Genomic DNA, 72,089 nt, shown 5'->3' on the forward strand with positions numbered 1-72,089 from the left:
ATGCAGCAATATGCAAGTGCCGTGATGAGTCCCAGTTAGTCTAGCACAGAACAGTTTTTATATGTATTTATGTACACACTAGGCCGGTATCAAATTTTCATGCTGCGATTATTTGATTGAGCTTTTATCACGGTATACGGTATTATCACAATATTTTAAAGGGTAAGTTCGGTATTTTACACTTAAAGCCCTGTTTACAGATCATTTCTGATGAAATAGAACGGTTAAGATTAAAATTTGGACACATGCTGCTGTCCCGAGAATTTTAGGTTTCTTTCGCTTTCCCCAAAACCTCTACAATGGGTGTATAGGTGCACTGGAACAATACTTCATAAAACGCATTAAACTTTTGTTTACAAAGACGTGAAACTCACCGAGTGGTTAGGGGTGTTCACTGATATGCTCACACAAAAATCGCTGCAAAAGATGCTTTCCAACAGGTTTTTTACCATTCGTTGTAAAACTGTGGATCTATTTTTCCAAACGTCTCACACCCGTACATTCCTCCGCTGAGAGCTTGAATAATAGACACTCCAGCCCAGTTGGTGGCGATAATGCACCTTTGCCAATTACAAGCAAACCACTGGCATTTCACTGAATACACAGAAGAAGCAGAAGAAGAAGCGGCGGAGTAATACCGTACCTCACACAGCACATTCAATACAAGTCAATGGAGTTGGACAAAAACTATGATAAAACCTGTTGGAAAGCAAAGCATCTTTTGCAGCGATTTTTGTGTGAGCATATCAGTGAACACCCCTGACCACTCGGTGAGTTTCAGGTCTTTGTAAACGAAAGTTTAATGCGTTTTATGAAGGATTGTTCCAGTGCACCTATACACCCATTGTAGAGGTTTTGGGGAAAGCGAAATAAACCTAAAATTCTCGTGACAGCAGCATGTGTCCAAATTTTAATCTTAACCGTTCTATTTCATCAGAAATGATCTGTAAACAGGGCTTTAAGTGTAAAATAACGAACTTGTCCTTTAATTGCTCAGGAGAAATGGATGGATTGGTGGTGGTGGTGGTGGTGGTGGTGGTGGTGGAATAAGGAACAACTTGCATTAAAAAAACAACTTGCATTACAATAGGTGTAATTGTGATTGTCAAAACATTTGGTAACTAAACAGAATTTTACACAATTTTCACGATTTCAATTCTTGGGATTTGATTTCAATCTTGATTCAATATTGACTCTTTGGATAAAAATTAGGTAGGCTAACATTCTTCATGATTAGTTTGAGATATAGGGAGAATGTACACAAATAGGCTATAAACTATACAAAGCACTGCACAACACTGATGCTGCAGACTGAATATTTCAAGTATTTATTTCAATACTTACACAGTATTTCTTACCATAATCAGTTACAGTAATCAACCAACAATGAAATCAATGAAACAAATGAAATCTGTAGACAAATACAGTTTTTTACGATTGTTTACACACTAAAATAAAAATTTCCACACAATTTGCAAAATTCTACTCCAAGGAGCAAAACACCTCCACAGATTTGCACAACATTACACACAATGTCTGCTTCACCCTTTTTGCAAAACATTACACACAGTGATTTGTAAAACTCAACACAAAGCCCCGGATTGCCAATGACAACACTAATGAACGAATTGGATAAACACAACCACCAGGTGTGGAAGCACACATGTGCTAATTTGAAAACGCAGTATTCAGGTGTGCTATAAAAGGTAGCAGGTGAGTTCACCTGTCTTCAACAAAGATGGAAGGAGCTAGAAGAAAAAGAAGAAGAGTTAGAATGAGAGGGGGAGCTCAAAGAGGAGATGAAGGAGGTAGAGGAAGAGGCCTAGGTAGAGGAAGAGGAGAAGAAGGATATAGAGAAGGAGGCCTAGGTAGAGGAAGAGGAGAAGGAGGTAGAGGAAGAGGAGAAGGAGGTAGAGGAAGAGGAGAAGGAGATAGAGGAAGAGGCCTAGGTAGAGGAAGAGGAGAAGGAGGTAGAGGAAGAGGCCTAGGTAGAGGAAGAGAAGAAGGAGGTAGAGGAAGAGGCCTAGGTAGAGGAAGAGAAGAAGGAGGTAGAGGAAGAGGCCTAGGTAGAGGAAGAGGAGAAGGAGGTAGAGGAAGAGGCCTAGGTAGAGGAAGAGGAGAAGGAGGTAGAGGAAGAGGCCTTGGTAGAGGAAAAGGAGAAGAAGGAGATAGAGGAAGAGGAGAAGGAGGTAGAGGAAGAGGCCTTGGTAGAGGAAGAGGAGAAGAAGGAGATAGAGGAAGAGGAGAAGGAGGTAGAGGAAGAGGCCTAGGTAGAGGAAGAGGAGAAGGAGGTAGAGGAAGAGGCCCAGGTAGAGGAAGAGGAGAAGGAGGTAGAGGAAGAGGCCTAGGTAGAGGAAGAGAAGAAGGAGGTAGAGGAAGAGGCCCAGGTAGAGGAAGAGGAGAAGAAGGAGATAGAGGAAGAGGAGAAGAAGGAGATAGAGGAAGAGGCCCAGGTAGAGGAAGAGGAGAAGAAGGAGATAGAGGAAGAGGAGAAGAAGGAGATAGAGGAAGAGGCCTAGGTAGAGGAAGAGGTAGGGAAGGACTTATGCCATTGAAGACATAGCCTGTGATGTGGATGAAATCTTATGGCCTGATCCAGCCAGACGGAGAGATGATGAATAGTTACAGTATTCTTGTTGCTTTTACAGTAGTTTTTCTTCAGAATCAAAGTGTATGTACTTCATGCAGTAATTTTTATTTGTCTACAGATTTTATTTGTTTCATTGATTTCATTGTTGGTTGATTATTGTAACTGATTATTCTAGCTAGATGATAACAGTTATGGGATAAACCATGTGTCTGAATGACAGATTCTTGTGATGACATGTAGATGGAGAAGAGAAGCGGTCCCAGCACTGAACCCTGAGGCACTCCAGTAGCTAGATGTTGGGTCTTAGACACCTCACCCCTCCACAACACTCTGAAGGACCTGCTGAGAGGGAAGACCTGAACCATTGGAGTTCTGTTCCCGAGATGCCCTTCATCATGAGGGTTGACAGAAGGATCTGGTGGTTAACTGTGTCAAACGCAGCAGACAGATCCAGCAGGATGAGAACTGAGGATTTGGAAGCTGTTCTTGAGTCTCAGTGCTTCAATACCCGAGAGCAGGACAGTCTCATTTGAGTAACGCTTTTGAAACCAGACTGGTTGTTTTCCAGGAGATTGTTCTGTTTGAGAAAGGCAGAGATTGGTTGAACACAACTCGTTCAAGTGTTTTAGCAATGAATGGAAGAGGGGATACCGGTCTGTAATTTTCTAGATGTGCTGGATTTAGACTGGGTTTCTTAAGCAGTGGGGTTACCCGAGCCTGTCTAAACATTGTACTGTGGGAAAGATACCAGTGTGAAGAGAGCTGTTGATGATATAAGTAAGTGCGGGAACAACTGCAGAAGAAAGGGCTTGAAGGAGATGAGTGGGGATATTTGAAAGTTGAGCAGCAAGTTCATTGGCTACTGATACAGCAGGAACCAATCAGCTGTGCCCTGTAGAGAATGATGTGTTTGCAAGCAGATTGAGTTTAGGACTGGTCAGCCTGCACCATCTTGAGTTTCATGACAGAACTTTAGATAAACTCAGAATTGCAAGAAATTAATTTTGAGATTAAAAGTCACATTTACCTTTTTTATTTTTTATTCTGTGGTGGAAACAATCTTTCATAAACATAATTGTGGTTCTGCTCTTGGCTTTGAGGGACACCATGTGCATGAACCAATACATATCGAAACATATAAATAATACATAAGAAAAAAAAAATATGTAAGGAACACATAAGAAGAAGAAATAGAAACTCTTCATTCCACTTTCTCATTAAAGTCTTTCTCTGTTTGTGTTCTTCCTGCAGAATCAAAGCGTTCCTCTTACCGCCGATTCCCAAACCGCGCATCCGAGGGCTTGAACCGGTTCTGCTGAAGGTCTCGCTGTCCCGTCACACACCACACAACCTGTTACACTCCACTGACTGAGTTATTAGTGCTGTTTAATTCAGCCATCACTAGTGATCTGATCAAACAGAATCTTTTGTAACATTATAAATGTCTTTAGTGTTCTATTTAATGCATCCTCAATAATCTTACCCGAAATGTTTGAGCATTCGTGTGTTTGTTTAGTAGGAACCACATGAGTAACTTCAATTAAAGAAGCATCTGCTTTACCTTCTGTTCTTTCTGTCCATTTGCCTCCAGAACGGGAAGCTCGATGAGATCAATCGTCATTTCTCCAGTTTTCACGGATATAAGTCTCCTCAGTACTCTATGGAGACATGGTACCAGGTGAGCGTGGACTCGGGTCCGGCCCTGACGCCCAACAGCTTCCCGTCTCACTGTGAACAAGAGCCCGTCACCGGCCCTGAGGGACCGCCGGCCCTTCAGACGAGTTCCAGTCCGAGCCCGTACTGCACCAGTGCCCTCACCTCCTACTGCGAGGGAGCCACGCCCCCTCCCGCCCCTGGCCACGCCCTCCCCGAGCTCGTGTCGGTCCCAGGCATGGACTGCACCATGATTCTAGGCTCCGCCCCCGCGCCGGCATCACATGACTTCTACACATGTGTGACTGGCATGACGACCGGCGGGCAGCTTCATCTGGTGCCTCACCTGCCCAACATGCTGAAACACACACACACACACTACGTGCAGTTTAAAGAGGACAAGAGCTGCCAGCTGGTGGCACTGTTGGAGAAGCAGAAGGAGGAGCTGAAGGACACCGACCCGAGCGAAGCTGCCCTGCCTTTAATACCTCATTCATCAGACTGAGCGCAAACCAGCAAACACTCAGAACCTGCAGCATACAATCACAAACACACACACACACACACACACACACACACACACACACACACACACACACACACACTTACACTAACCCAACCCCTAAACCTACCTATCACACACACACACACACACACAGACCCACTCACTCATGTGTAATATTATGGTTTTTATACTGGACAAACTGTATTTTCTGTCCCCTTACGCTAACACTACCCCTAAACCTACCTATCACACACACACACACACACAGACCCACTCACTCATGTGTAATATTATGGTTTTTATATTGGACAAACTGTATATTCTGTCCCCTTACACTAACACTAAACCTACCCATCACACACACACACACACACACACACACACACACTAACCCTACCCCTAAACCTACCCATACACACACACACACACACACACACACACACACACACACACACACACACACACACACACACACACACACACTAACCCTACCCCTAAACCTCCCCATAACACACACACACTAACCCTACCCCTAAACCTCCCCATCACACACACACACACTAACCCTACCCCTAAACCTACCCATCACACAAAACTTTCTGCATTTTTACATTTTCAAAAAACACATTTTATTATGTTTATTTATCAATTTTCCTTGTGAGGACCAGCAAAAAGTCTCAAGTTTTACTATCCTCACAAGTATAGCTAAACATGCCCACATACACACACACACACACACACACACACACACTCGACCAGCAGCTGAACTCAAGGTTTATCAGTAGATTCTCACACGAGCCGTTGAAGCCAAACGCACTGCTGTCAGATTTCAGGAAACCATCTGAAGCAAAACACACACTCTCACACACACATGCACTCACAGACACTAACACACACACTCAGATCTTAACAATCATGTGATGCAAGAATATTTTTTAAATTTAAGGACAGCTGAGAGAACTGGATCTCTTGTCATTCACTGTGATTGATTGGTAATAACCTCGTCCGGCCCTTCGTTAACAAGTAGCATTTACAAGCCATGAACACAAAAATATGCACAACAAACGCACTGAGAGCGAGTGTGACTAAACGCCAGCGATCCGGAGATCAGAAAGTGTGTTTCTGAGACTCATCAGGGTGAAGATTAATTATTAAGAAGCATCATTTGCTCGTCGAGTGAGTGATGATGTCATGAATGTACGGTTGTGATGATGAGCCACTGATGATGATTACACACTGATCCTCAAACACAGACGTGAATGAAGCGATCATTGATGTTGAGGCTTTATTTTAGTAGACTACGCTATGGAAACTTGTTTCTGCCACGGAATAAAAAAAATACAAGAGGAAAGTGTGAGTTTGTATTTCGCAATTTGAACTTTTTAGCTCACAATTGTAAGAAAAAGTCAGAATTGTGAGATATACAGTCAGAATGACCTTTTTTTATTTGTTACTCCTTGTCAGAAACAAACTTCCACACTTCGGCACTTTCCATGAAAACAGCAAACTCTGGAGTTAAAGCATCAGAAACACAAATCCTGCTTGTTTTAATATCTTTCAATATTATTGAACTCAAGATTAAGCAGATAGTTTGAACCACATTAAATGTCTGAGCAAAAGCTTTGTTTGTATAATTGTGGTGTTTAATTAGTGGATGTTTGCCAAAGGCAAGGCACTCACTATTTTTATTGTTCATACTTACTATTCTTTTTATTCCGCCAAAAGTTTGACGCGCTACTCCTCCCGCAGCTTTTGTCACAGACCCACGAATGAGGCGTCAAATCGTGCAGATTATTTGGGAATGATGTGCTATGACTTTTATAAGCGATCGGGAGTACGCTGTTCGCCCCAGGGGCGAAAACGCGGCCGAAAAATCCCATAGATCCCATAGAAAATCCCATAGAACATTGTGACAAACTTTGACGAGTCATAGCTCAGCGCGAGGATTTCGCAGAAACGTGTGATTTGCCACATTTGAAGAGGCTGGCAGGCTCTATAAGAACATACCTCACAATGGGGTAAAAGTTGCACCCCTGGGGGGCAGGAGCGTCCCAAAGCTTCCCATTGAATTACTACGGTGTAAGACGGCCCATTAAAAGCATGCGTTTTTCCTACAAAAAAATTGCAAATTGTAAATTGCATAGGGATTTTGTATTGAACATAGCTCTGGATCACAGTGTCATAGAGACAAGGGAGCGGGTTCATTTTACTCAGATGACCAATCTGTCTCTTAGGATCATTGTGAAGCTATCAAGCCACGCCCTAGCAACCTTTTGGAGCACCTTAGCTACAAGTTCCATAGACTTCCATTGAAAGAGATCAAAGGGATATCTCCGGATAGAAGTGTCATAGAAACACAAGGGAGGTCTTATTTGACTCGGGGCAGCAAACAGCCAATAATGAATCACCTCAACACTTTCTGGCCACGCCCTAGCAACCATTGTCGAGCACCAAAGAGGGATATCTTCCATTCTGAATTTCACAGAGGCATGGGAGTTGGTTTATATCATTCACACTGACTCGGGGCAGCCTTTGGAGATTCATCATTGGTAGCCCCCAAGCCACTGCCTAGGTACCAAAACAGAGTACCCTAGCAACCGTTTAGCAAGACCTATATCTCTACATCAGAACATCATATAGAGATGGGAGTTGGCTCATTTGTTTCGGTTGGGAAACAGTCTGTAAATATCACCATGGTAACTGTGTATTCACACCCTAGCAACCGTTTAGAGCCACCTAGCAACCATATTGCAACATATAGAAGCCATATTTCAGCTCCACAACATCGTACAGACATGGTTGTTGGCTTGTATGCAATCATGTACAACACCCTAGCAACCGAGTGGCGAGTTTTACCACTGCAAGCACCCACTCACATTTTCTTCAGGAAATGTACATTCTATTTGTTATTGCTATCGCACACATCAGGGTTTTAATCGTACTGAGACACAAAAATATTTTTCTGTAGGTTCAACACCTATTAATGACTTCTGTAGCCTTTTTCGTGAAGAGTGCCGTATATAAAACACTTTGTGATAAAAAATGGCTGTTTTATTTTTCTGTTTCTTCTTGACTTTGAAGCAGTTTCATATGAGCTCTTTAAAGAGAGATTAATATTAATGTTACCATAATGAGAAGCTGTGTGTGTGTGTGTGTGTGTGTGTGTGTGTGTGTGTGTGTGTGTGTGTGTGTGTGAGTGTGTGTGTGTCCCTGTAATGTGTGTGTGTGTGTGTATGTGTGAACATAGTTTTATAAGTGTGCATCAGAGAGACTGAAGCACTGTATTATTTGTTCAACACTGTTTATCTTTTTTTTGCATTTCAGTTCATGTTTCAGAAAAATGTCTTCTTGATTTTCCTCTCTAATGGATTATTTCTCATTGACCGTGTCGTGACTGTGCCTTTAATCATGCGGGTTTTCCTGTAAATGTACATAAACACTCCTAAAACACTGTTTATACCTGCAAATGAACTACAGAAACACATTAGAAAGGTTCTGATATATTTAAAGAGAGATTTATACAGTAATATGTCCGCTGTCACAGAAATGCAGTATATATTTTAACTATAACACGTTTTTGTACATTAGATAATTTTTGTGTGCTTTATCCTGTACGCTTTTGTTTCTGTCATATATTTTGTCATCTGTGGGAAGAATCACATTCCCATGTGGTCAAATAAAGCCGTGAGCTGAAAGACAGTGTGTGATCATGAGTTTCTTTGTGGTTTATGCTTCATTCTTTAAAAAGAATGTTTCCAAAGGGTTTTTTTCACAGAGACGCCAAAGAAGAATCATTTCTGGTTCCCCAAACCACTTTTCAGTGAAAATCATTGGTTAAAAGACTTTTTTTTTTCTCAGAGCAAAGAACATTTTAATAATCTAAAGAACCTTTTGTGGAAATAAAGGTTCCATGGATGTTAAAGATTCTTCATGGAACCACTGATGCCAATAAAGAACCTTTATTTTTATATTTATGTTCACACACACACACACACACACACACACACACACACACACACACACACATACAGACAGACTCTCTCACATACATTCACACACACACAAGATTGCAAATGTATGAGTGCTTTTAGTGTTTTCAGCGATGTGCAGTATATCTGTTCCCATCTCAAAACATATGTTTTGGGGTTTCATGATGCTTTAAGATGTCTCACCTGGTTTTCCTCCTGTAAACAGTTTATCTTAAAAACCGTTAATATTCCAGGCCAACAAAACCAATTTTGGTTTTCTATTTCAGAAAGTAAGAGTATTTTCCCTGGAGGGAAACCCAGATCAACACTAGTACCTCCCTGTTCAGACCTGATATTCCTGTAACATACACACACACACACACACACACACACCCACCCCTGTGGAGTTAGTATTCCACTCCATCTCGCCCAGAACACTACAGTCCTACAGGCTCTTAAACGTCCAATCCAGTCCCATCAAAGTCTATTTTAGCGTCATTCAATTCTTCAAATTAATCTAATGCATGTCCCTATAATAAACCCTCAGATCACACTCCTAATCAAAGGAATTCAATGCCGTATTTACCCTGGCTTAAAATAATAAAATAATTTTATTAAGCGCAACAAATAATGAGGAAATTAATTTGAGCGCATGATCAGGTGAAGCGCAGACATTTACTCTGGAGGAAGAATGTGGCTTCAGTGCTGGTACTGGGGAACGTGTTCACTGGTTAGACTGGTATGTCAGCTTACAGGTTATGCTGGTGTTCAAAGGAAGTGTTGCATGTTTGTAGTCTAGAAGGAAGATACACTTCATACGTGATTAATGTGACATAAAGACGAGTCAAAAAAACATCAAATATAGACAGTAGTAGCTAAACAAACCGTTAAATAAACGAATAGAAATATAAAAACATTTGGCCAAACATATAATACAGAGGTTTAGATGAATGATTTCTGCAGTATATTGGAAATGAAAGATGTCTGGCAAAACTGTGTGTGTGTGTGTGTGTGTGTGTGTTGTGTGTGTGTGTGTGTGTGTGTGTGTGTGTGTGTGTGTGTGTGTGTGTGTGTGTGTGTGTGTGTGTGTGTGTGTGTGTGTGTGTGTGTGTGTGTGTGTGTGTGTGTGTGTGTGTACTGGCCTGCACTAAGAGATTTACAGTTTTTCTCAGTCGCTTTGGTGAGATCACTACATTTTCACAACAGTTAATGCAGTTCTCAAAACAATTAGTACAAACTGCAAAACCTAGTTGATAACCTGCCAAAGCATGTCACTTGCTCAAAATGGATAACTCACTCCTCAAAAGCAAGTATGTCAATGAAAGTGTCAGTGTCATCAAGATGAAAAGTCCTGACACCATTGTTTATGAACAAGATAGTCAAATGGCTTTGTCATGTTTTCATTATGACAGTTTACTCTGTAAATGTTTTCCAATGCAAAAAAGGCAGATCTTGGTGACACTGCCTGAAAATGCTCAAGACAGCACTATAGACTATTTGCACAGCCATTAGAAAAATACATTAAAGTTACACATAATTAGTGAGGTAACTGAGTACAAGACACTGAATATGTATGTTTCACATTTTTACTGCATATGCTCTTTGCAATTCTAATTTGTTCTCAGTGTTGTGCAAAAGAAAAAAATACACCCTTATTTACAACAAACATAAACTCCCTTTGGGTAGAGCTGTGCACAACTGTATTGCAGTACTGTATAGTACTGTAATCATTCATGCACATCGAGACGCTCCTCATCAGTGAAAGCTGAGATACACCTGAGAGAAATTGTTCATTTAGGAGACATTTTCAGGAAAAAAAAAGATTTAAAAAAATGTGTAAAATTTGCTTGACAGATCAACATGTAGTTCAACATGTCAACAACTAGTTCAACATTTTTGTATGTAATGACTCATGCTATGAAATGAGGACTATTAGTTTTATATGGAATGACTATTCAGCATTCACAAGTATAGTTAATTTTGACTGAAATGACATAATCAAATGATAATGTTATAAAACAGCAGAGAGTTGTATGAAGCAATTGATGCATGTCCAAAAGCATTTGCAATATGATGTTCACAAATGACTAAATGTTGTGGAGGTTGAACAGTTGAACTGTTGTGCAAATGTAAATAGTGATGTGAGAAATGCACCAAAGCGACTGAGAAAAACTGTAACAGTCAGTTTTATATTTGTTTGTTTGCGCATGCGTAAAGCCCAGTTAAGCGTTTACAACTTTTTTATAGTGTAAGGGTTAGGGTTATTTATAGAGTGAGGGTTATATGTTACAATAATTTATTTATACACACCGATACTGTTTGATGTCTATATATATCCGCGCTCTCTCTATTTACACAAACACACATAAATGAAGGTGAATTATTAACACAGAAAAGGGAAGCTCCGAGTTAGAACTGGTAACTGGCGCCATCTTGTGTCTCACAGTGATAAAAACTGCATGAACACAACAGATCGATAGATCGATAGATTATAGATCGATAGATCGATAGATCGATAGATAGATAGATAGATAGATAGATAGATAGATAGATAGATAGATAGATAGATAGATAGATAGATAGATAGATAGATAGATTTTCTCTTTTGACAGATGGATGAATTATGTATTTGTAGCTTACAGAAGGAATTATGAGGTTGCATTGATGTACAAAATTGAATTAGTCTGAATAAAGTTAAAGTCATCAGCACAAATCCGAAAATTTCAAAAAGTCTGTGATGATCAGTGAACTATCAAGCTGGAGTTCGTCATGATAAACGCTCCGGCCCTTTAAGGGCCCCGGGGCCTCAGACCCCTGATGATGTCACACGGGCCGGTGGGAGTGTGAGGAACCTCTAAGTTTGGAGTCACACACACTCACACACACTCGCAGACCTCAGCGCTGGAGACGGAGCCTCAGACTCTCAGGTCAGCAGAACTTCATCAACTTTCACAGTTGCTTTACATCATAGCGACATACAAGTATTAGATATTGTTCTGTAGCTCTTTCTACACGCTTACACTGTCGTGTGTGTGTGTGTTTTTGTGTTTGTGTGTGTGTGTGTGTGTGTGTGTGTGTGTGTGTGTGTGTGTGTATGAGACCTCCCTGTTCCAGAAGAATCTCTGCAGCTGTCACACTCTATATATAGACACTCATTCTCACACGCACACACACACACACACACACACACACACACACACACACACACACACACACACACACACACACACACACACACACACACACACACACACACACACACACACACACAGGCCCAATCAGTCTGTTGTTGTCAGGTGTTTATGTGTCATGTTGTGTGTTTGACTGTAGTTGTAACTGGTAAAGTCTTCAGATCCTCAAACACATTCAGCTCGAGTTTCTGCTCTTCTGGATGTTCAGAACTAAAGCGTTTACTTTAGATATAGTTTGAGTTCTACATCCTGTTAGATTGATGTGAATAAACCTGAACTTAATGCGGTAACACTTTACAGTGAGGTTTCAGTTGTTAACAGTATTCAATGCACTGTGAACTAACAAGAAATAATTGTATAATTGTATAATAAAGAAATAATTTAAATAACTAACAAACACTGAATAATTGTATTTTTATTAACATTATCAAAGGTATAATGTTAATACATTAACTAATGTTAACTATAATACCTTATTGTTTTTGTTATATTAGTGCTAAGGTATTATATAATATTTATCTGTATCTGTTGGACTCCACATTCAAATGATGTCTGTCTGTCTCAGTTCAATTTCATATGAGCTTTATTATCATGACTGTGTATCACAATGTTCTGGTGTTGTTCTCTCTCTCTCTCTCTCTCTCTCTCTCTCTGCGGTGTGTGTGTGTGTGTAGTGTGATGGCGTCGTCGGCTGAGAGCATCAGTGCTGTGGAGGATCAGGATGGAGCCGCGAGTGTTAAACTCGTTCAGTCGCATTACTTGCGCTGTCCTTCTCCCAGGTTCACTCACACACCAACACTGAATATACCCCCAAACACTGTTAAATATCAGCTACACACACTTTATACAGCCTGACGTCATGTGTGTGTTTGATCTCCTGCAGTTTCTCCATGATGTCTGATCGCTTCTCCACGGTTTCGGACCGTTTCTCCATGATATCAGGCTCAGAAGCAGAAAGCATCTTCATGGAACCCATTCATCTGTCATCAGCCATCGCTGCCAAGAAGATCATCAGCGAAGGTCTGCGCAGAAGAGCTGGTTTAGCAGAAAACTTACATTATCACCCAGCCAGTAAACTTACATTATCACCCAGAAAACTTACATTATCACCCAGAAAAGTTACATTATCACCCAGTCAGTAAACTTACATTATCACCCAGCCAGTAAACTTACAATATCACCCAGAAAACTTACATTATCACCCAGCCAGTAAACTTACATTATCACCCAGAAAACTTACAATATCACCCAGAAAACTTACAATATCACCCAGAAAACTTACATTATCACCCAGCCAGTAAACTTACATTATCACCCAGAAAACTTACATTATCACCCAGCCAGTAAACTTACATTATCACCCAGTGAACTTACATTATCACCCAGAAAACTTACATTATCACCCAGCCAGTAAACTTACATTATCACCCAGTGAACTTACATTATCACCCAGAAAACTTACATTATCACCCAGCCAGTAAACTTACATTATCACCCAGAAAACTTACATTATCACCCAGCCAGTAAACTTACATTATCACCCAGTGAACTTACATTATCACCCAGAAAACTTACATTATCACCCAGCCAGTAAACTTACATTATCACCCAGTGAACTTACAATATCACCCAGAAAACTTACATTATCACCCAGCCAGTAAACTTACATTATCACCCAGAAAACTTACATTATCACCCAGCCAGTAAACGCCTCGGTTACGACTGTAACCTCGGTTCCCTGAAGAGGGAACGAGCGTTGCGTCGAGAATGACGCTATGGGGAACGCTTTGCGTGATGACGTCTTGAAGCACATGTAAAATCAGTCCAATGGTGTAGCGGGACGTCAGAGGCGGGTGACGTCACGTACCAGGAAGCTATAAAAGCCGGCCCGAAACAGAAAACGAAAGCTTCGTAAAAGTCTGAAGTCGAGCTGACAGGCATGAAGGAGATATGGCAAGGCGACGCAACGCTCGTTCCCTCTTCAGGGAACCGAGGTTACAGTCGTAACCGAGGCGTTCCCTTTCAAGGGAACTCCCGTTGCGTCGAGAATGACGCTATGGGGAACGTCTATACCAACGCCTCCATAGCTACGAATGTCTGTCCTGTGTGTAATCTAATAGAGCAGCACTAGGATGACAAAACATGAGACCCTGGAGCAGAGTCTAGATCCAAAGAGTAAAACCTGACGAAAGTGTGCGGTGAGGACCAGCCTGCCGCATCACAGACATCCTGTAGTGAAACTCCTGAAATAAGGGCCTTAGAGGCCGCCATACTCCTTGTAGAGTGCGACCGGACAGCCAAAGGAGAAGGCTGCCCAGCCGCCTCATAAGCAAGTGAGATAGCCTCGACCACCCACTTGCTCATTCTTTGCTTAGACACCGGCCCTCCCTTGTTAGGGGAGCCAAAGCAAACAAACAACTGATCACTTCTGCGCCACAGGGCAGCTCTGTGGACGTAGGCGTCTAACGCCCGAACTGGGCAAAGCAAATTATTAGCCTCCTGGTCCGCATTCTGGAAGGGAGGAGGACAGAAGGCCTGCAGAACAATAGGTCTGGCCACATTAGTGGGGACCTTGGGGACATAACCCGGTCTGGGATGGAGAAAAGCTTTCACCATACCCGGAGCAAACTCTAAGCAGGACGGAGCAACCGACAATGCTTGAATATCCCCAATTCTCTTAAGAGAAGAAATGGCAAGAAGGAAAATAGCTTTCAAAGTCAGAAACTTTTCCGAAACCTCCTCAATGGGCTCAAAGGGGGCCAGGGACAGGCCTTGTAGAGCAATGGACAAGTCCCATGGCGGCACCCTAGAGCGGACTGCAGGCCTCAGCCTCCAAGTGCCACGAAGGAAACGAGATACCAGAGGGTCCTTCCCCACAGACATTCCACCCAAAGGAATGTGGTAAGCACCTATGGCCGCCACATAGACCTTTAAAGTGGACGGGGTCAGACCTGCAGTGAACCGGTCCTGCAGGAACTCCAGCACTGTACCAATTGGGCAGTGGACTGGGTCCAACCGACGGTCACTACACCAAGAAGTGAATACTCTCCACTTCAGGGCATAAAGTTTCCTCGTGGAGGGAGCTCTGGACTGTAGAATGGTCTCAACAACCTCAGTTGAGAGACCTGACTCTATGAGCTGGGCCCCCTCAGAGGCCAAGCCCACAGGTTCCACAGTTCTGGGCGGGGGTGAAATATTGAGCCCCCTGCCTGGGACAGAAGGTCTCTCCTGACGGGTAACTCCAGAGGATGCCCGTCGAGGAGGGAGACCAGATCGGGAAACCATACTCTGCCCGGCCAACGCGGGGCTATAAGAAGCAGGCAAACCCGGTCCCTGCGAACTCTCTCCAGAACTCCCGGGAGCAGAGCAACTGGGGGAAAGGCGTACAGACGTAGCCTCGGCCACGTCTGAACCATAGCATCTAGTCCCAGAGGAGCTGAATGCGTGAGGGAGAACCAAAGTGGACAGTGAGAAGTCTCTCGAGACGCAAACAGATCCACTTGTGCTTGGCCGAACTCCCTCCATATCAGCTCCACCACCTCGGGGTGGAGCCTCCATTCCCCGGGCCTCGGCCCCTGCCTCGACAGAGTGTCTGCTCCTATATTCTGGACCCCGGTGATGTAAGCTGCCCTGAGTGACAGTAACTTCCCCAGGGACCACAAGAGGATATGGCGTGCCAAGTTGGATAACGGGCGCGAGCGCAAACCCCCTTGGTGGTTGATATAGGCGACTACCGAAGTGTTGTCCGTATGTACTAGCACATGGTGTCCCCTGAGATCTGTGATAAAGCTCCTGCAGAGCCCGGAAGACAGCTAACATCTCTAGGCGATTGATATGCCAGGAACGATGATGGTCTTCCCACAGACCTTGAGATGAGCGACCCTCCAGGATCGCTCCCCAACCCGTGAGGGAAGCATCCGTCGTTAGCAGTTTGCGACGACAAGGAGCTCCCAACACTGGGCCCTGGGACAGGAACCAAGGTTTCTTCCACATAACCAGGGCACGTAAGCATCGCCGCGTGACCCTGATTGTGCGAAATGGGTTGCCCCTCGGGGAAAACCCCCTGGTCCTGAGCCACCACTGCAGGGGCCTCATGTGCAGCAGTCCAAAAGGTATCACGTTGGAAGCTGCTGCCATGAGACCCAACAGTCTCTGGAACTGTTTGACAGTGAGTAGCTGGCCTAGCTTTACACTTTTCACAGCTGCAAGAATGGACTCTATACGTGGCGGTGACAGGCGCGCCTGCATCGACACTGAATCCCACACCACGCCTAAAAAAGTGGTCCTCTGTAGTGGAGAAAGCACACTCTTCTTGGCGTTCAGCCGTAACCCCAGCTCTTTCATATGGGCGAGAACAACATCTCGATGTTGAACCGCCATCTGCTGCGACTGAGCTAAAATCAACCAATCGTCGATGTAGTTCATAATGCGAATGCCCTGGAGGCGCAGTGGCGCCAGAGCTGCATCCATGCATTTGGTGAAAGTGCGGGGTGATAAAGCTAGGCCGAATGGAAGAACACGATATTGGTATGCTTTGCCCCCGAAAGCAAACCTCAGGAACTTCCAATGACACGGACGGATGGAAATATGGAAGTATGCGTCCTTGAGATCTATCGTGACAAACCAGTCCTCGGACCTGATCTGTGGCACGATCTGTCTCAATGTCAACATTTTGAACTTGAGCTGCATGACTGACTCGTTCAGAACTCGAAGATCCAAAATGGGACGCAATCCCCCGTCCTTTTTTGGAACTATGAAGTACCGGCTGTAAAACCCGGTTTCCCTGTCGGAGGGAGGTACATATTCTATGGCCCCTTTCTCTAACAAAGTGTTTACTTCCTGTTCCATAACCAGAACCTGCTCGGGGCCCACCACTGTGGGCAGGACCCCCATAAACCGAGGTGGGCGTTTCTTGAATTGTATCTGATACCCTTTTTCTACGGTCTGCAGGACCCAACGAGAAACATTTGACAGTAGCTTCCATGCTGTCAAAGATTCTACTAGAGGTACCAGCCTCTCGAGACTGGTTTCTGGATTTTGTTGTTGTTGAGCAGTCAATTCGACGCCCTGTAACGGCGCACCGGCAGGGAGCGACCGAACAGACTGCTCTAACACCCTCCTCGGAGGGGGCGGGCATCCCGAGGCCACTACGTTTCCGGGTGGTCCTTGAGATATGTGCTCGCCGGAGACCGCTGCGCCCTGTAACACCGATGGCGGCAGGGTTGGCAGAACGGTCCCCTGAGGGTACCGAAGAGAGACGGGCACCGTAAAAAGAGGTGTTAACCGCTCTGCTTCGGGGGGAACTACCCTCATTAATCCTGAGCCCTCGGACATCAGGATTTCTTCCCAGCAGCCTTCTTGGCGGTAATAACGGTCCGCAGATCCGTTCTACCCCTCGAAGACTGCTGGGTTTGAGCGCGCCCTCCGTGTCCCCGAGATTTTTGTGGGGGAGCACGAGAGGACACGCTCTGCTTCTGAGTGGCACGATGCTCAGCACCCTTTTTAGAGGAGTGAGGCTGCTCCCGCTCAGCAGCCTCATAGAAAGAACGGCGGGGAAGAAGCTTTTGAAGAGCAGATGCTTGTTTAGCGGCTTCTTGTGATTTTGCAACCGCAATATTTACTGCATCCCCAAATAACCCGGCAGTGGAAACCGGAGCGTCTAACAGAACATGCTTCTCTTTGTCCTTAATATCGCTCAGGTTGAGCCACAGATGCCTCTCAGTGGCCACCAGGGCTGCCATAGACCGCCCGATAGATTTAGCGGTCTCCTTGGTGGCTCTGAGAGAAACATCCGTGGCTCTGCGCAGTTCAGCCACAGTGTCGGGACCGATTCCCCCGCCCTCCTCTAAATCCCCCAATAATTCTGCCTGATAGGCTTGTAAAATGGACATCGTATGCAGACACGCTGCAGCTTGACCAGCGGCTGCATACGACTTATTAATCAGGGTGGATGTCAACTTTACTGGCTTTGAGGGAAGTGTAGGAGCCTTCAGGGAAGATGCCGTTGCTGGAGAGAGATAGCCCGCGAGCGTCTCTTCCACCTTCGGCATCTCCCCATAACCATGCTCTTTATATTGTGAAATGGTGGAATATAGAGAGGTGTGTGGTGTGTAAACTCTGTAAGAGACTGGTCTCCCCCACGATCTCGACACCTCGGTGTGGAGATCGGGGAAAAACGGCAGGCTCCTACGCTGGGGCTGAGCACGAGATGGCAGGAAGCGTTCGTCGAGTTTACTTTTTAAACGAACGTCCTGCCTATCCTCTGGCCACTCAATAGACAATCTGTCAACTGCTCTCGTGATCACATCGAGCAGTTCTTCAAAAGCATGAGACTGAGGTGGCGAATCCTCAGACTCAGCATCAATACTTACAACATCCAACTCCTCAGAGCTGGATAGTTGCAGTACTGGTGCCTCTATCGGGGGGGAAGTAACCGCAGCGCGTGCTTCCACACCCTGATGAGAGGCACTGGATCTGTCAGAAAGAGGCTGAGATAAGGCAGAGCCCGTCTCAACATCCACTGACAGATCCATTTGCGAACCCCAGGTCTGAGATCGCCGCCGAGCCTCAGCCGCGGCGGGACCCGAGCCCTGGGGAACGTGGTCGGGATTGAACCGAGCCAAACGGGATCGGAGCGTACGCAATGGAAGCGCACAGCAATGCACACAGTCACCACCCTCGAGTGCTGACTGGGCATGCTCCTCTCCCAAACAAACAACACAAAGAGTGTGTGTGTCACCTCCCGTTAAATAACGCGGGCAGGGATGGACACACACTCTAAACTGCTGCTTGCTCGCCATACTGAATATAATATAAATATAGACAGACAACACCAAATAAGACAGACAGATTTCAACACAGAGCGCAACTGAAGACTCAGAAAGCTTTCGTTTTCTGTTTCGGGCCGGCTTTTATAGCTTCCTGGTACGTGACGTCACCCGCCTCTGACGTCCCGCTACACCATTGGACTGATTTTACATGTGCTTCAAGACGTCATCACGCAAAGCGTTCCCCATAGCGTCATTCTCGACGCAACGGGAGTTCCCTTGAAAGGGAACTTACATTATCACCCAGTGAACTTACATTATCACCCAGAAAACTTACAATATCACCCAGTAAACTTACATTATCACCCAGTGAACTTACATTATCACCCAGTAAACTTACATTATCACCCAGTAAACTTACATTATCACCCAGCCAGTAAACTTACATTATCACCCAGTGAACTTACATTATCACCCAGAAAACTTACAATATCACCCAGTAAACTTACATTATCACCCAGCCAGTAAACTTACATTATCAGCCAACCAGTAAACTTACATTATCACCCAGCCAGTAAACTTACATTATCACCCAGAAAACTTACATTATCTCCCAGTAAACTTACATTATCACCCAGAAAACTTACATTATCACCCAGTAAACTTACATTATCACCCAGTAAACTTACATTATCACCCAGAAAACTTACATTATCACCCAGTAAACTTACATTATCACCCAGTAAACTTACATTATCACCCAGCCAGTAAACTTACATTATCACCCAGTGAACTTACATTATCACCCAGAAAACTTACAATATCACCCAGTAAACTTACATTATCACCCAGCCAGTAAACTTACATTATCAGCCAACCAGTAAACTTACATTATCACCCAGCCAGTAAACTTACATTATCACCCAGAAAACTTACATTATCTCCCAGTAAACTTACATTATCACCCAGAAAACTTACATTATCACCCAGTAAACTTACATTATCACCCAGTAAACTTACATTATCACCCAGAAAACTTACATTATCACCCAGTAAACTTACATTATCACCCAGTAAACTTACATTATCACCCAGCCAGTAAACTTACATTATCACCCAGAAAACTTACAATATCACCCAGAAAACTTACATTATCACCCAGCCAGTAAACTTACATTATCACCCAGCCAGTAAACTTACATTATCACCCAGCCAGTAAACTTACATTATCACCCAGAAAACTTACAATATCACCCAGTAAACTTACATTATCACCCAGAAAAGTTACATTATCACCCAGTCAGTAAACTTACATTATCACCCAGCCAGTAAACTTACAATATCACCCAGAAAACTTACATTATCACCCAGCCAGTAAACTTACATTATCACCCAGCCAGTAAACTTACAATATCACCCAGAAAACTTACATTATCACCCAGCCAGTAAACTTACATTATCACCCAGCCAGTAAACTTACATTATCACCCAGAAAACTTACATTATCACCCAGTAAACTTACATTATCACCCAGAAAACTTACATTATCACCCAGTAAACTTACATTATCATCCAGAAAACTTACATTATCACCCAAAAAACTTACATTATCACCCAGAAAACTTACATTATCACCCAGTAAACTTACATTATCACCCAGTAAACTTACATTATCATCCAGAAAACTTACATTATCACCCAAAAAACTTACATTATCACCCAGTAAACTTACATTATCACCCAGAAAACTTACATTATCAGCCAACCAGTAAACTTACATTATCACCCAGCCAGTAAACTTACATTATCACCCAGAAAACTTACATTATCTCCCAGTAAACTTACATTATCACCCAGAAAACTTACATTATCACCCAGTAAACTTACATTATCACCCAGTAAACTTACATTATCACCCAGAAAACTTACATTATCACCCAGTAAACTTACATTATCACCCAGTAAACTTACATTATCACCCAGCCAGTAAACTTACATTATCACCCAGAAAACTTACAATATCACCCAGAAAACTTACATTATCACCCAGCCAGTAAACTTACATTATCACCCAGCCAGTAAACTTACATTATCACCCAGCCAGTAAACTTACATTATCACCCAGAAAACTTACAATATCACCCAGTAAACTTACATTATCACCCAGAAAAGTTACATTATCACCCAGTCAGTAAACTTACATTATCACCCAGCCAGTAAACTTACAATATCACCCAGAAAACTTACATTATCACCCAGCCAGTAAACTTACATTATCACCCAGCCAGTAAACTTACAATATCACCCAGAAAACTTACATTATCACCCAGCCAGTAAACTTACATTATCACCCAGCCAGTAAACTTACATTATCACCCAGAAAACTTACATTATCACCCAGTAAACTTACATTATCACCCAGAAAACTTACATTATCACCCAGTAAACTTACATTATCATCCAGAAAACTTACATTATCACCCAAAAAACTTACATTATCACCCAGAAAACTTACATTATCACCCAGTAAACTTACATTATCACCCAGTAAACTTACATTATCATCCAGAAAACTTACATTATCACCCAAAAAACTTACATTATCACCCAGTAAACTTACATTATCACCCAGAAAACTTACATTATCACCCAGTAAACTTACATTATCACCCAGAAAACTTACATTATCACCCAGTAAACTTACATTATCACCCAGAAAACCTACATTATCACCCAGAAAACTTACATTATCCCCCAGTAAACTTATATTATCACCCAGTAAACTTACATTATCACCCAGTAAACTTACATTATAACCCAGAAAACTTACATTATCACCCAGAAAACGATACTTGGTTACTCACGTAACCTCGGTTCTCTCTAGAGAGGGAACGAGTATTGCGTAAGCTTGCTTACGCAGCGGGAAAAGCCTTCTTTTCTCGAGATACTGAAACCAAAAAATTATCCTTAATTTTCATATTTTGTCAACGCAGTGCAGCTGTAGGCAGCTGAGCTAGAGCGGCATACTGCGCGCTCATTGGCTGCCTCGCGGCAACTGCTTAAGCCTACCAGTGAGCCTGGCGTGACGTCACGCCCAATGGGGGCGCGCGCGACTTCGCGCGTCACAGCCCGCCAGAATGGGCGGCGTCAGAGCGTATATAAGGAAGGCTCGTAGGCTATATTCTCTGTTTTCTGTCGACTGAAGCGACGCGAGCGATAGGCTCAGCACGGTCAGGGAACGCAATACTCGTTCCCTCTCTAGAGAGAACCGAGGTTACGTGAGTAACCAAGTATCGTTCTCTTACGAGAGGTTCTCTCGTATTGCGTAAGCTTGCTTACGCAGCGGGAACCCTTTGTCCACGCCGTGCGAGCCTAACAATCACATATGACTGATAGAAAAGCATAGAGGTGATCAAACAGGTGGCCAGCGGTGCGGGCCAACACATGTTCATAAGCACACATAGGGAAAAAACACAGAACGGCACTGCCAGTTCATGTCACTGATACCCTGAGCGTGCAGCTCAACAGACAAGCTAATCGGTAATACAGCCTGACCCTTGGGCAGGACATGACACACGACTAGACTGACAGAAGTTTAGCCTGCATAGCGGGAACTTCCAGGTTATAAAACCTAACAAATATGGAGGGGGACGCCCAGCCCGCCGCCTTACAAATGTCATCAATGGAAATCCCACTGGACCATGCCCACGATGAGGCCATGCCTCTGGTGGAATGAGCCCGTATGCCTAGCGGGCATTGCAGGTCTTTGGACGCATAAGCTGCTGCAATCGCGTCTACTATCCATCTGGACAGTGTCTGTTTCGAATCGGCGCAACCCTTGGTGCGCCCGCCAAACGAAACGAAAAGCTGCTCTGAGAGCCTGAAGGCTGCAGAGCGCATCACGTAACACCTTAACGCCCTAACCGGGCAAGGGCGGTTAACCCCTTCCTCGCTGCTGGAGGACGGCAAGGCCGACAGGGTAATGATCTGAGTCCTGAAGGGAGTGCCTAACACTTTGGGGACATAGCCGTGCTTCGGTTTGAGAATGGCTAACGAGTCGTTAGGTCCAAACTCGAGGCACGACGCGCTGATGGACAGCGCATGTAAATCACCCACACGTTTAACTGAAGCCAGAGCTAGCAGAAAAACGGTCTTAAGCGTTAAGTATTTCAGCTCCACAGAGTCCAAAGGCTCAAAGGGATGCGCTTTTAATGACTCTAGGACCAGAGACAGGTCCCAAATAGGAACCGACGGGGGCCGCGGAGGGTTCATTCTCCTGGCCCCGCGTCGAAAGCGGGTAATGAGTTCATTTCTGCCCAGTGCACGGCCGCGCGCCGACTCAGCGAACGCTGCTATGGCCGCGACATAAACTTTGAGCGTGGAGGGGGACCTGCCCGCGTCCAACGTCTCTTGGAGGAATTTCAATACCTGTGGGACTCCACAGGTCTGAGCATTAGAACCCATATTCACACACCACTTGTTAAACACTGACCATTTAGACGCATAGAGCCGCCTCGTCGAGGGGCTCTGGACTGCGTGATCGTGTTAATTACCCCTTCTGGCAGATCAACGAGTAATCGTTGATTATCCACGCATGCAGAGACCAGTGCTCTGGATGGGGATGCAGAATCGAGCCTCGGGCTTGAGAGAGAAGATCTCTCCTCACCGGAATCGGCCATGGGGCTGTGTCTGCCAGTCTCATTAGCTCGGGGAACCATGCTTGGTTTTCCCAGCGTGGGGCTATGAGGAGCACTGCGCAGTTCGCCTCCCTGATTCTCGTTAGCACTTGAGGTAGCATCGAGATCGGTGGGAACGCGTACAGCGGGGCGCTGGGCCAGGTCTGGGCCAGCGCGTCCTCCTGTTTCGAGAAAAAAACTCTGGCACTAAGCGTTCTCGCTTGTGGCGAAGAGGTCGATCTTCGCTTCGCCGAAACGACGCCAAAGCGTCCGTATCGTCTGGCGGTGTAGAGACCATTCCCCTGGGGGAACGTTGTCCCTTGACAGTCTGTCCGGGCCGTCGTTCAAACGACCGGGTACATGAGCTGCCCTTAAGGAGCGCAACGGGCCTTGAGCCCAGGATAGGAGGCGTTCTGCGAGCGCGCACAGGGTTCTGGATTCGATTCCGCCCTGGCGGTTCACGTACGACACCACTGACATGTTGTCTGAGCGAACTAGCACATGGTGTCCCCGTAGGAGCGGTAGAAAGTGCTTCAGCGCTTTCTCGACCGCCAGCATCTCTAGACAGTTTATGTGAAGGTCTTTTTCCGTATTCGACCACGGGCCGCAAATCGGACTGCCTTCGTGAGTCGCTCCCCAACCCATGTTGGACGCGTCTGTCGAGATCACTTTTGCGGTGTGCGATGGTTCCCATCGACACTCCCCGCTGATACCATTCGGCCGCCAGCCAGGGCTGCAGGGCTGTAACACAGCGCTGAGTCACTCTGATTGGAACACGGCCCGAAGTCCATGCTTTGCGGGGCATTTCCGTTTTTAGCCAGCGTTGAAGCGGGCGCATTCGGAGTAAACCCAGCTGCAGGACAGCTGCTGCTGATGCCATGTGGCCCAGCAACCTCTGAAAAGTTTTTAATGGAAAAACTTTTCCCTCCTGAAAAGAGGCGGCGAGGTGTCGAACACAGCACGCGCGCTGTACGGACAGTCTGGCCGTCATCGCCGCCGAGTCCAGATCTATACCCAGAAAAGTGATAGACTGGCTGGGGGTTAAAGAGCTCTTGTCCCAGTTCACGGAAAGACCCAAGCTTTGCAGGTGAACGAGAAGCGCTTCTCTGTGGGAAACTAGTTCCTCCGCTGAGCGCGCTATAATGAGCCAATCGTCCAGATAGTTCAGGATTCGCATTCCCCTCGATCTCAGGGGTGCGAGAGCCGCGTCCATGCACTTCGTAATTGTACGGGGTGCCAGGGATAGGCCGAACGGCAGGACGGTGTACTGATATACCTGGCCGTCGAAGGCGAATCTCAAGAATGGCCTGTGACGGGGTATAATCTGGATCTGAAAGTACGCGTCTTTCAGGTCGAGAGATATGAACCAGTCCCCCGGGCGAATCTGCGCGAGGATTTGACTGGTTGTGAGCATTTTGAACGGCCGTTTCATAAGCGTTCTGTTCAAATATCTCAGGTCCAATATAGGTCTGAGTGCTCCGCCCTTCTTGGGTACGAGGAAATAGCGGCTGTATACGCCTGCCTCGGAACCCGGAGGGAGAACCCGTTCTATCGCCCCTTTGTGCAGCAAATTCGCTATTTCTGTGTGAAGCAGATGCGCTGCATCTGCATTCACTATAATCTCGGCCCGAGAGCGATAGCGCGGCGGGCGGCGAGTGAATTGAAGCGAATAGCCCTTTATCACTGTGTTCAGTACCCACTTCGACACTCCCTGAATAGCTTCCCATGCATTTGCACTCAAAGCTAGGGGTCGAATCGCCTCTGAGTCTCGCCCGCCGCACAGCGCGGGACGGGGGATCTGTGGCGGTGTAAGCGCGGGTCGCGCAGTGGCAGTGAGGGGGAACGGGAGTTTGCCGATGGCGGCAGCCGGCTGAACGGCGCTGTGAGGGCGCGTTGTGTATGACGGCTCGCGGCGCGGAAGCGGGGCGGGCTCGAGCATGTTTATCGGAGTGTGCGTGCTGTAAAGCGGGCACAGAGCTCCTTGTTATCACACAGTCGGTGGCTGACTCGTACGTGTTTACATGAGAGTGTGCGCGCTGTGTAGCGGGCACAGGGCTCTTTATTAACACACAGCCGGTGGCTGACTCGTACGTGTTCACATGAGAGTGTGCGCGCTGTGTAGCGGGCACAGGGCTCTTTATTAACACACAGCCGTTGGCTGACTCGTACGTGTTCACATGAGAGTGTGCGCGCTGTGTAGCGGGCACAGGGCTCTTTATTAACACACAGCCGGTGGCTGACTCGTACGTGTTTACATGAGAGTGTGCGCGCTGTGTAGCGGGCAAAGGGCTCTTTATTAGCACACAGCCGTTGGCTGGCTCGTGCGTGTTCACATGAGAGTGTGCATGCTGTGTAGCGGGCACAGGGCTCTTTATTAACACGCGGCCAGTGGCAGAATGATCTGTTCCCCAAGCGTGTGAGACAGAGCGAGCACTGTGTAGGTGTGAGCACTGAAGTGTGGGCACGTGACCTACAGTTATCACTCGAGCGGCCGTAGCGCGCTTTATGTGAGTGCACTCTGTGGGGTACACAGGGGGATTTGTGCTTGTGTGTAGCGATGAGCACTGGGAAGTGGGCAAGCTTACTACACTTATAACACTGACGGCGTGAGCCGAATTTATGTGAGTGCACACCGTGGGGTGCACAGGAAAGATTGTGTTTGTGTGTAGCTATGAGCACGGAACGTGGGCATATAAACTACACTTATAGCACTGACGGCGTGAGCCGAATTCGTGTGAATGTCCCCGTGGATGGACAGTGGAGATTGTGCTTGTGTGTAGCAATGAGCATGGAACATGGGCATATAACTACACTTATAACACTGACGGCGTGAGCCGAATTTATGTGAATGCACTCTGTGGGGTACACAGGGGAAATTGTGCTTGTGTGTAGCAATGAACACAGGGTCGTGGGCATATGTACTACACTCATAACACTGACGGCGCGAGCCGAATGACCAGACTTACACTTTTTATTTGATTTATCTGGGTTGCCGTAGAAACGGCGCTTGTATGCAGGCGAGAGAGTTGACAAACTGGCTCGTTGGCTGCGGTGGACACTACTGCAGTAGCCTTATCAAGGGGACTGGCAGAGGGAAACAAGTTAGCTTTGACGGGGGTCCGGCCGCAGCGGGACCTAACCGTCTTTTTCTCTCAGCGAGTGCTAGGAGGACTTTGCCGGCTTGGGTTTCGGCGAAACTCTAGACCGGGGACCTCGCGGATGTGGCGGCCTGTGCTGTTCAGCGGTAAGCGAAGTCATGGCTTGGGCCGCTGTCCTCGTAGCGCGAAGGGAGAGGTCCGTCGCGCTGAGCAGGTCGGTTAAGGCGGCTTTATCCGTACCTCCGTCGTCCACCCAGCGGAGGATGTGAGTCTGGAGATCCATCATTTTGTGCAGGGCTGAAGCGGCTTGACCAGCGGCAGAGACAGCGCGGCTGACAGACGCCGAAGTAGTCCTGCTGGTTTTGGGCGGGAGGGCAGACCTTGAGCGCCATCTCGCGGATGGGGGCAAAGGTGCGCTGCGACCGCCCGTTCGACCGGATGGTGATGCTTCATCCTCCGTTTCGTCCTCCCAGGCGACGGCATCGAGGGCGAGAGCCGTCGACTGCGCGTCGGAGAGCGGGGATGGAGAATGAGAGAGCGAGGCTCGCGGGAAGGGCTCCGGCGGAAGCCTGGCTCGGGTCTCGGGCTCCGTTGGTCCTTGAGAGCGGCGTAGAATCCCGCGCGGCCCAGGGACAGGTGGAGCGGGTTCCGTGAAGAGGTCGAGTCGAGCCCGCAGGGTCGACGTCGAAGCTCTTCACAGAAAACACAGCCGCCCGAAGACAACGCGACGGCTGCGTGGTTCCGGCCCAGGCAGAGAGCGCAGATAAGATGGCGGTCTCCGTAGCTGAGCCTAGAGCGGCATGAGCCGCACGTGGTGTGAAGCATTAGAGCAATGCTTCCGCTCCAGGATGTGCTGTAGAAAAACACACACAAACGAGCAGAACACACACACACAATGCAATGCAATGCAAGAAAAGGATAAGTATCGCCGGATAGCTGAGCTGGCACGGCAGGCTGAAGGCGGCGAAGAGATCGTCCGGCTTCCTCAGGCTGTCCTAAGCTGGCTCTTTAGCTTGATCCAAGAAGGCCACGGCGACGGTTTCTTCTCAGAGATCAGCGATGCGAGTGCTTCGCTGAAAAGACAGAAATCAGAGAATATAGCCTACGAGCCTTCCTTATATACGCTCTGACGCCGCCCATTCTGGCGGGCTGTGACGCGCGAGGTCGCGCGCGCCCCCATTGGGCGTGACGTCACGCCAGGCTCACTGGTAGGCTTAAGCAGTTGCCGCGAGGCAGCCAATGAGCGCGCAGTATGCCGCTCTAGCTCAGCTGCCTACAGCTGCACTGCGTTGACAAAATATGAAAATTAAGGATAATTTTTTGGTTTCAGTATCTCGAGAAAAGAAGGCTTTTCCCGCTGCGTAAGCAAGCTTACGCAATACGAGAGAACCTCTCGTAAGAGAACTTACATTATCACCCAGTAAACTTACATTATCACCCAGTAAACTAACATTATCACCCAGAAAACTTACATTATCACCCAGTAAACTTACATTATCACCCAGAAAACTTACATTATCCCCCAGTAAACTTATATTTTCACCCAGTAAACTTACATTATCACCCAGTAAACTTATATTATCACCCAGAAAACTTACATTATCACCCAGTAAACTTACATTATCACCCAGAAAACTTACATTATCATCCAGAAAATAACCCTGGTTAATTGACATCAGCTCAGTTCTCAAGAGTCAGCTTTATTTCTATAGCTCTTCACAGTACAGATTGATTCAGAGCAGCTTCACAGTAATAAAGAGGAGAATAACAGAATCAATGATGCAAACTTCATCAAATATGAGAATAATAAAGCAGCTCTACAGAAGATGATAGTCATTATTCAGATCAGTTCAGGTTTTGTTCTCAACATTACTGGTGTCGGTTCAGTACTACTACTTATACTGATCAAACCTCTAGTCTAAATTTGCGTGTCTAGCAAAAAAAATGTTAAAAATAAATAAAGGTTCCTGGAACGTTTTTCTAACATTCCTCATTAAGTTACGAAAACGTTATTTCTGAATGTTCTCAGAACGTCCAGGTTTGTAAATGTTCTAAACAGAGAAGTTTATGCTTAAATAATCTTAATTCAAATGGAAAACAAGATTATTTTTCTTGTATACGAATTTTTAGAAATTTGGACTGGATACAAGACAAAAATATTAATTAGGAAAAGCATTTTTTTGCAGTGTATCATTCTACAAACACTATGGTAATGTTCTTTTGAATGTTCTCTGAATGTTCTGAAACAAGTAGCAACATTTACAAACCGTTAGACGAACATCCAACTAAAATGTTTCAGAAAACGTTCCATGAATGATGTATAAATAAAGTTTTTGTGCTAAGGTTTTGAGAACATCATTAAAGACCAGATAACTTTGAATGAACGTTCTATTAATGTTCCTGGAACATCATTTGTTCATGTTTTGGAGAACTGTTGGAGAAATTTTTTTTTTTCAGTTTTGGTTCCTTCACTGTCACCATTGGCTCTTGTATATTCAACAATATTATTGATCTCCTGCACTGACACCATTATATGATAACTGAACTGAGCTGGACGATGACATCACGGTTTTCTCCAGAGCGGATATATATACAGTATATATATAGATATATATAAATATGAACTAAATTAATAACTTTTTTACAACAAAAATTAATCATCACTGAACTTACTTAAGCTGGACTGTGTCACTATTTTCTTCTAGAAACAAACTCTGTTGCATTATTTTCCTGTTATCTCTGTAAAGCTGCTTTGAAACACTCTGTACTGTAAAGCGCTGTATAAATATCTAGTTCTGAGTTGTCTCTGTCGGTCCTCAGAGCTGGAGTCGAGAGTCGCGAGGACGCCGGTGACCTCTGACCTCATGCTGGAGTCCGCAGAGCATCTGATGGTGGAGGACCTGTACAACCGTGTGAAGGACATGATGGACGACCGCAGCCCCTACAACACGCCGTGTGTGCTGGACATCCAGAGAGCGCTGATCCAGGACCGGTTCGAGGCGCCGCTCAACCCCGTGGATGAAGTCTGGCCCAACGTCTACATCGCAGAGAAGTGAGTCTCAGGATCGGATCTGTGTGACGAGAGGAGAAACACGGTTACTTTCCCTCACAGACAGCAGTAGTGTCGGCCCAGATCCGGCTCAGTAAAGTTAGTAAAGTTCTGAACCCGTAATATGAGTGTATGAACCCAGACAGCCAAGATTCGGCTCAGATCCGGCCCAGATCCGGCTGATTCATGGGTTCACACACTCATATTACGGGTTCAAAACTTTACTGACAGATTCTGTCCTTGATACATATGTTACATGTACTTACATAATAATAACAGTAAATGTTTATGATGGAATTGATATGATGTAAATTATGATGGATAGATGCACTTTTATGATGGACAGATGCACTTTTATGATGGACAGATGCACTTTTATCATGGACAGATGCACTTTTATGATGGATAGATGCACTTTTATCATGGATAGACACTTTATGATGGATAGATGCACTTTTTTCATGGATAGATGCACTTTTATCATGGATAATGGATAGATGCATGTTTATCATGGATAGGCACTTTTATGATGGATAGATGCACTTTTATGTTGGATAGATGCACTTTTATGTTGGATAGATGCACTTTTATCATGGATAGATGCACTTTTTTCATGGATAGATGCACTTTTATGATGGATAGATGCATTTTTATCATGAATAGATGCACTTTTATCATGGATAGATGCACTTTTATGATGGATAGATGCACTTTTATCATGGATAGATGCACTTTTATCATGAATAGATGCACTTTTATGATGGATAGATGCACTTTTATCATGAATAGATGCACTTTTATCATGGATAGATGCACTTTTATGATGGATAGATGCACTTTTATCATGGATAGATGCACTTTTATCATGGATAGATGCACTTTTATGATGGATAGATGCACGTTTATCATGGATAGATGCACTTTTATGATGGATGGATGCACTTTTATCATGGATAGATGCACTTTTATGATGGATAGATGCACTTTTATCATGGATAGATGCACTTTTATCATGGATAGATGCACTTTTATCATGGATAGATGCTCGTTTATCATGGATAGATGCACTTTTATGATGGATAGATGCACTTTTATCATGCATAGACACTTTATGATGGATAGATGCACTTTTATCATGGATAGATGCACTTTTTTCATGGATAGATGCACTTTTATCATGGATAGATGCACTTTTATCATGAATAGGTGCACTTTTATGATGGATAGATGCACTTTTATCATGAATAGATGCACTTTTATCATGGATAGATGCACTTTTATGATGGATAGATGCACTTTTATCATGGATAGATGCACTTTTATCATGGATAGATGCACTTTTATGATGGATAGATGCACGTTTATCATGGATAGATGCACTTTTATGATGGATGGATGCACTTTTATCATGGATAGATGCACTTTTATCATGGATAGATGCACTTTTATCATGGATAGATGCACGTTTATCATGGATAGATGCACTTTTATGATGGATAGATGCACTTTTATCATGGATAGATGCACTTTTATCATGGATAGATGCACTTTTATCATGGATAGATGCACGTTTATCATGGATAGATGCACTTTTATGATGGATAGATGCACGTTTATCATGGATAGATGCACTTTTATGGTGGATAGATGCACTTTTATCATGGATAGATGCACGTTTATCATGGATAGATGCACTTTTATGGTGGATAGATGCACTTTTATCATGGATAGATGCACTTTTATGATGGACAGATGCACTTTTATGGTGGATAGATGCACTTTTATCATGGATAGATGCACTTTTATCATGGATAGATGCACTTTTATCATGGATAGATGCACGTTTATCATGGATAGATGCACTTTTATGATGGATAGATGCACGTTTATCATGGATAGATGCACTTTTATGGTGGATAGATGCACTTTTATCATGGATAGATGCACGTTTATCATGGATAGATGCACTTTTATCATGGATAGATGCACTTTTATGATGGACAGATGCACTTTTATGATGGATAGATGCACTTTTATGATGGATAGATGCACTTTTATGATGATAGATGCACTTTTATGGTGGATAGATGCACTTTTATCATGGATAGATGCACTTTTATGATGGATAGATGCACTTTTATGGTGGATAGATGCACTTTTATCATGGATAGATGCACGTTTATCATGGATAGATGCACTTTTATGGTGGATAGATGCACTTTTATCATGGATAGATGCACGTTTATCATGGATAGATGCACTTTTATCATGGATAGATGCACTTTTATGATGGACAGATGCACTTTTATGATGGACAGATGCACTTTTATCATGGATAGATGCACTTTTATGATGATAGATGCACTTTTATGGTGGATAGATGCACTTTTATCATGGATAGATGCACTTTTATGATGGATAGATGCACTTTTATGGTGGATAGATGCACTTTTATCATGGATAGATGCACTTTTATGATGGATAGATGCACTTTTATGGTGGATAGATGCACTTTTATCATGGATAGATGCACGTTTATCATGGATAGATGCACTTTTATCATGGATAGATGCACTTTTATGATGGACAGATGCACTTTTATGATGGATAGATGCACTTTTATGATGGATAGATGCACTTTTATGATGATAGATGCACTTTTATGGTGGATAGATGCACTTTTATCATGGATAGATGCACTTTTATGATGGATAGATGCACTTTTATGGTGGATAGATGCACTTTTATGATGGATAGATGCACGTTTATCATGGATAGATGCACTTTTATGGTGGATAGATGCACTTTTATCATGGATAGATGCACGTTTATCATGGATAGATGCACTTTTATCATGGATAGATGCACTTTTATGATGGACAGATGCACTTTTATGATGGACAGATGCACTTTTATCATGGATAGATGCACTTTTATGATGATAGATGCACTTTTATGGTGGATAGATGCACTTTTATCATGGATAGATGCACTTTTATGATGGATAGATGCACTTTTATGGTGGATAGATGCACTTTTATCATGGATAGATGCACTTTTATGATGGACAGATGCACTTTTATGGTGGATAGATGCACTTTTATCATGGATAGATGCACGTTTATCATGGATAGATGCACTTTTATCATGGATAGATGCACTTTTATGATGGATAGATGCACTTTTATGGTGGATAGATGCACTTTTATGATGGATAGATGCACTTTTATCATGGATAGATGCACTTTTATGGTGGATAGATGCACTTTTATCATGGATAGATGCACTTTTATGATGGACAGATGCACTTTTATGGTGGATAGATGCACTTTTATCATGGATAGATGCACTTTGATGGATAGATGCACTTTTATGATGGATAGATGCACTTTGATGGACTTCAAAACAGAAAAAGCCATTCACTGCCATTATAAAGCTTGGACGAGCCAGGATATTTTTTAATATAACTCTGATTGTGTCCGTCTGAAAGAAGAATGTCATATACACCTAATGATGACTTGAGGGAGAGTAAATCATGGGGTAATTTCCATTTTTGGGTGAACTATCCCTTTAACTATATAATTACACTGTAGCAATGACACCTTAAAATAAAGTATAACCAAATCCTTTATAAAACCTTTACAATGAAAGTACAAGTAATCGACATTCTGACACAATTTGCATTAAACCCACATCATTCTTTTAATTTGTTTTTACAGGAACATGCAAAACATCAGTTTATCAGTCTAATGCTGTTGCTTTACTGTAGTAAATGACAGGCTGATATGTTTGCCTGTTCTCTGCTTCAGGTCAGTGGCTGTGAATAAATCCCGTCTCAAACGCCTCGGCATCACTCACGTGGTGAACGCGGGTCACGGCACCGGCGTCTACACCGGCGAGCTCTTCTACCAGGGCATGAACATCACCTATATGGGCATCGAGGTGGACGACTTCCCCGACGCGGACATCTCTCCGCACTTCCGCTCGTGTGCCGAGTTTCTGGATGATGCTTTGCTGACACACAGGGGTGAGTTTAGGAAACGTTCCTTTTAGTCATTATGATGTCGGAGGTTAATATTGTTTGTTTTTCAACAAAAAAAATCGGTAACACTTTACAATAAGGTTCATTTGTTAACTACCTTAGTTAACATGAACTAAGAATGAACAACACTTCTACTGCATTTATTAATCTAAGTTCATATTAATTTCAACATTTACTAATACATTATTAAAATCAAAGGTTGTATTTGTTAACATTAGTTAATGCACTGTGAACTAACATTAACTAAATGTATTGTATTGTACTGAAATGTATTGCTCATTGTTAGTTCGTGTTAGTCCATTCATTAACTAATGTTAACTAATGAACCTTATTGTAAAGTGTTACAATGTTTTCTTTAAATGTTTGGCTAAATGCGTAAAAATTGTAGCAGAAGACTTTACATCCAAATCTGTGAGTAACACACTGTTCCTGTCATAGATAAACAAACCGAAGATACCAAATTAACTCACCGGCCTGGACTCTGTCATGTCTCACTCGCTTATTTTTAGAGTTAGTGACACAGATATACAGGAACCTCTTCAGAATCTGAATCGAGTCAGGAGAACACGCCAGAAACTAAGATCACACTCTATAACGGTTCTGTATCGGCATTGATGATTCCATGAAGAACCTTTCACATCCAAAGAATCTTTCCATTCGGCTCTTTAGATTATTAAAATGTTGTTCAAACTAAGAAAAAAAATGATTCTTTTAAGAACTGATCACAGAAATGTTTGTGAGGAACCGGAAATGGTTCTTGGCATCACTGTGAAATAAACCCTTTGGATCTATAATTTTTAAGAGTGTTAGCAGTAAGAACGATTGCTTCTCTTTAATTTAGTCTTCTCTATCATGACGGTGTTTGATTATTATTTTTTAATAATTATTAATATGTAAACTTCCAGTTTCCAAAACATTCATCAGCTCATAATACTTAATGTTGCATAGATCTGATCTGACATTACAATCTAATTATTCCTGTAGATTCAGATCCAACCCTGATCAACACGCCTGTCCTCATTTGTTAGTCGCTTTGGATAAAAGCGTCAGGGTCAGTGAACCCATGGGCAACATGTGCTGCAGTTCAGAGGTCAACCACTAGAGGTGATCTTTCTGTCATCATTTACTGACCCTCATGACCTTCTTTCTTCTGCTGAACACAAAAGACAGTATTTAGCAGAATACTAGAGAATGATGACCTGAATCATCTTTTTCTGTGACTGTAGTCGCTCATCATCTAGTGCTCCACAACTGGAGGGTGATTAAATGATGAGACAGTTACGTTTTTGGGTGAACTATCAATATAACGTAATGGATTTGCATTTTAAAGTTGAGAATTTTTGTGTTATTTATTGCATATCAGATCTGAATGTGGTTCAGAATTTCTCTCCCCGTTAATAGAGGTTGTTTTGCCATTGATTGTTCTGTATGAATAGTCTGTCTTCTCCTTTTGTTCCTGACATCAGGCTCTGGGAGAGAATTTATGAAAGCTTGGCTCATGTATATTAACTAGGTCATGATGTAGCTTGATAATCAAGCGCACCCAGTCACATGATTCCATCAATGTTAATGAGCCAAGACTAGAGAAATTCAGTTGTCCGCAGGCCCTGTCCCAGCAAGCAATTTTGCATTTAAAATACGTCTAATAGCCATCTAATAGCTAAATTGTGACTACAGATTGACCATATCATGAAATTACACTTACATCTTGTAGATATTATTGACATTGGTAACATGATGGGATATCAACCATCTCATGCGCTGGCCAAAAACTACAATGAATCAGTTTTGACTAAGTGGGCTAAATAGCAAAGAACATGTCAAAGAAATGAAACCAAACACCTTGTAATCACTGTTAACTTCGCTAACATGATGGAATATCATACATCTCGCAAGTTATTTTGGCAAAAACGACATGCAGTGGTGGAAAGAGTACTGAAAAAACATAGTAGAGTAAAAAGTACTGTAATTGTAATGTAAAAAGTAATGATGGCTATTGCTTGCTGGGGTTGGAGGCTTAACATGCCAATTTACATTTTCACTGTGTGTGACAAATCTGATGAAATTGCGCAAATATGATAATGATGATGATTTTCTTTTATTCCCCTTCACGTAGGCAAGGTGCTCGTGGACTCGATGATGGGCGTGAGCCGGTCAGCCGTGCTTGTCGCTGCTTATCTCATGATCTTCCAGAACATGAGCATCATGGAGGCGCTGCTGGAGATCAGGAAGAAACGGGCCATCAACCCCAATGAAGGTTTCATAAAGCAACTCCGGCAACTCAACGAGACTCTAATGGAGGAGCGAGATGAAGATGACGACACCCTCAGCCAGTGCTCAGTGATTGACACGCGGGCCCGTCTCGACGAGGAGGAGAGCATGTTCGGGGTTAAAGCGGACTCTATCATGATGGAAGAAGAGGAGGACGGTGGGAGCGTCATGAGTAGTGTGGCTTCTTCAGCCGCTGCGCTAAGAGCACGACTTCTCAACGACCCGAACAAACCCGAGATGGAGGAAACCACACAGGACCCGTCGCTCCCTGGCAAAGACTGTGATGATGAAGATGGGGATGTTGACGCCATGATTAGGGAGTGGCAGAAGCGAAACGAGAAGTACCAAAACGAGGACTGGTGGGAAGCCCAACTTCTGTGCGACGGGGAGGACAACGAGGACAACGAGTCTCTGGCCGAGAGAAAGCAACCAGAGGACCTGGAGAGCGTGACCAGCGAAGATGTGCGAATGCTGAAGGAACGCATCAGACGCCGTCCCCGTCGACCCGCTTCAGATTCAGGATCCACAACCAGCAGTTACGCAGACCTCTGGAAGCAGCGACTGAAGGAGATCGAGGAGCAGGCCGCCGCTCGGTACCGGCTCAAAGAGGCCGACGAGGACACCAACAGCGAAGCCAGCCAGAAGAAGATCGACGACGACGTGGAGAGCATGCTCTCCGACAGCAGCTCCATGTACAACTTCTGCAAAAAGAACAAAGAAAATCTGACACCTTTGGAAAGATGGAAGATTAAGCGAATTCAGTTCGGATGGAACAAAAAAGACGCGGATAACGGGGAGCAAACGGAGCCTGAGACGGAAGCGCCTGCTCCCTCATTGGAGGACGTCAACTTAACGGCATATCAGAACTGGAAACTCAAGCAGCAGAAGAAGTTTGGCGGGGAAGAGAACAAGGATGAGATTGTAGAGATGAGTCGGGGCGAGGACACGGCCACGGTTAAGAGACGTCAGCGCAGAGAGGAGCTTCTGGAGCGCACACGGAAAACACTGGAGGAGAGCCAGTCGGTGTGCGGATGGGAAACCGAGAGCACCGGGAGCGTAATCCCACTGTCCGCCTTCTGTGCCGGAGCCTTTCCGATAGCAGACGATACCGTGTCAGTGCTGAGCGAAAGATCCTCTGTGCTGTCAGGGCGTAGCACTCGATCCCAGATCCCAGTTCCCCAAGAGCCTCCTACTCCGGCTCCGGTCTTGGGTCCGAATGGAGAGCCCATGGTGAACATCGCCAACATCCAAAACTGGATAGCCAACGTGGTCAATGAGACTCTCATGCAGAAGCAAACAGAGATGCTGATGGGAGCGAGTCTCGGCCCTTCCCGAGCGGGATCGGTGTTCAGTCTGGGAGTCTCGGCACGAGGAGCAGACGATGAGAAAGCCTCAGTGTTGAGCGGATCCACGTCTTCAAGCGTTCTCTCCCGGGGTCGAGCCGAATCCGTGCGGTCTGGCGGGAGACCTGAATCCGTGTTATCATCGAACCTTTCCTCGGTGTCCGGGTTGGGATCACGCAGGAGCAAGATTACTACGACCAGTGTCCCACTATACAGTCTCTTCCAAGACCAGGTGAACCTTCACAAACTGGACACCATGGAGAAAGAACTCAAGTCTGATATGCGGGACAAGATGGCGTCCTACGAGGTAAAGAAGATCGCAGAGGACAACAAGCGCAGTACGTTATACAAGAAGAAAAAAACAAAGGAGGACGATGAAGATGAAGCCGATCTTGGAAAATCCAATGGATTTGAGGATTTGGCAGCGCGTTCCTCTCAGAAACCCAAACCTAAAAGAGATTATGGGCGTTCAGGAATCCTGAACCTCCCGGCTTCAGCCAGGAACCCCACCAGCAACAGCAGTGTTGATGAGTGGCTCAAAAACGTAAGACCTCCTCCGAGCAAACCGAAGCCTTATGATGGAGACGCCGCGCCGTTGCGAATGTCTCGGCCGTCGTACGACGGGATCGAGGAACCCTCGGAGTTCGACTTCCCGAGCCGAAGGAGCTCAGTTTCAGTGGAAGCAGAAGAAGAGGAGTATAGCTTTTCCTCAAGATTCGCATCCAGGCATCGGGCTGATGCTGACATGGACTTGAGTCGAGATCCCAGTCCGGAGTTTAACGATCGATCCCGGAGATCCCCACTTTCGTATAATGGCTTGAGTGAAGCTGCTAATTACAGACCCAGGAGATCTTATGCTGGATCCGAGGACGAGGAGAGGACCAGTTATCAGAGCTACTCAGCAAAGCAGAAGTCACACGAGAACAGTGAGACTGTGAGGACGGGTAAACCGGGACGGGAAGAGGAGGACGACGAGGAGATGTCGGCTTATATTGCTCAGATCAAGCAGAGGGCGAGAGCAAGGCTGGCGCAAGAAATGGAGGATGATGAAGTTCTTTCCGCTTGGAGGAAACAGGAGGAGTCAAAGTCACACGTTCACAATAAAAAATAATTCATAAAATAAGCGCTTCATATGTGTGAAGTGACAGGCTTCCATTCGTAAAGACAAAACTGTTCAGTATGAGACGGAATGAAAGCTTGTTTGACATCGACCTTCAGTCCATACTGTATATAAAGAATACACAGAATAGCATCGCTTCATTCGTTATCAAGTGACACTTTTTTAAAATTCTCTTGTGTTCAGGTTTTGTTATGAACCTTCCGAAATTTAAGAGCATATAAACATCAGATTATATCACAAAAATAAAGGTACTGGCATCAATGTTTTTTTACAGTATATGTGGGAAAAAAAGATTTAGCTTATTAAAATGTTTTTCACACTAATAAAAAAAGGCAATTCTTTTAAGAGTTGATCAACTTTTTTGAGGTTCTTCTGTGGCATCACTGTGAAAACTCACTTATAGCCCCAAAATAATAATATATACAGTGAAAATAATATACGGTTCATTAAACACACATTGAAATTGTTACAAACTGCACACAAACTACAATAACTCAACATTAAAATGACTATGAAGCACAAATCATTTCATGAAACATCAAAAAAAGGGAAAAAAGTAAAAGTAAAATATAAAACAATGGTTTACCTTGGTTTACACCAATGCTACATTTTTCTAAATGTCATAATCATTTGCTAACAAACAAGTGTTCACTACTTCAGTGAGCTCATTGTTTCTGCCTTAAATTATTACATTGTTCAAATTAATACAATTTTAGCAAACTGTGATTTTGTATATTCTGAAATACATAACTTAGACAGTTTCCTCTGATAACAGAACACTGTAAATTGTAATGTGGACTCGTGTATTTTCTGTAAAGCTGCTTTGAAACGATGTGTATTGTGAAAAGCGCTATACAAATAAATGTGAATTGAATTGAATAATATAATTAACAACTGAGATTTATGAAGTATTTTTTTAGTTCAAATTTACCTTAATTAGTGACTGTCTGATTGTGTCAGTGTGTTTTATTTGTGTTAAACCCAACGAACTAACTAGAGAAATCAAGCATTTGTGTAATTGAACTTTTGTCTCAAAACCTTTCTGACATTCAGAACATGTGACAACAAGCCCGATCTCCCCTGTGTTTAAATCTGGTACACTCAGGTAACAAACAACACTGCTAACAAAAGTATCTCCTAAGAACTTTCAAAATGTCCAGTTTATTAAATGTTTTACGCTTTTTTCTTGGTTATTTGAACATTAAAGGAACATTCCATTTTATCATTCTTCAGAAATTAAAGCGATAGTTCACCCAAAAACGAAGACTGTGTCATCATTTACTCACCCTCATGTTGTTCCAAACCTGCATGAGTTTCTTTCTTCTGTTGAACATGAAGAATGTTGGTAATCAAGGAAAAATAGAAGAAGAAAAAAACACCAACTGTCTGATTACCATCATTCTTCAAAATATCTTATTTTGTGTTCAACATAATAAAGAAACTCATGCAGGTTTGGAACAACATGAGGGTGATTCAATGATGACACTATCTTCATTTTTGGGTGAACTGTCCCTTTAAGGAAACGTTACTCTTGAATGTTTTCTGAACGTTCCGAAACAAACATTTAAAAAACCGATAATCGAACGTCCAACTAAAAAGTTCCATGAAAAATAGGCTATAATGTTTTGTGCTAGTTTTGAGATTAATGACCAGAAAACTTTGAACGAATATTCTATAAACGTTACAGGAAGAAGATTTGTTACTTTGAGAGAACATTTACAAAACATTTCTTGTTAGCTGGGAAACAGGATAATTTGACAATTTTTAAAACATTATCTAATTATGTGATTGTTCTGAAGTTTTATGTGTTTATGAGTTCAGGGGCCGGACCTGTGTGTGTGTGTGTGTGTGTGTGTGTGTGTGTGTGTGTGTTTTAGCAGTAGGCGGGGTTTCACTCTCACACTAAATATTCAAAATGGCGGACGGAGGATCAACGACTCAAGATGAGCGCTCGACTGCAGGTAATTATTACATTTTACATATTCATATTCCCCCATCCGCCTCAAGTAAACAAAAGTCAAACACACACGCCGATCGTTTGCGGACAGAATCGATAACAGGGGGAAGAATGTTTATTGTTTTGGAAATTATTTGAGTCGGTCAGCAGCAGATGAGAGTTGTTTGTCCTGTACTAAACTCTCATCATTTGAAATGGCGCGCGTGCGTGCTTGCATATTCACATAGTCTCGTGGTTTAGCATAGCGTGTGGGTTTACTGGGGAAAATGGGTTAAACTGGTCGGAACGGGCGGGTTTATCACGCTGTGGATGATGTTTGTGAAGTGTGTGTGTGTGTGTGAGTGAGAGAGAGAGTTAGCAGTGCTGCTATTAGCGCGCTTTGTGTCGCTCGTTCGGCCGAGATAGAAACTCAACGGCCGCGAATTTGCATATTCATGTGTTTGTTTAGCGGTAAACGCGCACGCGTGATGTTGAATAATAATCCATCACTTTAATCTGTGTTTTGCGAACTAAAAGCAAAAAGACAAACTTGAGCCTGAGCTTTCCTTCTGATCAACTGTTTGCCCTCAGGGCATAAATACCCCGACAGGGTCTGTGTGCGCGTGCGTGTTGGGGTGGTTTTTAATGTTCCCCAACAGGTAATAAATTACAGCGTGTGAAAAGTTTCCCCTTCTCAAACGTGTCTGGTGTTGAATAATGTGTAAAGTGGCTGGGGAGAAACTACATTAAAAACTGCAGGAGTGAAATTGCGGATTTGCATAATAACACCAGCCCTGCTTGTTTAATGCGCTTCATTCTTTCTGCATAATTTAAACGTCAGTTTCATTCCAGATGAGAGGCGCGTCACACTATTTATTTATCGCGCGGATTAAATATACAGGGCTACTCATGAATATTCATGAGTACAAACGCCGTGTTCATGAATGATTAATTTCTCGGAGTTAATGCGCACTGTGTGATTTTGTTTGGATGTTGAGTGCGTGAGATTTTACCTTGTTCTTATTTCGGTTTCTCGAATGTCTCTCGGGAACATTACATTTAGCTACATTTATGCATTTAGCTCATTGCAGAACATTCAAGGTGTTGTGCACTGTTATATTATGTGTGTCCGCTGCATATTAATTTGTGTCCAGTTTTTCACACAATGCAGTGTAGAATCCGCATGGTTTTGGGATCTTAACCTGATGGTGAACTTCATGGACGGACACAAGCATCGCTCATCTCTAATCTGCTAAACCACGCAAAGCTGTTTGTTCGTCGCAATTCGCATAATAATGCACTCTTCTATGCCATTTTGTTGTATAAATAGTGTGAGTATGTTCACACAGAAAATTCAGAATCAGAATCCTGCTCTTATATTCGCTCGGGCATTTAAAACGACAGGCGACAAAATCAGAACCAGAACTATATCTGATGTAGTTATCTTGTTGTGAACTCGTGCTCTTTTCACATTTGTTTTTTTATTTATATTTTTCTTCATCGGAATGGTATGAAACTTGGTAAAGGTTTTGGCACTTGCTATGTGAACACACGCACACACACACACACACACACACACACACACACACACACAAAAAAACATGTTTTTTAAAATTTCATATCAAAATCATTTTTCATAACAATAAATGTAAAAAAAAATCACTTTTTATAACTTTTTCCTCTTCGTCAATAATCTGCCAAGTGTCGTCTAAAGCGTTCAAAATTTACCACAGTTTAAGTTGGACATTTAATTTTCAGGTCTATGCTCGAAAAGTGAATAAATGGATTATAAATACAGCGTGAATATAATTTAGTACCATAAAATCCACTAAAAATAAAAAAATTAAATAAAATAATCGAACTAAAATATAGGCTAGTACATTAATCTTTGAAAGTCACATGAAGATCACCAGAGGGTCGAACACTTGTTCACATGCACTTTAACAGTCGATGTTTAGTCTCGGCATATAATGTTTTGGAGCGCATGATTGGCAAACACAGGATGATGGGTTAATTAAGGCTGATGAATATTAATGAGTTCTCGGGTCTAATAGAAAAGTTTGGACTGCAGTTCAGTGGAAATGTTTCCGTTCTATGAATACTTCATTTCTCCTGCGTTGTGCCTTATGCCACTTATCCGCTTGAAATTATGCAGCACTGCGTTCAGTAGTTTGAAAGGCTAATTAATTGCTTATTTAAAATTCTATTAATTAAAACATTTGCATAATGCATTGTCTGTCAGTTAGCTTACTGAAGCCCTCGCAGCGTCCGTATGCAAATCGTGTTTCTCACAACTGTTTTCTTTTGAGTTTCTCTCTCTCTCTCTCTCTCTCAGTGGGGTCGTCGTCATAGCAACAGCTTGAGTTAAAGTCACATGACTGTTCGTCTGTGCATTAGATGCGTGTGAGTCTTGATCGCATCATGATGAGTTAAACTGTAGTAGTTAGATCAGTAACTTAGCAAATGCCACTAGCTCAAGCGTCTCCTATGAAAGCTCGTTTGCGCCATGGAATATAGATATAAGAAACAAAGTTAAATGTGACTTTTATCTCAAAATTCTGACTTTTTTCCCCCCTCAGAGTTCTGAGTTTATATCTTGGAATTTTGACCCTTTTATTTGTTTAGAATTGCAAGAAAAAAGTCAGATTTTTTTAATAATGTTTTATAATTGTTTATTCCGTGGCGTAAACAAGCTTGTGTAGTTCCTCTTCCTCAGACTCAGACCGGCTCGAGTGTAATGGTTAGTTTTCCTGGTTATCTTGTCTTCAGAGATAAATGAGCTCGTCCAGTTTGACTCGGGATGTTTTGAGATGTCGGTCATTAGCCGACACATTCTTTCATCGTAGCTGGGCCGTGTTGCATGCTGGGAAGGCCCCCCCCCCCCCGGTAATTAAAACAGTCACACACAGCTGGTAATTGGCCTTGTCTCACTTCTCCCTCGCTGTTGTGCTCGCCGTATCCCACGTCCTAAAAGCTATCCAATTAATATGCAAATGAGCTGATAAATATTTATGAAAAATGTTGAATTATGCAGAAAGCTTTCAGAGGTCCGCGCGAAATGAATCGCTCGCGGAACTTCAAAGCGGTGCTCGTCTAATGAGCGACGGGGAGCGAGATTTGCATACGGCTTTAATCAGCTGCATACTGATTAACTCTCGTTATGGATGCGGCGCTTCCCGCTGTAGTCTTTGTGTTTCGCTCGCGAGGAGAGCCAGCGTTCGAGCGCACGGAGCCGTTAGCTGTCGTAGCGCCGCGCCTTTCCGGACACAGGTGAGTTTCCAAGATTCAGAGATTAATGAACACACGGAATCAGAAACTCATTCGCATCGGAGTCGAGTCAAAGATCAGGACAGAATCAGGGATTCATCAAACATGAGGCTAACTCTGATTGATCGGTTCAGGGGAGTCGAGCTGCTGGAAGCGGATCAGAGCTGGAGAGTGATGGTGGTTTAATACAGTTCAGATCTTGATATTCGTTGCCTAATATTTCTGCTTCTCGGTTCGGAAGCGAAAGGGAAACTGAAAGCGCGGGTCGTTTCGAAGGATTCAGAACTAAAGCATCGTTTGCATCGGGAGTCGAGTCCGCTTTATTCCTACAGATCGATTCAAAGATCACGACAGAATCAGGGATGTGACTTCATCAAACATGAGGCTAACTCATCCTTCAGGATCCGCTCCGTGTTGATTCAGGATCCGCTCCGTTTTGACTCAGGATCCGCTCCGTGTTGATTCAGGATCCGCTCCGTGTTGATTCAGGATCCGCTCCGTGTTGATTCAGGATCCGCTCCGTTTTGACTCAGGATCCGCTACGTGTTGACTCAGGATCCGCTCCGTGTTGATTCAGGATCCGCTCCGTTTTGACTCAGGATCCGCTCCATGTTGATTCAGGATCCGCTCCGTGTTGATTCAGGATCCGCTCCGTGTTGATTCAGGATCCGCTCCGTTTTGACTCAGGATCCGCTACGTGTTGACTCAGGATCCGCTCCGTGTTGATTCAGGATCCGCTCCGTGTTGACTCAGGATCCGCTCCGTGTTGACTCAGGATCCGCTCCGTGTTGATTCAGGATCCGCTCGGTGTTGACTCAGGATCCGCTCCGTGTTGACTCAGGATCCGCTCCGTGTTGATTCAGGATCCGCTCCGTGTTGATTCAGGATCCGCTCGGTGTTGACTCAGGATCCGCTCGGTGTTGACTCAGGATCCGCTCGGTGTTGACTCAGGATCCGCTCCGTGTTGATTCAGGATCCGCTCGGTGTTGACTCAGGATCCGCTCCGTGTTGATTCAGGATCCGCTCGGTGTTGACTCAGGATCCGCTCCGTGTTGACTCAGGATCCGCTCCGTGTTGATTCAGGATCCGCTCCGTGTTGACTCAGGATCCGCTCGGTGTTGACTCAGGATCCGCTCCGTGTTGATTCAGGATCCGCTCGGTGTTGACTCAGGATCCGCTCCGTGTTGACTCAGGATCCGCTCCGTGTTGATTCAGGATCCGCTCCGTGTTGATTCAGGATCCGCTCGGTGTTGACTCAGGATCCGCTCCGTGTTGATTCAGGATCCGCTCGGTGTTGACTCAGGATCCACTCCGTGTTGATTCAGGATCCGCTCCGTGTTGATTCAGGATCCGCTCCGTGTTGATTCAGGATCCGCTCCGTGTTGACTCAGGATCCGCTCCGTGTTGATTCAGGATCCGCTCCGTGTTGATTCAGGATCCGCTCCGTGTTGACTCAGGATCCGCTCAGTGTTGATTCAGGATCCGCTCCGTGTTGATTCAGGATCCGCTCCGTGTTGACTCAGGATCCGCTCCGTGTTGATTCAGGATCCGCTCCGAGTTGATTCAGGATCCGCTCCGTGTTGATTCAGGATCCGCTCCGTGTTGATTCAGGATCCGCTCCGTGTTGACTCAGGATCCGCTCAGTGTTGATTCAGGATCCGCTCCGTGTTGATTCAGGATCCGCTCCGTGTTGACTCAGGATCCGCTCAGTGTTGATTCAGTATCCGCTCCGTGTTGACTCAGGATCCGCTCCGTGTTGACTTAGGATCCGCTCAGTGTTGATTCAGTATCCGCTCCGTGTTGACTCAGGATCCGCTCCGTGTTGACTTAGGATCCGCTCAGTGTTGATCCAGTGGAGTTGAGCTCCTGAAAGTGGTTTAACACAGCTCAGATCTTGAACTGGTTTTGCTCTGAACAGATTCCAGCCCAGCAGATCTGAGTAAGAACACCATGGAGAGCCGAGCACTTGAAGGTGAGTTCAGTTGTGTTTTTATCTGTGTGTGTGAGTGTGTGTCCCTGTTTCTGACAGATGTTCTCCTCTCGTCTCCCAGCAGCTCCAGCTGACGGTCCCGACACACACACACACACGCCGGACACACACACGCCGAGCGCACCGGCGGCGAGTGCCGTCAGCAACGCTCAGGCGCAGGCGCTGCTCCAGCAGGTACGAGATCCGCCAGAACTCTGTGTCATGCTAATTAAACGTGTGTCATGCTAATTAAATGTGTGTCATGCTAATTAAACGCCAGAACAGTGTGTCATGCTAATTAAACCGCGTGGAAACAGGTGGAAGAGAGTATGCTAATCTATGCGGAATTTACATGCGCTGCGTAACGAGGTTTGATCTAACGAGAGGAGCGCTGCCAGTTCAGTGTGCTCACTCCAGATCTTTACTGTCACGGACACAAAATATGATCATCCTGGCAAAAATAAACATCATAAATCTGTAATATTTAGTTTCTATTACATTTGTTTTCGGCTCACTGTTGTACTTTACTGTTAGATATATTTTATACATTTATTTGTATCAAATTTTTTAATAAACTGCATTAATTTATTCTTAATTTATTTTAATATTTAATTTAATTTTAATCTATTTAGTTACATTTTTATTTTATTTCTTATTTTTATTTATTTAAATCAAATTCTATTTTTAAGCAAACATATTTATTTTATTCAGTTTATTTTAATCTATGTATTTTTATTTAATAAAAATAATTAATTTATTTGAATTATTTGAATCAAATTTTAATGTTTTAATCTAAATTTTGGTTATTTAATTTTTTTATTAATGTATTGATTTATTTCAAGCATTTTGTATTTTATGTAATTATTCATTTATTTAAATAAAATTCCATTTATTAAGCATTTTTTGTTTATTTTAATCATGTTATAATTTATTTAATAAAATAATTAATTAATTTTAATCTAATGTATTTGTAATATTTAATTTTAATCAATTTATTTTAGATATTTTTATATTTTTTTCTTTTTTTTTTTTACTTTTTACACTGCTTTTCTAAAAAAAATCTCTTTTTCTCACACACACACACGCACACACACTCACTCTCTCTCTCTCTCTCTCTCTCTCTCTCTCTCTCTCTCTCTCTCTCTCTCTCTCTCTCTCTCTCTCTCTCTCTCTCTCTCTCTCACACACACACTCTCCCTCACTCACTCACACACAAACTATCTCTGCCCCTCTCACACACACACACACCCACACACACACACACACACACAGGTGTTCCTGCAGCAGACTCAGGCTCAGCTCATGGCAGCTGCTGGTCATCAGAGCAGTTCCAGTGGAGCCAGTATCTCCGCCTCCGCGGCCACGCCCATCACTCTGGCCCCGCCCATACAGATCGCTTCAGTAAGTGACTGACATCTCACCCGTCCAATCAAATTACTGATCAGTGACACTCGCTCTTCCGCTGGATGCTTTAAAGCAGTGGTTCTCAACGGTGACAGTGTGTGAGGTGACAGGAGGGGGTACGCCAACAAAACACTGAGTTTTGCCATTCTTTTAATTCTACCCCATCTTAAAAATAACATTAAAACTGAGTATGTATTTATATCAGGTAAAATGCGTTAAATACATGACAGCCGATCAAATTACCTCATCTCCTACGGTCAAAACTGACTGCACTCACACAAGCAGCGTGTGTATGATGCAAATCGCACTATACTGCTGTTCTCTAGCTCTGTAAAAGTGGGGATTTAGCAACACGATAACAGCCACAGCGAGAGCCACAGCGAGAGCCACAGCGAGAGCCACAGCGAGAGCCACAGCGAGAGCCACAGCGAGAGAGAGCCACAGCGAGAGCCACAGCGAGAGAGAGCCACAGCGAGAGAGAGCCACAGCGAGAGCCACAGCGAGAGAGAGCCACAGCGAGAGCCACAGCGAGAGAGAGCCACAGCGAGAGAGAGCCACAGCGAGAGAGAGCCACAGCGAGAGCCACAGCGAGAGAGAGCCACAGCGAGAGCCACAGCGAGAGCCACAGCGAGAGAGAGCCACAGCGAGAGAGAGCCACAGCGAGAGCCACAGCGAGAGCCACAGCGAGAGAGAGCCACAGCGAGAGAGAGCCACAGCGAGAGCCACAGCGAGAGAGAGCCACAGCGAGAGAGAGCCACAGCGAGAGCCACAGCGAGAGCGAGCCACAGCGAGAGAGAGCCACAGCGAGAGAGAGCCACAGCGAGAGCCACAGCGAGAGAGAGCCACAGCGAGAGAGAGCCACAGCGAGAGCCACAGCGAGAGCCACAGCGAGAGCCACAGCGAGAGCGAGCCACAGCGAGAGAGAGCCACAGCGAGAGCGAGCCACAGCGAGAGAGAGCCACAGCGAGAGAGAGCCACAGCGAGAGCCACAGCGAGAGAGAGCCACAGCGAGAGCCACAGCGAGAGAGAGCCACAGCGAGAGCCACAGCGAGAGCGAGCCACAGCGAGAGCCACAGCGAGAGAGAGCCACAGCGAGAGAGAGCCACAGCGAGAGAGAGCCACAGCGAGAGCCACAGCGAGAGCCACAGCGAGAGAGAGCCACAGCGAGAGCCACAGCGAGAGCCACAGCGAGAGCCACAGCGAGAGCCACAGCGAGAGAGAGCCACAGCGAGAGCCACAGCGAGAGAGAGCCACAGCGAGAGAGAGCCACAGCGAGAGAGAGCCACAGCGAGAGAGAGCCACAGCGAGAGAGAGCCACAGCGAGAGAGAGCCACAGCGAGAGAGAGCCACAGCGAGAGAGAGCCACAGCGAGAGCCACAGCGAGAGAGAGCCACAGCGAGAGCCACAGCGAGAGAGAGCCACAGCGAGAGAGAGCCACAGCGAGAGAGAGCCACAGCGAGAGCCACAGCGAGAGAGAGCCACAGCGAGAGAGAGCCACAGCGAGAGAGAGCCACAGCGAGAGAGAGCCACAGCGAGAGCCACAGCGAGAGAGAGCCACAGCGAGAGAGAGCCACAGCGAGAGCCACAGCAGAGTCTGTGGACGAATCTGCGGCTGCTAACAAATCGTGAGAGTCAATGATTCAGTGATTCATTCTTAATTACAGCCACTTGCTTCGTTACTGACTGAACGAATGACTCTGACTCGCTCATAAAGACAGTGACTCCGCCACCTACTGGTGGATTTAATTTAATATTTCAAAGCATCTGTTTGTTCTACCATCACTGCATATTCCTCTATTGAACTTTTTTTTTTATTTAAAGCATTATTTCTTTTATAAAAGTATTTGTAAAGGTCGATTTTAAAAATCGATTTAAAGGGGCAAATACTGTCGCTTACTGAGAAAGGTGCGGGGAACGCAGAAGGGTTAGGGGTACGCCTCTCTAAAGAGTTTGAGAACCACTGCTCTAAAGGGATAGTTCACCAAAAGATAAAATTAGCCCATGATTTACTCACCCTAGGTGGTAAATCGTCATTTTAATAGGTCATCCTAGGTCTATATGACATTCTTCTTTCAGATGATCACAATCAGAGTTATATTAAAAACTGTCCTGACTCTTCTAAGCTTTATAATGGCAGTGAATGGCTGTTTCTGTTTTGAAGTCCATAAAAAAGCATGTTATTATTGCTGGAGTTTATGAAGCTTGTGTAAAGGCTCCGCCCTCTTCTCAACGGAGGCGGGGCAGCAGCTCATTTGCATTTAAAGGGACACACACAAAAACGGCGTGTTTTTGCTCACACCCAAAAAGGGGCAAATTTGACAAGCTATAATAAATGATCTGGAGTTCTGAGCTGAAATTTTGCAGACACACTCTGGAGACACCAGAGATTTATATTACATCTGGTGTAAAGAGGCATAATATCACCTTTAACGTTCCAATCATTGATGATTAATGTACACATCTCTCTCCCTCTCTCGCCTCTCTCTCTCTCTCCCTCTCTCTCTCTCTCTCTCCCTCTCTCGCCCCTCTCTCTCTCTCTCTCAGGGTTTGGCTCCTCAGGGCCTGAACCTGCAGCAGTTTGTGTTGGTTCCGTCGGGTCACTCCATCAGTCCTCAGATGCAGCCTCAGTTCATCATCTCTCCGTCTCCTCAGGGTCAGACCGGTACGAGTGTGTGTGTGTGTGTGTGTTAGACTGATGATGATGATGATGATGATGATGGTTCTTCTGACCCGTCCTGTTCTCCTGTTCTCAGGTCTGCTGCAAGCTCAGAATATTCTGACTCAACTACCTCAAAGCCAAGCCAGCCTCGTGCCGACGCAGACCAGCCTCACGCTCACCACACAGGTCTCACACACACACACACACACACACACACACACACACACACACACACACTCTCACACTCACACTCATCACACAGGTCTGACACTCACACACACAGATCTGACACTCACACACACACACACACACACACTCTCATCACACACGCAAACACACACACACACTAACCAAGTCAAGTCTCCTTCATTTATACAGCGCTTTAACACTATAGAGTTTCACAGCAGCTTTACAGTGATAACAGGAGATTACAGTAACAGAGAGTGTTTAGGCTTTACAGCAGATCTAGAATAAAGTTATTGTCCAGATAAAGTTATGTTGATTGATTCACTTCTGTTGTAAAGATCATTAGTTATTAACTTAGGGGCTGCTAACACACACCTTTAGGTAAACATGATCATCTCTGTGTAAACGTTCAAAAACGTGAATCTGTGAAACGCTGAGGGTGCACGTGTATTACGTGTTTAGACTATAGATGTGTGTGTTTGTATATATATGTGCACAGGCGTGTAGTCTCTCTGGGTTAGGGTTAGTGTGTGGCGTCTGGAGTGTGTCTGACTGATGTTAGCATGTGTTGGTGTGTCAGGCGGCGACCCCGACGAGGAAGATCGCAGCGATGCCGTCTCCGGCGTGTCCCGGCCCGAAGCGAGCGGACGGCCCGTGTGTGGAGGAGGCCGGCGACCTGGAGGAGCTCGAGCAGTTCGCCAAGAGCTTCAAGCAGAGGCGCATCAAGCTGGGCTTCACTCAGGTGACCCTCGCCCTCATCCACTCGCCTGTGCCGTGTGCCGGCGCGCGACGCTAACGTGTCCACCGCGTGTGTTTCAGGGGGACGTGGGGCTGGCGATGGGGAAGCTCTACGGGAACGACTTCAGCCAGACCACCATCTCCAGGTTCGAAGCCTTGAACCTGAGCTTCAAGAACATGTGCAAACTCAAACCCCTGCTGGAGAAGTGGCTCAACGACGCAGGTGAGATGCTGAAGATTCTTAGAACTACTATCTTTATAGTTATCTTTATAGTTATCGTCCTTGGTGTGAACGGGCCTTTAGAACGCCCTATTTCACTGTCATGAGTGAATATTGTAGAAATATTCCACACTAGTATTAATACAGGTTTGCAAGGCCTCACAAAATGATGTTTACAAAGAGGTCCAGCAGGAGGCGCTGTAGGTGCGGCAGAAATCTCGCTCATAAACGCTGCTTTATCAGGGAAAATAAAGATTAAATCAAAATAGCATCTAAACTTTTCTAAAGACAGTCAGTTCCCTTCAAAGAAACATTCATATAAAAGCGTGCAGTGCTCATGTTTAATCAACGATGTCAAAGCCTTTTGGAAAATCTGTTTGTGCTGGGCAGTGTTGATATTGGGAAGCACTGTAATATAATTTGACAGTGTAACCTCTCCATCTTCACGGTCTCAGTAACACACACACCTAAGCCTCACCGGTGAACAGTGTAAAGGAGAGTTTGACCCTCTCTACAGTCGCGCCGCGTCCCCAGCGCTGTAAAAAGCACACACACCGGTGGACCGCCCAGCGCTTGGACGCAGACCGAGACATTTAACAGAACGCTTCTCGCTCTGTGTTTCTGCAGAGAACATGTCTGCCGACTGCGTGGTGTCGAGTGCGAGCGAGATGTCTCCGGGTCTCTGCGAGAGTCTGAACCGGCGCCGTAAGAAGCGGACCAGCATCGAGACCACCATACGCCTGGCCTTAGAGAGGAGCTTTCTGGAGGTGAGCGGGTCTCCTGACCACTAGAGGGCTCCTAAACCCCAACCAACCTGACCCTGACCAGCACTGACCCTGACCCGAACCAACACTGACCCTGACCTGCCCTGACCCGAACCAACACTGACCCTGACCCGCACTGACCCGAACCAACACTGACCCTGACCCGCACTGACCCGAACCAACACTGACACTGACCCGCCCTGACCCGAACCAACACTGACCCTGACCCGCACTGACCCGAACCAACACTGACCCTGACCCGCACTGACCCGAACCAACACTGACCCTGACCCGCCCTGACCCGAACCAACACTGACACTGACCCGCCCTGACCCGAACCAACACTGACACTGACCCGCACTGACCCTGACCCGCCCTGACCCGAACCAACACTGACCCTGACCCGCCCTGACCCGAACCAACACTGACACTGACCCGCCCTGACCCGAACCAACACTGACACTGACCCGCACTGACCCTGACCCGCCCTGACCCGAACCAACACTGACCCTGACCCGAACCAACACTGACACTGACCTTGACCCGCACTGACCCGAACCAACACTGACTCGCACTGACCCGAACCAACACTGACTCGCACTGACCCGAACCAACACTGACCCGCACTGACCCTGACCCACACTGACCCTGACCCACACTGACCCTGACCCCTACCAACCTGACACTGTTAAACTGTAAAAAAATTCTTAAAGTGAAAATAATACAATAGTAACATTTCTTATTTTGTTTAATAGTTTTTAATCTTTTAGCTTAAATTCATTTAGTGACGGAAGCATCTACAATTTAAAAATATTTAGCAGATTATTCCTAGCAACAGAAGTGTTGCAGTCAGTGATTGTGTGATGTGATGAAGCGGTTTGTGTGATCTGCAGCAGAGTCAGAAGCCGTCGTCAGAGGAGATCACACTGATCGCAGATCAGCTCAACATGGAGAAGGAGGTGGTGCGAGTCTGGTTCTGCAACCGCAGACAGAAGGAGAAGAGGATCAATCCTCCCAGCAGCTGCAGCGGGTCACCATCAGCCATCAAAGCCATCTACAGCAGCGCCAACACCGTGAGTCACGATCCAGTGTCACTTCACATTACACAGTCACACGCCGTATGAACCAGAGTCACTTCACATCACACAGTCACACACACCGTATGAACCAGAGTCACTTCACATCCCACAGTCACACGCCGTATGAACCAGAGTCACTTCACATCCCATAGTCACACACACCGTATGAACCAGAGTCACTTCACATCACACAGTCACACACACCGTATGAACCAGAGTCACTTCACATCCCACAGTCACAAGCCGTATGAACCAGTCACTTCACATCACACAGTCACACACACCGTATGAACCAGAGTCACTTCACATCACACAGTCACACACACCGTATGAACCAGAGTCACTTCACATCCCATAGTCACACACACCGTATGAACCAGAGTCACTTCACATCCCACAGTCACACGCCGTATGAACCAGTCACTTCACATCTCAGTCACACACCGTATGAACCAGAGTCACTTCACATCTCAGTCACACACACCGTATGAACCAGAGTCACTTCACATCCCACAGTCACACACCATATGAACCAGAGTCACTTCACATCCCATAGTCACACACCGTATGAACCAGTCACTTCACATCACAGTCACACACCGTATGAACCAGTCACTTCACATCCCATAGTCACACACCGTATGAACCAGTCACTTCACATCTCAGTCACACACACCGTATGAACCAGTCACTTCACATCCCACAGTCACACACCGTATGAACCAGAGTCACTTCACATCCCATAGTCACACACCGTATGAACCAGAGTCACTTCACATCTCAGTCACACACACCGTATGAACCAGTCACTTCACATCCCACAGTCACACACACCGTATGAACCAGAGTCACTTCACATCTCAGTCACACACACCGTATGAACCAGAGTCACTTCACATCCCACAGTCACACACCGTATGAACCAGAGTCACTTCACATCACACAGTCACACACCGTATGAACCAGAGTCACTTCACATCACAGTCACAAACCGTATGAACCAGAGTCACTTCACATCTCAGTCACACACACCGTATGAACCAGAGTCACTTCACATCCCACAGTCACACACCATATGAACCAGAATCACTTCACATCCCATAGTCACACACACCGTATGAACCAGTCACTTCACATCCCACAGTCACACACCGTATGAACCAGAGTCACTTCACATCCCATAGTCACACACCGTATGAACCAGAGTCACTTCACATCACACAGTCACACACCGTATGAACCAGTCACTTCACATCCCACAGTCACACACCGTATGAACCAGTCACTTCACATCCCACAGTCACACACCGTATGAACCAGAGTCACTTCACATCCCACAGTCACACACCCAAGCCCGCATTAATGCACGGGCTTACCTGGGCTGAAACCCAGGGGCCTCCCAAGTTCAGGGGCCTCCCATGTTCAGGTTTATGATGAGCTGAAAAGGTCATATTGTTTTAACTTGTCAGATTTTGTCGCTGTATGTCGCTAGTCGCTTGTGGACGTTGGTAGTGATGTCGCTCTAATGTTATTGTTATGGTGCGTTTATACCAAATGCGAATAGAGCGTCTGGCGCGACGCCGCGCGAGTGATTTCAATGTTAAGTCAATGCAAAGACGCGTTTACGCGCGTCTAGAGGTCCCGCGGCGCGAGTGTGTTTAATCTAAGTTTTTTTTCAACACACAGACAGATGCACGCGATTACATTTAGAAATAGACAAGCTTTGTTTCCAAATGCACCAAGCAATTATCCTTTCAATTTTATAAACTTTTATAAACCCAGCCAGTATAATCACAATGAACACATCCAAAATAAAATCTTTAACATGTAGGCTATATAACAACTGCAAAGCATCTAATTTGTAAACAAAATGATTTACGCACTAAATCCAGCATAAACTCACTGAGACTGTCGACAGTTTCTTTTCCATGCATCATTTTATTATAGCCTATCCATGTTTGTGGTTAGTTACAGTCAAATCATATAAAACAGTGAAATCGCCCTCGAACTCTTCTGTCTTGCACTGCACTCGAGACGGTGACGGGAGCTGAGCTCCACTGAAAGGCTTCTTTCCTATTGGTTGTCGCTCGCGAAAATCGCTTCTCATTTGCATAAAGTTGAAATTTAGTTGCTGTGTGTGGTTGTTAAATAAAGTGTCTTGTTGTGTCTTGTGTTTATGTGCTCAGTGATATGTTAATAACAAAACAATATTAAAAAAAACTCACTGTTGTAGGTCTCGAAAGAAACTAATGCATTCTGTGATGTAGATTACCTAGATATTACACTTTTTTTAAAATGAGACTCTATAAATCGAGGGGATGGGGGGCCGACAAAACCTCTCAGCCCCGGGGCCTAACATTAGGTTAAGCGGCTCTGCACACACCGTATGAACCAGAGTCACTTCACATCCCACAGTCACACACCGTATGAACCAGAGTCACTTCACTTCCCATAGTCACACACCGTATGAACCAGTCACTTCACATCCCACAGTCACACGCCATTTGAACCAGAGTCACTTCACATCCTTAAACCTTAGCTGCAGACCAGTGAAGTGAGTGATCTATTATTTACGAGTGATTGCTTGTTTCTAGGTGTCCAGCACGAACACGCTAACGGTGAATTCTGTTGTTCCACTGACCGCCAGCAACATCTCAAACTTCACACTCAGTGGTGCGTTTATCCTCCTTTCACAGTTTCATGTGGCTCTATATTCCTCATGTGAGCGCATGATTGATGTTTAATGTGTGTGTGTGCTGTAGGTGGTGCTCTGACTCAAGTGACGTCGCACACACCGTCGGTCATCTCCATGGCGCCCGCCATCGCTACGCCTGTGACATCGTCGTCACTGAGCCCGTCCGTCACCAGTGTGAAACAGGAGGCAGTTTCCACGGCAACCACGGTCACGCAGGGGGCGGGGCAGTTCCTGGTGACGGGCACAGGATTTAACCCAACGTTCATAACACCCTCACAGCTGACGCAAAGGTGAGTGTGTGTGTGTGTGTGTGTGTGTTTGGGGTGGGGGTGGGGACTTTGGGGGTCTAAACCATGTCCAGGTCACATTTCTGCCCAAAATTAAGAAATAAGAAGTCATAACCAGTGTGCAATGACTTTTTGTGTTTTATTTGTTTTATATTTTTAGATTATTTATTTATATTAAGGGTTAAATGTATTTTATTTGTAAAATGCAAAATAATTTTTATTTCTATTTTAATGTTGCAGATCGGATTGCTCCAACAAAATTTCGTTGTATACACATATGCAATGACAATAAAGATCTAACAGTGTTTTTCATGCACTGCTCAGTTTAAAGCTCTATTTTGCTTCCATAACAGTCGTCTTCTTTCAGACTAGAGGAAAGAAAACATCCAAAACACATTTAAGTGTTTATTTTTGTGCACTTTTATCTATTTGCATCTGTAGATTTAAATCTCAACACTCTTTAAAGGCAGAGAGTTTGAGTCAGAAATCTCCACTTCTGCAGCTTCACACACACCTAACTCTACAGTTCTATTCATATATATATATATTCGGAAGGGTTGTTCATATATCATTCGCCTGATTTATACAATATTTTACTCTTAAAAGCATGGAGAAAATGTATTTGTTTTCAGTCTGTTGACAGTATCAATCTGGCTTTATCCAGTGTTCAGAATCTGTTCTGGAACTGTATGCAAATTAGTGCATATTTAATTAGATCGTGCCTGCATATTTATACATAACATTTAGGTTCGTTAAATGTTCTGTTCTCAAACTCTCATGAGTGGAGTGTTATATTTGTTATACTTCCGTGTGAATCAGAGGTTTTGTTGGTCACGTGACACTGAAAGCTCCGCCCCCAGTGAAATCTCATTGGTGGTGCCTGTGGCGACTTCACCGTGTTGATCATGTGATTTCTGTTTGTGTTGTGCAGTGGGACGCTGTTGAGTTTTTCTCCTGCTCTGGGAAACACGTTGATGAACAACAACACTCTGGCCACCATCCAGGGTATGACCTCTGACCTCTGGGTCTACATTTATTCACTGTATAGAAAATCTCAACTGCTCGATTATTTACAGTCAAACCAACATTATTCAGACTCCTTCAACATTTCTCACATTATCAGTTTATTCGCTATAGTTTAGAAAATGGTAATAAAGAACTCAGAGTTATGAACTCAGCTGATATTTGACTGGTTTTGTCCGTCCTTCTGTTAGACTGTCTCACACATGAATTATGTTGAATATCTGTCAGCTGTTAAATTTAACTACACAATTAGATAATACCAGTTTAGCTCAACCAATCACCAAGCAATGCTTCATTGTGTTCAGTGTGTGTGTAAAAAGAGCATTAGCAATTAAAGAAAACACACTTCAGCAAAACATGATCAGCTCAAAGTGTCCCAATCATTTCTGCTCCCATTTTAGTCTCTGTATGAAGAGTTATTGGGTATAATATGTAACAGTTTACTTTATTTACTATAGTGTCCTGCACACTCTAGTGAAACAACATGAAAATTATATCTGGTGTCTGAATAATGTTTGGCTTGACTGTATATTGTCTCAAAATGTAATTATAGTTGCATTTGTCAGGTTAGAGCTGGTCAATAATATGAACATTAACATCATGATTGTGTAGTGAAAGAAGTGCTATATAAATTAACGTGTGTGTGTGTGTGTGTGTGTGTGTGTTCAGCAGCTCTTGCGTCGGGCGGCGCTCTCCCTCTGACGTCCTTCGACGGAAACACCGGCCTCCTATTCGCCAACACCAGCGCAGGAAGCCCCGCCCCCGGCCTGATGACCACGCCCTTCTTCCTCAACCCCTCCAGCTTCTCTCTGCTGCCAGCCAATCTCCTGTCGGGGGGCGGGGCAGGAGGCGGAGCTCTCAACCTGCACGTGACCAGTGACGTGCAGCAGAGTCCCGTTGCCATGACGACGAAGAGCGTGGCCTTAGCCTCGAAGGCCCAGTGAGCGCGTGCGAGCGCGACTAACCCTGTTGCTATTACCAAAAACACTTCTGACCGGCGCGGGACTGGCCGTCGGCCGTGATGCGTGACGCCACGCGCTCGGGATGAACTCTACTTTTGCATTATTTCTTAAACTAACGTCTAAATTAACCAAAAATGTGAGACTTTTTCCTGACGGCAGATTCTCCTCGAGAGATTATTTCACGTAACAGAGTTTATATTGACTTTCTACGAGGGTTTGTGTTGTTTTTATTTGCGGCTCTGCGAAACGGGCCGATTGTAGATTTATAACCAAAAGCATTTCAGATGTTTTATGTTGCGCGTCGATGACTTTTAAACTAGTGCTCTAACATCACTTTATAAACACGGTTAGAAGGCTTTAACTCGTGATAATCGCCGCAGCGAGCGCGTCTCCTGTGAGGAATGCAATCCGCCACGCGTGTGTCTGACACTGGCTCTAATCATTCATCATCATCTATTACACCTGTGTGATCCACCTCTGCATGTCCTGTCTCCTCTAATCCTGGATGTGGAGCGTTCATTCCCCGGTTTCTAGTGTTCAGGAACGTGTGTGAAGCCTCTGGATCGCTTCGGGAACACTACAGCGTCTCAGACTGATCTAACGCACGGATCTCCAGTCTGTGGGAGCTCGTTTCCGACAGAATACAGAAATAAAAAAGGTAATCGCGACAATGGGTTTCTCACAATTCAGATTTTTTTTTTTTTTCTTTTCAGAATTGCGATTTATTCGTACACATTTTTTCGTACTTCCCAGTAACCAAGTCGGACTTCCTAGTCGGATTTCCGAGAAACCAAGTTGGAGTTCCTAGAACCAAGTCATACTTCTGTGGATTACCTTTTTAATTTTTGATTCCGTCCCTAAGAGTCACCCTGAAACTGCTACTCGAGTCTGTGATGTGATGTTGCAGTGATTTGTTTGTTTCTGTCATCAGTTCATCACACACACACACACACACACACACACACACACGCACACACACACACACACACTTAATAGAGTTTGAGTCATTGGAGAATCGGAACGGATGCAAACAGAATCACAAAAAAAGCTGCAACCAAAGTTAGTCACAGAGACGTGAGGTCAGAGGTCAGAGACGTGAGGTCAGAGGTCAGTGACGCGAGGTCAGAGGTCAGAGACGTGAGGTCAGAGGTCAGAGACGTGAGGTCAGAGGTCAGAGACGCGAGGTCAGAGGTCAGCGCGTGTGTGTGTATAAATACCTCCAGCACTGATCTTCAGTCAGAGAATACTACTGTGTACAGTCCTTTACACTCGTCCTCCTTCATCTGTGTGTTTATCTTCATCTTCTGCTTTCTTCTCCTCTGCTGGAAACTCCACATCTCCACATGAGCCGCTCTGAGGCGTTCAGCGGCGCTACGGTTATTCATGAACATGACACTGTTGAAGCGCATTGATCTATTAATATCATTCTTTTCCATTCTGCTTTTGTGAAGTTTAATATATGAAATATTACAGTGTCTTCAGTGTCATCTTTAGTGGCGTTATTGTTTTCTGCAGGAATGAAAACCAAAGATTCCCTCTGTTTCTTCTCATCATCTTCATCATCGTCATCATCTTCACTCACACACCCACAATATATTCCAGGATTATATATAGATATAAATATAAATATAAATATGTAAAAAAAAGTTTATTTTGTGGTTCCCAAAGCAGAAGTCCTCTTGAGGAGGAAAACCAAAGATTATCCACTTTCTCTTTTACTTTCCCTTCATTTCTTTATGTATAATTCATTGGGAGTTAGTCACATGCTCGTCTTGATGATCCAGTAACGGGTTATTGATTTAATGGTGGAATATTAATAATTTTCTCACTGCATGAGAAGAAACAGCAGCGTCTCAGTTTCCTGTCGTTCTCATTGTGTTTCAGACGGTGTGTGTTTCTCTGAAGAATGTGTTTCATATCATCCAGAAGGGCTACACACACACACACACACACACACACACACTCAGACTCTCTCACACACACACACACGCACACACTCAGACTCTCTCACACACACTCACTCACTCAGACTCTCTCTCACACACAGACACACTCAGACTCTCTCTCTCACACACACACACACACACACACACACTTCTGTTGTTCCTCCGCTGTTTCTCGGGTTGGTCGTTCTCATGAACTCTAGAGTTTCTGTGTTTCGCTGTTGATGAGTTTGTCATGTTGCTGTTGCTGTAGATTTCATTAAATGTTTTCCTCAGACTGTTTCTCTGTGTGATCTGTTCTTCTGAGTCGAAGCTTCAAAACTCATAATTTACTGACAAGTGCAGTGAAAAAGATAATTTTATTAACAAGCTGATGACAAAATTACAGACACACAAAGTAACAACAACAAAATGAAATACAGTGAAATTCTCAGTTTTAAAAGAGTAAATGCATCATGTTATTAAAGAGCCGTGATAAAGACACACAACATCAAACTCAGTGAATCTCATTAAACTGCAGCTCAGATTTCACCACAGAAACACCAGAAAATACGTCTATCTTCAGGAACATATTCTATATTAAAATAATAAAGGTTGTTTAACAGTAATGAGGGATTCATGAAGAACCTTCAACATCCGTGAATCTCTCCACTCCACAGAAGGGTCTTCAGATTATTAACATGTTCAAAGAAATGTTGTGAAAATATAAAACTAAACTTAAAAAATAATCCTGTTAGGAGTTATTTCAATCCATGTTTTATAAGTAATATGAGGTGAATTTCCTCAGGTACAGATAAAAACATTTGATGTCATGAGAAACTTGGTTAGCCTAACAGAATGAACAGATTTAGTGAAGCAGTGTCTCTGATCTTCGTGCTTTAATAGCTTCATCAGACCCATCATGGGTGGAGGACGTGAGAGAAGAGCCCAGGACGAAAACTGCTGAACCAGGAGGAGCTGACGGAGCAGAAGTGGTGGAATTTAAATTGATTTATCATTTAACAAAAAGGCAGTTTTGTTGCAGTTATGCTGAAACATTTGTTAAGCGGAGTGAAAGTGATATACAGTATTGAATGACTGCAAATAGTGCTTTTTTTAATCCTTTCCATATTTTTCCTCTGAATTTCTTTTTCAACAGTGTGGTGGAGCTCATGATAAACCACAACTGGAAGGTAAGGATGGAGAAGCCAACAATTTGACATTAATTCTGGATTTCATTCGGTTTTCAGTTTAATGAAACAGTAAAGTGTTTAATTTACTAGTAATGTTCGTGGGTAGAGTATCCAAAAGCTGTACTCAAGTAAATGTAATGGAGTAATTATTACCCATCTCTGGCAATGTTTTTATAAAAATGAAGATTATTTCTTTGCAATTAAAAAAGAGATTCTAAAGAACCTACAAAGAATCCAGAGGTTCTTTTCACACATTGAACATTTTCATCACATTGTTAAAAAAGTTAAGAATATTTCCCCGGTTGGTAGCTAATTAGAAAATATTAACTTGATTCCACTGAGACTCGCTCATGAATGTTTAGATAGTCTGTTAATGTCTGTTCTGGATATTTTCTCAGTGTCATGTTGTGGCCATTTCGGTCATGAAAGAAAACCGTCATCAAATCGTCAAAAGAACTTTAAAAAATCTACATAAGATTCAGAATGTACTTCAGAATTGACTTGAAGTCAACCTGACAATAATTAGAGTAAAAGCTTGATAAAGAATTAACGTCTCATCATGGAAACAACTTTTGTGTGATAAATTGGTAAAACTTTTAGTTAATGTGCATTCAGATGGAAAAAAATATTAAACTTTGATTCATATTTTTCATATATATTCATACAGTAACTCCTGATCTGTTAAGTGTTATATAATGTCTATTGTGTGATATTTGATTGAAATGTCAAAAACTGCAAAGTGCTGATTGTGTGATCCCTGCTGTAGTTGTCACGTATTGGTAATCAATCGAAGGTTCATGAATTCACTGATTCTTTCGCTCTGTGTTTTTGTGTGTGTGTGTGTGTGTGTGTGTGTGTGTGTGTGTGTGTGTGTGTGTGTGTGTGTGTGTGTGTGTGTATGTGGGTGTGGGTGTGTGTGTGTGTGTGTGTGTGTGTGTGTGTGGGTGTGTGTGTATGTGGGTGTGGGTGTGTGTGTGTGTGTGTGGGTGTGGCCGCTGATCACCACGTACCTGATCAATCGCCAGCTGCATCTGATCAGTAGTGCCTATTTATACTCATTGTCTTTCGTCTTGTGTTTGTCAGATTGTTGTGGATGTTCGTGTGTTGTCTCCTGAGGCTGCCTGTCTCTGAGTTCCACGCTAGATTAATTGGACTGTTCTGATCGCTCTGCCTTCTTCCTGATTATTGCCTTTGAGTTCCTGAGTCTATCCCAGTTGGACTTCTGGTCACTCCTTCACCTTCCACGGAGGATCGGGTTGCCCATCTGCGTCTCTGCGCCGCCAAGAGAGACGGTTTCCCGGCACATGCTTCATCTGAACATTTATTACTGCACTATCACCTTGTTATCAATAAACTTCCTTTTTCACTTGCTATTGAGTCCTCTGTCTTACTGGGCGTGACCATTACAAATGTCAAAAGTACAATTTTGAAGAAAAATATATTTTTATTATCATGTCCATTATCATAATCGCTTAAAAAGAAGACATTAGTGTGATCACATTTCTTATAAAGGAGGGCAGATTTCAAGTCCTTCCGTTTCACAGTCCAGGGAAGAGGTAGAACTTTTTAGACAACGTTGTTCTGTCTTTGCATGGCATTTGACGTGGATGATTTTCCTTAAACGTCTTAAGGACCTGTTTAAATAAATATAAGACAAAATTAAAGTTAACTATACATACAAACATAGTCAACTAAAAAATGTGTTATTCCTTTATTATAGTCTTTTCCTTGTAATGGACTTGAGATCTGAGTTATAGTTAGTGACATGCAGTAAAATACTAAGACAACACTAAACAACAAATCACAGTAGTTCATAGTAACATTGCCTTTCTGAAAAGCTCCTCAATGTGGTCCTCATAAGCGTGCCGATTAAATATTTCCACTATAGCCTGGATGAAATCTGAGCCCTTCTCAGGATGCCTGAAGGACACGGTATCTGAATAGAGAATACACATTACTGCATTCAGCTGAGAGGCGAGACAAAGAGAAAACTAATACAATTCAGTGCGATAAAATCTAAGTGATAGCAATGCATGCAGGTTACTTCATAAAGGTTATGTTGTACTTGGTTGACCATATAATATATATTATTTAGTGGAATGTTATAGATTTTCTAAATGTGTGTACCTGGAGTAGAGGACCTCAGGCAGCAGAAGTCCTTCTCAATGTGCTCTGTTTTAGGCACACCGTCCGGGACATCCACACATCCAACATTACCTGTGACACGAGACACGAGACACGACCAGTCAGGGCAGCATCTGCTTATAGTGTGATCACACCGCAGGGGCGCTGAGCTGAGAGCTGTCAAAGTACAGTTTAAAAGCCAGTTTCAAAGGTGCACTCAGAGGTCATGCACGTGCTGGGACACACTGGGCACTATTTCAGCGATCTAAGCTCATGGTCTAAAGCGCACGGTGCAAGTGCACTCAGGGCGAGTCCGAATCCACTTTTGCTAGTTTAATGACAGGGAAAATGGTCGGCGCTCCCGGCGCTGGTCTAAAAGGGTTGTCCCTATTCTCTTAATGAGTCATGGGTGTGTTTTGGGCGTAACATGAAGTAAACCAATCATAAACCATGCCGTGGCGGATTCGCTATTTACATGGAGGAATTTGATAGTGGAAAGACTGAACGAAACGGATCTGCTCGTGCGAGAGGTTAAAGGTGTGTGTGTGTGTGTGTGTGTGTGTGTGATAAGCAGAGTTTGTGTGTGTTTAATAAGCAGAGTGTACTGCGTTGTGGACCCGCCTGTAGGTGCACATTACTAACGCGCTCTTTAGAAACAAAAGAAATACTGCGCCATTGCCTTTAGAGCAGGGTTCAGTCGGTCACCGGCTCAGTCTATTTCAGTTCCTCACAATAGCAACGCTCCAACAATGCGCCAGAACACTCCTGGAAAACTGCGTCGGGCTGAAACTAACAAAAGCACTTGTGTCGCGCCTGACGCTGCATTGCACCGGCTGTATGACAGGGCCTAATGTGAGGTAGTGCTTAAAGAATGTTTTATTGCTATGTTAATGATATTGTTAATGTTTTATTGTTATTGGCTTGATGGTTTTGCCAAGGTTCTAAGCCAAAATACATTTGGATTGTTGAGGGCTGAATCGACTGAATTAAAGGGCAATGAATTGTGTGCCTCAGTCTTGCAATTGATTCTAAGAGGTAATTTGCTGAGATGTCCAAAACAGTGTATGGAGAACATGCATCACTTCAGAACATCACTCCAGAAGAATCTGGAACTTACCACCCCGACACGACTGGACAAGGATGATTTTGGGTTTGTCCCGCAGTCCAGCACAGTTTGGAGTGTTCAAGCTATTATAAATGTCATCTATGGTGAACACGTCCTCTACCCCATCAGAATTCACTATGCTGGAAACTCCAGCGATTCCAGAGGCGTCTCCATGTGACATGAACACCACAAAGCAGCTGTCTGATTGGCTGTGCTCCTCTCGCTGGGCGAAGTCTCGCATGGCAGCTCTCATACCCTGGGCATCAGACCGTCAACAACACACGGCATGATTCATATTGCACACGTATACATGCACATCTAACATAGGTACCTGTGCCGTGAGGTCTCTTAGCGTCACCACACTGTAACCAAGAGCCGTCAGCAGTCTCTCCATACTCAGCTCATCCTGGTCTGCCCCAACACGATCATTTACATATTCAAACTCAACGTTGTTAATTAGCAGCGCTAGACGTTTTCTGTGAATGGACTTGTCCTTCATTGGGTAAATCTTGAGGCAGAAGAGGAAGAGGGATTCAAAACAAGTCAGGACAATTGGTATGAGGTTTTTATGACATCCCTTACAAAAAATAAGTATACTTCATGTTCATTTTATGAAGTATACTTAAGTAAAGTTGGTTAAGCAAAGGCTGCACCCGAAGTCGGTTATTATATAGTAGGCTAGGTGAAAAACAGTATGTGACAAAAGTAGTATGTCCGAATACACAGCGCTCATGAAAGAGCAGCGATAGGCCCCAGACGACCGGCGTCTTCCAGGTGAGATGCTGAAGTGTGCGTATATTAGACACTTTACTATCCCATGATGCCACAGGAGAGGGTTTGTAAACGCCTCCTACTGTATAACAGTGATCACATATGTTATGAAAATTTAGTTTTAGTTTAAATAGAAGTATACTTATAGCACACTTCAAAAAACTGTTTTTATAATATTTTATTACATTTATATAGCGCTTTTCTGGGCACTCAAAGCACTAAATCTCCTCAACCACCACCAGTGTGCTGGAGAGGAGACAGTGATGAAGCCAATCAGTGTATGGGGATGATTAGGAGGCCATGATGGACAGAGGCCACTGGGCAAATGTGTCCAGGACGCCGGCGTTACACCCCTACTCTTTTTCCGAAAGACATCCTGGGAATTTTAATGACCGCAGAGAGTCAGGACCTCGGTTTAACGTCTCATCCAAAGGACGGTGCTCTCTGAGAATACAGTGTCCCCATCACTACACTGGGGCGTTAGGACCCACACAGACCCCAGGGTGAGCGCCCCCTGCTGGCCTCACTAACACCTCTTCCAGCAGAAACCTGGTTTTCTCAGGAGTCTCCCATCCAGACACTGACCAGACTCAGCCCTGCTGAGCTTCAGTGGGAACCAGTCTTGGGCTACAGGGCGATATGGCTGGGTGATTTTGTAAGGGGTTTTTACACATACAGAAATTAAATGATGCAAAGTGAGTCCACATATTGTATCAAAGTAGAAATTCTTTTTTAGGGCCTTTTTAATGCCTTTGAAAACACTTACATCATCTTTCTGATTTAGAAGCTTCTCCTGTTTAAATGCAGGTTTGCATGGCACAATATAATCTCCAGTTATCTGTTCAGAAGTAACAGAAGTAAAGTTTAAATACTTTTTTAAGACACAATCCCTTTTGGTCTAATAAACCAACCAAAAGTTCAGAAAGCTTTGGTCTTAGTAAGAATTTACAATCCAGATATGCAGTGTATCTACCCCTCTCTGTCCGCGGTCATCGCTGCAGGAGTGCTCCGGCCCCGTCCACTCGCTCCGGCAGCTCCAGCAGAACGTGTACGTCTGTGTCTCGCTGGCTGAGCAGATAGTGCAGCGCACACACAGGTCTCTCTCATCTCGCCTTTCCACAAAGGACTTGCACCCTGGACACTTCAGAAATGGTCAAACAGGGTTGTGTGACAGATTACAGTATAGGCATGAACTGGTTATTTTGCAAACTGTACGCAAACTAAACTGTGCATACTTTAAAGGGATGGTTCACCCAAAGATCAAGCACACTGAAAGTGAATGGTGATTTTTCTGGTTATTAAGCTCAGTTGCGGGAAAATAGCTTACAGCTTTGAATGTGCACAGCCTCTCAGCAGTGAGAAGGCCGAGGTTCTCCTCTAGGAAACCCCTCTGTTGGCCCGTCAGAACGATCAGTCGACAGATGTCCTGGTAAGACAGCTTCGCTCCACAGGTTCTCTGCTTTACTTCAGGACAGGAGAACTCAGTCTGTCCCTAAAATAGGAGAACTGGTTAAATATGCAAAGGCAGCACGGGAATCAATAACTGTCAGGAAGTATGTGCACAGAGTGTAACGGTGAGATACCTGTTTAATATAATACTTGAAGCATGCGATGATATAATGTGCTGGCCTTTGGTGACCACAAGGCAATCTCACTGCTGGAACAGAGATTAATGTCAAAGTTTGATTACTTTCATGCATGATGACACTAAAGCACAGGCATTACACTTTTGTGTGATTTATGCACTAATCTAAATCTGATTTGTTTTTTTACCTGCCAAGTAGGACATGTCAAAACATGTTAAACATGCTGTTTCAGTTATGGCAGTCACTTACTAATATACCTTGCTAGAGCATTGTTAGTTTATTGAGAATGAGTTAAAACTTCACTCACCAACATCTCTTCCAGTTGGTACTCTTCCTTCAGAATTATGATCATCTGAATTTCGGGTTTGTGTTTTTTTTATACCTTGATTTCAAAAGAAATAATATTCAGTTTTCTGAATTTAAATAGACTTTATATAAATCATGTACTGCTGGAGGGAGGAGATATAATGAATTGAATTTATATACAGTATAGAAAAAATGTGAGGACGCCTCCTCATTTTAAAACACCAGCGCACACCACTGATATATATATATATATACATACAGTACAGGCCAAAAGTTTGGACACATTACTATTTTTAATGTTTTTGAAAGAAGTTTCTTCTGCTCATCAAGCCTGCATTTATTTAATAAAAAATACAGAAAAAAATTTAATATTGTGATATATTATTACAATTTAAAATAATTGGTTTTCAATTTATTATACTTTAAATGATCATTTATTTCTGTGATGCAAAGCTGAATTTTCAGCATCATTACTCCAGTCTATCACATGATCCTTTAGAAATCATTCTAATATTCTGATTTATTAAGAGTGTTGTAAACAGTTCTGCTGCCTGATATATTTGATGAATAAAAGGTTAAAAAGAACTGCATTTATTAAAAAAAAAATATATATATTTTCTAATTATATAAATCTTCTTTACGATCACTTTTTATCAATTTAACACATCCTTGCTGAATAAAAGTATTGATTTATTTCAAAAAAAGAATTACTGACCAGTTGTGTATATTGCTGTTACAAAAGATTTCTATTTTTAAAACATTTGCTTTTTTTTTTTTTTTTTACTTTTTATTCATCAAAGTATCCTAAAAAAGTATCACAGGTTATGAAAAAATATTAAGCAGCAGAACTGTTTCCAACTTTGATAATGAATCATCATATTAGAGTGATTTTTTTTATTATTTCTTTTTATTATTATTTGTATTATACCTTTATTTAACCAGGGAAGAAAATCACATTCAGATAGATATCTCATTTACAAGTGAGCCCTGGCCAAGGTAGCAGCACACAGTAAACATAATAAAAACAGACAAAGTAAAATTAAATACATAAAACAATAATCACAACACACACATACACTAACACTCACACTCACATGTTACAACCACACACATACACACTCACACACACAACAATAAAACAAAATTAAAAGTTAAGAACAGGTGCAGACAGTTTGGAATGTTTGGTTGAGATATAACTTAAACTCATTGATTGAAATAAATACAGTAAGTTTCAGTGATCTTTGAATCTCATTCCAAGCAGTCGGTGCACTATAAATAAAAGCAGTTTTTCCAAACTCTGTCTTCATTAAGGGAACATTTAAGAGAATATATCTACTTGAACGCAGATTATACCCTTTGACTATTGACAGTTAATAGACTAATCATATACAGAGGAAGCTGGCCAACTATGGCCTTGTACACAAGTATAAGCCAATGCGGAATATTTCTAAAGGATCATGTGATAGACTGGAGTAATGACCCAGCAAGCAATTTTGCGTCTAATAGACGTCTAATAGACGTCTAAACATAGCCTAGACGTCTAGGCTAAAACGAGGCTAATTTTGGGCTGTCAGTGAAAATCTAATAGACGTCTAACCATAGCCCAAGAATAGACGTCTAACCATAGCCCAAGAATAGACGTCTAACCATAGCCCAAGAATAGACGTCTAACCATAGCCCAAGAATAGACGTCTAACCATAGCCCAAGAATAGACGTCAAACCATAGCCCAAGAATAGACGTCAAACCATAGCCCAAGAATAGACGTCTAACCATAGCCCAAGAATAGACGTCTAACCATAGCCCAAGAATAGACGCCTAACCATAGCCCAAGAATAGACGCCTAACCATAGCCCAAGAATAGACGCCTAACCATAGCCCAAGAATAGACGTCAAACCATAGCCCAAGAATAGACGCCTAACCATAGCCCAAGAATAGACGCCTAACCATAGCCCAAGAATAGACGTCTAACCATAGCCCAAGAATAGACGTCTAACCATAGCCCAAGAATAGACGTCTAACCATAGCCCAAGAATAGACGTCTAACCATAGCCCAAGAATAGACGTCTAACCATAGCCCAAGAATAGACGCCTAACCATAGCCCAAGAATAGACGCCTAACCATAGCCCAAGAATAGACGTCAAACCATAGCCCAAGAATAGACGCCTAACCATAGCCCAAGAATAGACGTCTAACCATAGCCCAAGAATAGACGTCAAACCATAGCCCAAGAATAGACGTCAAACCATAGCCCAAGAATAGACGTCTAACCATAGCCCAAGAATAGACGTCAAACCATAGCCCAAGAATAGACGTCAAACCATAGCCCAAGAATAGACGTCAAACCATAGCCCAAGAATAGACGTCAAACCATAGCCCAAGAATAGACGTCTAACCATAGCCCAAGAATAGACGTCTAACCATAGCCCAAGAATAGACGCCTAACCATAGCCCAAGAATAGACGCCTAACCATAGCCCAAGAATAGACGTCTAACCATAGCCCAAGAATAGACGTCAAACCATAGCCCAAGAATAGACGTCTAACCATAGCCCAAGAATAGACGTCTAACCATAGCCCAAGAATAGACGTCTAACCATAGCCCAAGAATAGACGTCTAACCATAGCCCAAGAATAGACGTCTAACCATAGCCCAAGAATAGACGTCAAACCATAGCCCAAGAATAGACGTCTAACCATAGCCCAAGAATAGACGTCTAACCATAGCCCGTCTAACCATAGCCCAAGAATAGACGCCTAACCATAGCCCAAGAATAGACGTCAAACCATAGCCCAAGAATAGACGTCTAACCATAGCCCAAGAATAGACGCCTAACCATAGCCCAAGAATAGACGTCTAACCATAGCCCAAGAATAGACGTCTAACCATAGCCCAAGAATAGACGTCTAACCATAGCCCAAGAATAGACGTCAAACCATAGCCCAAGAATAGACGTCAAACCATAGCCCAAGAATAGACGTCAAACCATAGCCCAAGAATAGACGTCTAACCATAGCCCAAGAATAGACGTCAAACCATAGCCCAAGAATAGACGTCAAACCATAGCCCAAGAATAGACGTCTAACCATAGCCCAAGAATAGACGTCAAACCATAGCCCAAGAATAGACGTCAAACCATAGCCCAAGAATAGACGTCTAACCATAGCCCAAGAATAGACGTCAAACCATAGCCCAAGAATAGACGTCAAACCATAGCCCAAGAATAGACGTCAAACCATAGCCCAAGAATAGACGTCAAACCATAGCCCAAGAATAGACGCCTAACCATAGCCCAAGAATAGACGCCTAACCATAGCCCAAGAATAGACGTCAAACCATAGCCCAAGAATAGACGTCAAACCATAGCCCAAGAATAGACGTCAAACCATAGCCCAAGAATAGACGTCAAACCATAGCCCAAGAATAGACGTCAAACCATAGCCCAAGAATAGACGTCAAACCATAGCCCAAGAATAGACGTCAAACCATAGCCCAAGAATAGACGTCTAACCATAGCCCAAGAATAGACGTCTAACCATAGCCCAAGAATAGACGTCTAACCATAGCCCAAGAATAGACGTCAAACCATAGCCCAAGAATAGACGCCTAACCATAGCCCAAGAATAGACGTCAAACCATAGCCCAAGAATAGACGTCTAACCATAGCCCAAGAATAGACGTCTAACCATAGCCCAAGAATAGACGTCTAACCATAGCCCAAGAATAGACGTCTAACCATAGCCCAAGAATAGACGTCTAACCATAGCCCAAGAATAGACGTCTAACCATAGCCCAAGAATAGACGTCTAACCATAGCCCAAGAATAGACGCCTAACCATAGCCCAAGAATAGACGTCAAACCATAGCCCAAGAATAGACGTCAAACCATAGCCCAAGAATAGACGTCTAACCATAGCCCAAGAATAGACGTCTAACCATAGCCCAAGAATAGACGTCAAACCATAGCCCAAGAATAGACGTCTAACCATAGCCCAAGAATAGACGTCTAACCATAGCCCAAGAATAGACGCCTAACCATAGCCCAAGAATAGACGTCAAACCATAGCCCAAGAATAGACGTCAAACCATAGCCCAAGAATAGACGTCAAACCATAGCCCAAGAATAGACGTCTAACCATAGCCCAAGAATAGACGTCTAACCATAGCCCAAGAATAGACGTCTAACCATAGCCCAAGAATAGACGTCAAACCATAGCCCAAGAATAGACGTCTAACCATAGCCCAAGAATAGACGTCTAACCATAGCCCAAGAATAGACGTCTAACCATAGCCCAAGAATAGACGTCAAACCATAGCCCAAGAATAGACGCCTAACCATAGCCCAAGAATAGACGTCAAACCATAGCCCAAGAATAGACGTCTAACCATAGCCCAAGAATAGACGTCTAACCATAGCCCAAGAATAGACGTCTAACCATAGCCCAAGAATAGACGTCTAACCATAGCCCAAGAATAGACGTCTAACCATAGCCCAAGAATAGACGTCTAACCATAGCCCAAGAATAGACGTCTAACCATAGCCCAAGAATAGACGCCTAACCATAGCCCAAGAATAGACGTCAAACCATAGCCCAAGAATAGACGTCAAACCATAGCCCAAGAATAGACGTCTAACCATAGCCCAAGAATAGACGTCTAACCATAGCCCAAGAATAGACGTCAAACCATAGCCCAAGAATAGACGTCTAACCATAGCCCAAGAATAGACGTCTAACCATAGCCCAAGAATAGACGCCTAACCATAGCCCAAGAATAGACGTCAAACCATAGCCCAAGAATAGACGTCAAACCATAGCCCAAGAATAGACGTCAAACCATAGCCCAAGAATAGACGTCTAACCATAGCCCAAGAATAGACGTCTAACCATAGCCCAAGAATAGACGTCTAACCATAGCCCAAGAATAGACGTCAAACCATAGCCCAAGAATAGACGTCTAACCATAGCCCAAGAATAGACGTCAAACCATAGCCCAAGAATAGACGTCAAACCATAGCCCAAGAATAGACGTCAAACCATAGCCCAAGAATAGACGTCAAACCATAGCCCAAGAATAGACGCCTAACCATAGCCCAAGAATAGACGTCAAACCATAGCCCAAGAATAGACGTCAAACCATAGCCCAAGAATAGACGTCAAACCATAGCCCAAGAATAGACGTCTAACCATAGCCCAAGAATAGACGTCTAACCATAGCCCAAGAATAGACGTCTAACCATAGCCCAAGAATAGACGTCAAACCATAGCCCAAGAATAGACGTCTAACCATAGCCCAAGAATAGACGTCTAACCATAGCCCAAGAATAGACGTCTAACCATAGGCCAAGAATAGACGCCTAACCATAGCCCAAGAACTAGTCATTAATTATACGGCTATTAAACGACTACATATATACGTCTAATAGACAGGCAATATGGGTCTAGGCTAAACCAAGGCTGAATTTGGGCTGTCAGTGAAAATCTAATAGACGTCTAACCATAGCCCAAGAATAGACGTCTAACCATAGCCCAAGAATAGACGTCTAACCATAGCCCAAGAATAGACGTCTAACCATAGCCCAAGAATAGACGTCTAACCATAGCCCAAGAATAGACGTCA

The 72,089-nt window shown here is 43.9% G+C and overlaps 4 protein-coding genes across 7 annotated transcripts in view; 3 read left to right on the plus strand and 1 right to left on the minus strand.

Moving 5' to 3' along the window:
* crfa4 (cytokine receptor family, class I receptor 4) overlaps positions 1–8,450 on the plus strand; it is a 65,187-nt gene extending 56,737 nt beyond the window's left edge. Inside the window, exons 9-10 of the mRNA XM_081360627.1 lie at positions 3,842–3,911; positions 4,182–8,450. Of these exons, the coding sequence (XP_081216753.1) occupies positions 3,842–3,911; positions 4,182–4,748 (637 nt within the window). The 3' untranslated portion in view covers positions 4,749–8,450. The remainder of the gene's footprint in view (positions 1–3,841; positions 3,912–4,181) is intronic.
* Positions 8,451–11,554: 3,104 nt separating this feature from the next.
* On the plus strand, positions 11,555–38,618 carry dusp27 (dual specificity phosphatase 27). Its single transcript, XM_081361788.1, has 6 exons — positions 11,555–11,643; positions 12,582–12,686; positions 12,791–12,927; positions 29,269–29,500; positions 33,307–33,524; positions 35,656–38,618. Exons 2-6 carry the CDS (start codon positions 12,586–12,588, stop codon positions 38,262–38,264), a joined length of 3,297 nt encoding a protein of 1,098 aa, XP_081217914.1. The 5' UTR covers positions 11,555–11,643; positions 12,582–12,585; the 3' UTR covers positions 38,265–38,618.
* A 1,491-nt stretch (positions 38,619–40,109) lies between these two features.
* Positions 40,110–57,669, plus strand: pou2f1a (POU class 2 homeobox 1a). 4 transcript variants are annotated; one of them, XM_081360366.1, is made up of 14 exons: positions 40,110–40,234; positions 45,395–45,448; positions 45,531–45,640; positions 46,718–46,846; positions 49,394–49,511; positions 49,603–49,694; positions 50,275–50,436; positions 50,514–50,655; positions 51,280–51,419; positions 52,310–52,489; positions 55,090–55,168; positions 55,258–55,480; positions 56,409–56,482; positions 57,173–57,669. In XM_081360366.1, exons 1-14 carry the CDS (start codon positions 40,189–40,191, stop codon positions 57,442–57,444), a joined length of 1,821 nt encoding a protein of 606 aa, XP_081216492.1. In that variant the 5' UTR covers positions 40,110–40,188; the 3' UTR covers positions 57,445–57,669. The 4 variants fall into 4 exon arrangements, with proteins under 4 accessions (XP_081216492.1, XP_081216489.1, XP_081216491.1 ...); XM_081360363.1 differs by having other exon boundaries at positions 40,114–40,234; positions 45,528–45,640; positions 57,170–57,669; XM_081360365.1 differs by having other exon boundaries at positions 40,173–40,234; positions 45,528–45,640.
* Positions 57,670–62,004: 4,335 nt separating this feature from the next.
* The window catches only part of LOC308688898 (uncharacterized protein), a gene marked incomplete at its 5' end in the record, with an annotated part of 23,287 nt that continues 13,202 nt past the window's right edge, over positions 62,005–72,089 (minus strand). The window contains 8 exons of the mRNA XM_081362335.1: positions 62,005–62,211; positions 62,404–62,513; positions 62,705–62,794; positions 63,819–64,062; positions 64,138–64,314; positions 65,344–65,415; positions 65,551–65,718; positions 65,905–66,069. Coding sequence (XP_081218461.1) covers positions 62,116–62,211; positions 62,404–62,513; positions 62,705–62,794; positions 63,819–64,062; positions 64,138–64,314; positions 65,344–65,415; positions 65,551–65,718; positions 65,905–66,069 — 1,122 coding nt within the window. The 3' untranslated portion in view covers positions 62,005–62,115. The remainder of the gene's footprint in view (positions 62,212–62,403; positions 62,514–62,704; positions 62,795–63,818; positions 64,063–64,137; positions 64,315–65,343; positions 65,416–65,550; positions 65,719–65,904; positions 66,070–72,089) is intronic.

Source organism: Scardinius erythrophthalmus (assembly GCF_964197995.2).
Source record: "Scardinius erythrophthalmus genome assembly, chromosome: 3".
NCBI lineage: Eukaryota > Metazoa > Chordata > Actinopteri > Cypriniformes > Leuciscidae > Scardinius > Scardinius erythrophthalmus.

Bases quoted from the DNA above. Each gene is read 5' to 3' on its own strand.
- dusp27 (XM_081361788.1), top strand. From the start codon at position 12,586: ATGGCGTCGTCGGCTGAGAGCATCAGTGCTGTGGAGGATCAGGATGGA. The intron at 12,928-29,268 runs GTCTGCGCAGAA...GTCGGTCCTCAG, and splicing joins CAAGAAGATCATCAGCGAAG to AGCTGGAGTCGAGAGTCGCG. The intron at 33,525-35,655 runs GTGAGTTTAGGA...CCCTTCACGTAG, and splicing joins TGCTTTGCTGACACACAGGG to GCAAGGTGCTCGTGGACTCG.
- pou2f1a (XM_081360363.1), top strand. From the start codon at position 40,189: ATGGCGGACGGAGGATCAACGACTCAAGATGAGCGCTCGACTGCAG. The intron at 40,235-45,394 runs GTAATTATTACA...TGCTCTGAACAG, and splicing joins AGATGAGCGCTCGACTGCAG to ATTCCAGCCCAGCAGATCTG. The intron at 45,449-45,527 runs GTGAGTTCAGTT...CTCGTCTCCCAG, and splicing joins GGAGAGCCGAGCACTTGAAG to CAGCTCCAGCTGACGGTCCC.